Genomic DNA, 72089 nt, shown 5'->3' with positions numbered 1-72089 from the left:
TTGATTTAGGCAAAAATGTAAAGGTTGCACTGACTCACCCATGGATGGGTGTTCAGCATTGTCTAAATGAAGAGTTCGGCGTTCGACTCGCTGGGCTTATTCACGTGCGACATGCAAGCGTAGTTACAAGCCTGGCTGGAATTAACAGCAGGGGGAGGACCAATTTCCACCTTTGTAACATGGAAGTGGAAGTATGAGCTGGAATGTGAAAATAACTGAATCTGGCTAGCTTTATAAATTCCTGAGTAGATCTAGCATCATAATACACCCCTCTGAACTACATGAACAATACATGGAAATCTAAATACAAAATAGACCCATCTTGGCTGAACTTGGCTGATGTCTCATGCTAACTGTAACAGTGGAAGTAATTAAACCAGTAATTAATTAAGCCAGGCTGTAGAGGAGAGAAAGAGAGGAGAGGCTGAGGAAAAAATGGTGCCCTTCTCTAATGATTTAAGTGTCTATTGTAAATTGGGTGGTTCGAGCCCTGAATGCTGATTGGCTGACAGTCGTAGTATATCAGACCGTGTACCATGGGTATGACAAAACATTTATTTTTACTTCTCTAATTACATTGGAAACCAGTTAATAATAGCAATACGCCACCTTGTGGGTTTGTGGTATATGGCCAATATACCACGGCTAAGGGCTGTATCCAGGTACTCCGTGTTGCATCCTACATAAGAACATCCCTTAGACTTGGTATATTGACCATATACCACACTCCCTTGTACCTGATTGTTTAAGTAACCAACTATAGTTCAATCGAGTACAGGATTAACTGAATAACAACAGATGCAATGCTCCTTTTATTCTTTGTCCCCAACGCTCTAGGCGACCAGTTTTGATAGCCTTTAGCCGCACCCTCATACTACTCCTCCCCTGTTCCGCGGGTGATGTGGAGGTAAACCCAGGCCCTGCATGTCCCCAGGCACCCTCATTTGTTGACTTCTGTGATCGAAAAAGCCTTGGTTTCATGCATGTCAACATCAGAAGCCTCCTCCCTAAGTTTGTTTTACTCACTGCTGTAGCACACTCTGCTAACCCTGATGTCCTTGCCGTGTCTGAATCCTGGCTTAGGAAGGCCACCAAAAATTCTGAGATTTCCATACCCAACTATAACATTTTCTGTCAAGATAGAACTGCCAAAGGGGGAGGAGTTTCAGTCTACTTCAGAGATAGCCTGCAAAGTAATGTCATACTTTCCAGGTCCATACCCAAACAGTTCGAACTACTAATTTAAAAAATTACTCTCCCTAGAAATAAGTCTCTCACTGTTGCCGCCTGCTACCGACCCCCCTCAGCTCCCAGCTGTGCCCTGGACACCATTTGTGAATTGATCGCCCCCCCATCTAGCTTCAGAGTTTGTTCTGTTAGGTGAACTAAACTGGGATATGCTTAACACCCCGGCAGTCCTACAATCTAAGCTAGATGCCCTCAATCTCACACAAATCATCAAGGAACCCACCAGGTACAACCCTAAATCTGTAAACAAGGGCACCCTCATAGACGTTATCCTGACCAACTGGCCCTCCAATACACCTCCGCTGTCTTCAACCAGGATCTCAGTGATCACTGCCTCATTGCCTGTATCCGCTACGGGTCCGCAGTCAAACGACCACCCCTCATCACTGTCAAACGCTCCCTAAAACACTTCTGCGAGCAGGCCTTTCTAATCGACCTGGCCCGGGTATCCTGGAAGGATATTGACCTCATCCGGTCAGTTGAGGATGCCTGGTCATTCTTTAAAAGTAACTTCCTCACCATTCTAGATAAGCATGCACCGTTCAAAAAATGCAGAACTAAGAACAGATATAGCCCTTGGTTCACTCCAGACCTGACTGCCCTCGACCAGCACAAAAACATCCTGTGGTGGACTGCAATAGCATCGAATAGTCCCCGCAATATGCAACTGTTCAGGGAAGTCAGGAAAACAAAGGCCAGCTTCTTCAAGCAGAAATTTGCATCCTGTAGCTCTAACTCCAAAAAGTTCTGGGACACTGTAAAGTCCATGGAGAACAAGAGCACCTCCTCCCAGCTGCCCACTGCACTGAGGCTAGGTAACACGGTCACCACCGATAAATCCATGATTATCCACCCCCCCCCCCCCCCCCCCCCCCACAGCTACTCGCCCAAGCCTCTCCAGCTTCTCCTTTACCCAAATCCAGATAGCAGATGTTCTGAACGAGCTGCAAAACCTGGACCCGTACAAATCAGCTGGGCTTGACAATCTGGACCCTCTATTTCTGAAACTATCCGCCGCCATTGTCGCAACCCCTATTACCAGCCTGTTCAACCTCTCTTTCATATCGTCTGAGATCCCCAAGGATTGGAAAGCTGCCGCAGTCATCCCCCTCTTCAAAGGGGGAGACACCCTGGACCCAAACTGTTACAGACCTATATCCATCCCGCCCTGCCTATCTAAGGTCTTCGAAAGCCAAATCAACAAACAGATCACTGACCATCTCGAATCCCACCGTACCTTCTCCGCTGTGCAATCTGGTTTCCGAGCCGGTCACGGGTGCACCTCAGCCACGCTCAAGGTACTAAATGATATCATAACCGCCATCGATAAAAGACAGTACTGTGCAGCCGTCTTCATCGACCTGGCCAAGGCTTTCATCTCTGTCAATCACCATATTCTTATCGGCAGGCTCAGTAGCCTCGGTTTTTCTAATGACTGCCGCGCCTGGTTCAGCAACTAGTTCAGTGTGTCAAATCGGAGGGCATGTTGTCCGGTCCTCTGGCAGTTTCTATGGGGGTGCCACAGGGTTGAATTCTCGGGCTGTCTCTTTTCTCTATAAATAACAATGACGGCGCTCTTGCTGCTGGTGATTCTCTGATCCACCTCTATGCAGACGACACCATTCTGTATACCTCTGGCCCTTCTTTGGACACTGTGTTAACAAACCTCCAGACAAGCTTCAATGCCATACAACACTCCTTCCGTGGCCTCCAACTGCTCTTAAATGCTAGTAAAACTAAATGCATGCTCTTCAACCGATCGATGCCTGCACCCGCCCACCCGACTAGCATCACTACTCTGGATGGTTCCGATTTAGAATATGTGGACAACTACAAATACCTAGGTGTCTGGTTAGACTGTAAACTCTCTTTCCAGACTCACATTAAGCATCTCCAATCCAAAATTAAATCTAGAATTGGCTTTCTATTTTGCAACAAAGCCTCCTTAACTCATGCTGCTAAACATATCCTCGTAAAACTGACTATCCTACCAATCCTTGATTTCGGCGATGTCATCTACAAAATTGCCTCCAACACTTTACTCAGCATATTAGACGTAGTCTATCACGGTGCCATCTGTTTTGTCACCAAAGCCTCATATACCACCCACCATTGCGACCTGTATGCTCTTGTTGGCTGGCCCTTGCTTCATATTCGTCGCCAAACCCACTGGCTCCATGTCATCTATAAGTCTTTACTAGGTAAAGCCCCGCCTTTTCTCAGCTCACTGGTCACCATAGCAACACCCACCCGTTGCATGCACTCCAGCAGGTATATTTCACTGGTCATCCCCAAAGCCAAATCCTCCTTTGGCCTCCTTTCCTTCCAGTTCTCTGCTGCAAATGACTGGAACGAATTGCAAAAATCACTGAAGCTGGAGACTTATATCAATCTCACTAACTTTAAGCATCAGCTGTCAGAGCAGCTTACCGATCACTGCACCTGTATACAGCCGATCTGTAAATACCTCATCTGTCACGCCCTGACCGTAGATTGCTTTGTATGTTTCTTTTTTTTGTTTGGTCAGGGTGTGATGTGGGTGAGCATTCTATGTTTTTATGTCTAGGTTTTGTATTTATATGTTTTGGCCCGGTATGGTTCTCAATCAGGGACAGCTGTCTTTCGTTGTCTCTGATTGAGAACCATACTTAGGTAGCCTGTTTTCCCACTGTTAGTTGTGGGTGGTTATTTTCTGTTTAGTGTGTTTCACACCCGACGGAGCTGTTTCAGTTGTTCTTTTGTTGCTTGTTGTATAGTGTTCAGCTTTACCATTAAAATGACGAACATGTTCCACGCTGCACCTTGGTCCTCACCTTCTTCCACCAACAGCCGTTACATCATCCCCATATTGTTACTTATTTTTGCTCTTTTGCATCCCAGTATCTCTACTTCCACATCATCATCTGCACATCACTCCTGTTAATGCTAAATATGGCCTATTTATTGCCTTACCTCCCTAATCTTACTACATTTGCACACACTATATATAGATTTTTCTATTGTGTTATTGACTCTACGTTTGTTTACTCCATGTGTATCTCTGTGTTGTTGTTTTTGTCGCACTGCTTTGCTTTATCTTGGCCAGGTCGCAGTTGTAAATGAGAACTTGTTCTCAACTGGCCTACCTGGTTAAATAAAGGTAAAATTAAAATAAAATTAAAAATAAAGGTGAACTAAAAAAATGAAGAATTTTTTTTGGAATTTTCTTGAATAGCTTGGTGAGGGCCTCGTCTCCGCGGTATGCTCCTCAGACCCAAATGCTGATGACAGGTTGCCCAGCTGGCATCGAACCCCCCCCCCCCCCCCCCCCCGCCCCCCGCAAAAATAAAAAATAAGTTACTCACCAGGGAGAAGGGGGCAATGGTTGGATCTAAAGATTGAAGACAAGATAACTAGATGTAAAAGAGATGCATGCGAAGAATAGAACATAAGTGCAGTTATGCTGTAATGAAAAGTATTCTATGGAATGTTTATTAATGCAAGGTGCGCTGAGTGCAGGATTGACCTGGAACACTAAGTGAGCGTTGAACCTAACAGTGTATGCCGAAATGCGGGAAGATGTGGGCACCTGTCCATGTCCCTGCCCAATGCTGGCCTGCAGAGTGCCTCACATTGTTACACTGATGTGTTGAGATGAAATGTTACACATGCTTGTAAGTAGAGCCCAACCACTCATGCAGTAATGCGATTAGTAAAATATGAGACATTTGCTGCTTCAAACCCATGTAAGCATGTAAGGAAGCAATAGGGACACATGACAAGGAGTGTCTGACCCAAAACCAGGTGTAATAATGAATGACCGCCACACGCATGAGTGTCATTGGAACCTCGTCAACTAATGTAACTATTGATAGCTATGGTAAAGGGGCCATTGCTGAGAGGATGGCAAATAGATTGGGCCTATCATATGAGGTGTAGGCGGAGCATGACCTAGTTGCTGGAGAGTGCGGACGGAATTAGAGCTAATGTAGCTGCGCACCAGTTCTGAACGAAAGACCAGTCCAGCGTAGTGGAGGAAGATAACAGCTTTATATTACTTGAGAAGTGAAAGAGATGAGGGTTAAAGAGGAAGGCTGAAAAGAGTATGATGGGGAGCAGACCACGGTCGAATGTAAAGCATGGGAAAGTATTACATGTACAGTGCATTGGGAAAGTATTCAGACCCCTGGACTTTTTCCACATTTTGTTACATTACAGCCTTATTCTAAAATTGATTAAATAGTTTTTTTCCCCTCATCAGTCTACACACAATACACCATAATGACAAAGCAAAAACAGGTTTTTAGAAATGTTTGCAAATGTATTACAAATAAAAATTAAATATCACAATTACATAAGTATTCAGACCCTTTACTCAGTACTTAGTTAAAGCACCTTTGGCAGCAATTACAGCCTCGATTTTTCTTGGGTATGACACTACAAGCTTGGCACACCTGTATTTCGGGAGTTTATCCTATTCTTCTCTGCAGATCCTCTCAAGCTCTGTCAGGTTGGATGGGGAGCGTTGCTCCACAGCTATTTTCAGGTCTCTCCAGAGATGCTAGATCGAGTTCATGTCCAGGCTCTGGCTGGATGACTCAAGGACATTCAGAGACTTGTCCCGAAACCTCTCCTGCGTTGTCTTGGCTGTGTGATTAGGGTCATTGTCCTTATGGAAGGTGAACCTTCCCCCCATGTCTGAGGTCCTGGGCGCTCTGGAGCAGGATTTCATCAAGTATCTCTCTGTACTTTGCGCCATTCATCTTTCCCTCATCCTGACTTGTCTCCCAGTCTCTGCCGCTTGAAAAACATCCCCACAGCATGATGCTGCCACCACCATGCTTCACCGTAGGAATGGTGCCAGGTTTCCTCCAGACGTGACGCTTGGAATTCAGGCATTCAGGTTTCAGAGTTCAATCTTGGTTTCATCAGACCAGATAATCTTGTTTTTCATAGTCTGCGAGTCCTTTAGGTGCCTTTAGGAAAACTCCTTGAGGAAACCTGGCACCATCCCTATGGTGAAGCATGGTGATGGCATTATCATGCTGTGTGGATGTTTTTCAGCAGCAGGGACCGGGAAACTAGCCGGGATCAAGGTACAGATGAATGAAGCAAAGTACAGAGAGATCCTCGATGAAAACCTGCTCCAGAGCGCTTAGGACCTCCGACTGGGATGAAGGTTCACCTTCCAACACAACAACGGCCCTAATCACACAGCCAAGACAGCCCAAGAGTGGCTTCGGGACAAGTCTCTGAATATCCTTGAGTGGCCCAGCCAGAGCTCGGACTTGAACCCGATCTAACATCTCTGGAGACACCTGAAAATAGCTGTGGAGCCGGACTTGACCATCTCTGGAGGGACATGAAAATAGCTGTGCAGTAACGTTCCTCATCCAACCTGACAGAGCTTGCAGTATGCCGCTGCTACACCATTGTTGATGCTGTTTTTTGTAACTATGGTACTAGTTCCAGTTATGGTAAAGTCACATCCCAATTATAAATGTTAAATAAATCTGTAAATACCACCATACACAGTATACTGTATACAATTCTATTTGTCCTTGGGCCGGGGGACCTTATGTTCATACTTCATAGTTTCATACGCATTACATTTCATTTCCATTTCAATCAAGAAAGCCATTTGAATTAAAGGGTGTTTGATATTATCATAGAGGGAATGAAGGCCTACTGTTTGTGGTCCATATCATATAGATGATGTAACATTCCATCCCACACCTCCCAATTAATAACCTTCCATGCAAGCACTCCACAGACTAAACATAGAGTACCGCCTCTGTTAAAAGAACAATGACTGCGGCTGATTGTAAATAATGCAATGTCCAGGATTGGAGATCACATTTATATCAATGCTGTATGACAAAACAACTGACTGACTGTCTCAGCAAAGGACAGTACAGGGTGTAGTGTAGTGTACTGACTGACTCAGCAAAGGACAGTACAGGGTATAGTGTAGTGTACTGACTGACTCAGCAAAGGACAGTACAGGGTGTAGTGTAGTGTACTGACTGACTCAGCAAAGGACAGTACAGGGTGTAGTGTAGTGTACTGACTGACTCAGCAAAGGACAGTACAGGGTGTAGTGTACTGACTGACTCAGCAAAGGACAGTACAAGGTGTAGTGTAGTGTACTGACTGACTCAGCAAAGGACAGTACAGGGTGTAGTGTAGTGTACTGACTGACTCAGCAAAGGACAGTACAGGGTGTAGTGTACTGACTGACTCAGCAAAGGACAGTACAGGGTGTAGTGTACTGACTGACTGACTCAGCAAAGGACAGTACAGGGTGTAGTGTAGTGTACTGACTGACTCAGCAAAGGACAGTACAGGGTGTAGTGTAGTGTACTGACTGACTGACTCAGCAAAGGACAGTACAGGGTGTAGTGTAGTGTACTGACTGACTGACTCAGCAAAGGACAGTACAGGGTGTAGTGTAGCGTACTGACTGACTCAGCAAAGAACAGTACAGGGTGTAGTGTAGTGTACTGACTGACTGACTCAGCAAAGGACAGTACAGGGTGTAGTGTAGTGTACTGACTGACTCAGCAAAGAACAGTACAGGGTGTAGTGTAGTGTACTGAATGACTCAGCAAAGAACAGTACAGGGTGTAGTGTAGTGTACTGACTGACTGACTCAGCAAAGGACAGTACAGGGTGTAGTGTACTGACTGACTCAGCAAAGAACAGTACAGGGTGTAGTGTAGTGTACTGACTGACTCAGCAAAGGACAGTACAGGGTGTAGTGTAGTGTACTGACTGACTCAGCAAAGGACAGTACAGGGTGTAGTGTACTGACTGACTCAGCAAAGGACAGTACAAGGTGTAGTGTAGTGTACTGACTGACTCAGCAAAGGACAGTACAGGGTGTAGTGTAGTGTACTGACTGACTCAGCAAAGGACAGTACAGGGTGTAGTGTACTGACTGACTCAGCAAAGGACAGTACAGGGTGTAGTGTACTGACTGACTGACTCAGCAAAGGACAGTACAGGGTGTAGTGTAGTGTACTGACTGACTCAGCAAAGGACAGTACAGAGTGTAGTGTAGTGTACTGACTGACTGACTCAGCAAAGGACAGTACAGGGTGTAGTGTAGTGTACTGACTGACTGACTCAGCAAAGGACAGTACAGGGTGTAGTGTAGTGTACTGACTGACTCAGCAAAGGACAGTACAGGGTGTAGTGTAGTGTACTGACTGACTGACTCAGCAAAGGACAGTACAGGGTGTAGTGTAGTGTACTGACTGACTCAGCAAAGAACAGTACAGGGTGTAGTGTAGTGTACTGACTGACTCAGCAAAGAACAGTACAGGGTGTAGTGTAGTGTACTGACTGACTGACTCAGCAAAGGACAGTACAGGGTGTAGTGTACTGACTGACTCAGCAAAGAACAGTACAGGGTGTAGTGTAGTGTACTGAATGACTCAGCAAAGAACAGTACAGGGTGTAGTGTAGTGTACTGACTGACTGACTCAGCAAGGGACAGTACAGGGTGTAGTGTAGTGTACTGACTGACTCAGCAAAGAACAGTACAGGGTGTAGTGTAGTGTACTGACTGACTCAGCAAAGAACAGTACAGGGTGTAGTGTAGTGTACTGAATGACTCAGCAAAGAACAGTACAGGCTGCCAACAATGTGTGTTCGTGGTAGTAATCAGATAGAGTAGGCTAGGCTCAACCTTTACCCATAGTCCCATTTGTTCATACTCTTCCAGTTTCATGTTATGTCCCAAATGACACTCTATCCCCTAGATAGTGCACTACTTTTGACGAGAGCCCTATGGTTCCTTGTTAAAAGGAGTGACCTATAAAGGGAATAGGGTGCCAATTGGGACACAATCTATGTACTGTATCTACCAGAGCTGTAACATAAAGTTATAAAGATGTCCTTCTGGATAATTTTATAGCTAATAGAGCTTGTGCCCGTATACTCTGGATGACCATGATGTTCCAAACGGCTCCACAACGCCAAGCGATGCCGTGAAGGCAGGCACAGCAAGCACAGGTAATGTTTAATATCAGCCCCTGGGGACATAATGGCTCCAACACCTCAGTTATTTCCAGTCTCCCCGAGGCCACAGAGCAACTCCACTCTCAGGGCAAACAGGCCTCTGCTGAACACTGATGCCTCTAAGAGGGGTTGGAATGGAGATGGATCCACACGCTCAACATGAAGCTTAAAGTACAATTTGGGGGGGCCTCCCGGGTGGCGCAGTGGTTAAGGTGTGCTGTGCCATCAGAGACTCTGGGTTCACGCCCAGGCTCTGTCGTAACCGGCCGCAACCGGGAGGTCCGTGGGGCGACGCACAATTGGCCTACAGTCGTCCGGGTTAGGGCTTGGCCGGTAGGGATGTCCTTGTCTCATCGCGCACCAGCGACTCCTGTGGCGGGCCGGGCGCAGTGTGCACTAACCAAGGTTACCAGGTGCATGGTGTTTCCACCGACACATTGGTGCGGCTGGCTTCCGGGTTGGATGCGCGCTGTGTTAAGAAGCAGTGCGGCTTAGTTGCGTTGTGTATCGGAGGACGCATCTCACTGAGCCCGTACGGGAGTTGTAGCGATGAGACAAGATAGTAGCTACTAAAACAATTGGATACCACGAAATTGGGGAGAAAAAGGGGTAAAATTTAAATAAATAAATCATAATAATAAAAAAAGTAGAATTTGGGGAAAAGATTGGATGCATTGTTGTAAAATTGTGAGGTGACCTTTTGGTATGGATGTTGTTTAATACAATTGTACAAATTGTGATAAAAGTAACACTTTTGCTCACAATACCTTCCCCCCTATCTAAAAAACCCATACATAGGGCCAGTCTACATTAACGCCAGTCTACATAGGGCCAGTCTACATAGTGCCAAGTCAACATAAGGCCAGTCAACATAGGGCTAGTCTACATAGGGCCAGTCTACATATGGCCAGTCTACATAGGGCAAGTCGACATAGGGTAAGCCTACATAGGGCCAATCTACTGTACATAAGGTCAGTCTTATTAACGCCAGTCTACATAGGGCCAGTCTACATAGTGCCAAGTCAACATAAGGCCAGTCAACATAGGGCTAGTCTACATAGGGCCAGTCTACATATGGCCAGTCTACATAGGGCAAGTCGACATAGGGTAAGCCTACATAGGGCCAATCTACTGTACATAAGGTCAGTCTTATTAACGCCAGTCTACATAGGGCCAGTCTACATAGTGCCAAGTCTACATAAGGCCAGTCAACATAGGGCTAGTCTACATAGGCCCAGTATACATAAGGCCAGTCTATAAGTACAGTCTACATAGGGCCAACTACTGTACATAGGACCAGTCTACATATGGTCAGTCTACATAGGGCCAGACTACATGAGGCCAGTCTACATAGGGCCTGTCTACATAGGCTAGACCTACATAGGGCCAATCTACTGTACATAAGGTCAGTCTTATTAATGCCAGTCTACATAGGGCCAGTCTACATAAGGCCAGTCTATAAGGCCAGTCTACATAGGGCCAGTCTATGTAAGGCCAGAATACATACGGCCAGTCTACATAGGGCCAGTCTACATAAGGTCAGTCTACATAAGACCAGTCTACATAGGGCCAGTCTACATAGGGCCAGTCTACATAAGGCCAGTCTACATAAGGCATGTGCATAACATACTTTTAGTAACTTAAGTGTAGGTTATAATTAAAATATGAATTATGTGCTAATATAATATATGTTTCTTAGAACAATTGAATGCACATTCCCCTTTAGGCATTTTGTTCTAAGTGATCATTTATTATAGAAATGTTAAGCCTGACTAAAGCACACAGGGAATTTGTAATCATGTTTGTTTTCCAACTTGAATAACATTTTGTAAAACCCAAATGTAATGACATTTTGTAAAACAGACAATGCCAAAGTTAAGGGTTGGCTGGGGGACAGTACAAAGAAGGCCTGTTAACATTTGCATTCTTTAATGAATGAACCAACTAAGTAAAACAAGCCCCCTTGTGTGCTCGACAAATAAAGAGTATTTCAGCAGGAAATGTCACCAATTTATTTGACAGACAAATAATACAAGAAGGGTTATTGAATACCACCAAAGTTTGTTACACATTCCCAATGACAGATGGTATCTATGTCTCAGGGTTGGAAAAACAATGGGCATCATTTTAGTAGCTAGTAACCTAAGATAACTGAACCTCTCATGACGCTGTTTTCCTAGCTAGACAAAAAGAACATGTAAATATTAGTCAGCCTGATTACTGGGCTGATAACTTTTTCCAGGACTCATAAAGGAAAACCATTGCTCTGAGTGTTGTGATATGGCTCCTGCTCTGAGTGTTGTGATATGGCTCCTGCTCTGAGTGTTGTGATATGGCTCCTGCTCTGAGTGTTGTGATATGGCCCCTGCTCTGAGTGTTGTGATATGGCTCCTGCTCTGAGTGTTGTGATATGGCTCCTGCTCTGAGTGTTGTGATATGGCTCCTGCTCTGAGTGTTGTGATATGGCTCCTGCTCTGAGTGTTGTGATATGGCTCCTGCTCTGAGTGTTGTGATATGGCTCCTGCACAGAGTGTTGTGATATGGCTCCTGCTCAGAGTGAAAGTTGTTGAAAGTGGCAAGTTCCTGTCTCAAAACACGCACAGGCACGCACGCACACACACACACACACACACACACACACACACACACACACACACACACACACACACACACACACACACACACACACACACACCATACCCCACCAATTGACCAGAGAAATCCCACATGGCCAAACCTAGAGAGCACATTGCCCATGCATGAGTAGGTCTTTTGGAATGATGTTTCTCATGTGTTGCCATGGTGATCGATAACATTCACAGCTCGTCAGCTGTGTGCTGTTCTGACATGGACGCAGCAGGCTTACATGGTAACATGGTTGCAATCCAATGGTTCAGGGTGTATGTAGTACAACAATGGACCATTTTGTCCCAGAGTGAGTTAGTGTCAGTTTGTTTGGCTCATTTCTACAAAGCGTCCATTCTCATAGCTTTAGGTTTATACCAATAGGAGATGCAGCAGCGTAGAGAATATGTGGATGAGGACGGTACTGGAAGATAGAGTTGCTTAGTGGAACAATAATCCTTCCTACAGTACAGTATAGATGACTCAAGATTTGATTGATTTCATCATCACTCTATCAAGAAAAAAAAGAAACAGAAAACAGCCTGGCTGCTCCACAATACAGGTCTCCACCGGACATCCTGGGGTTGCCTGTGACGGAGGAACGTTTCACTGTATATGGCGGCTCATCCTCCTATTCAAGTTCATTAAAAAAACACACCCACTACAGGCAGTTAGTTATAGAGAGGGGTGGCTGCTAGTTATCCGAATAGCCATGATCCTTTGTAAAGCCATTTTAGAAGAGACAAACACAATTACTGTAGCCTACTCAGTTCTCTACAACACCTTTTCATCTGAAAATCCGGAAATAACCAATTGTGGGCATGAAAGCAGTTCAATTTATAGAACCACTGCAATGTATTGTATTTAAATATAGCACAACGGAATTGTACAAGCTGTGTATAGTCGTGGCCAAAAGTTTTGAGAATGACACAAATATACATTTTCACAGTCTGCTGCCTCAGTTTGTATGATGGCAATTTGCATATACTCCAGAATGTTATGAAGAGTGATCAGATGAATTGCAATTAATTGCAAAGTCCCTCTTTGCTATGCAAATGAAATGAATCCTCCCCAAAAACATTTCCACTGCATTTCAGCCCCACCACAAAAGGACCAGCTGACATCACGTCAGTGTTTCTCTCGTTAACACAGGTGTGAGTGTTGACGAGGACAAGGCTGGAGATCACTCTGTCATGCTGATTGAGTTCGAATAACAGACTGAAAGCTTCAAAAGGAGGGTGGTGCTTGGAATCATTGTTCTTCCGCTGTCATCCATGGTTACCTGCAAGGAAACATGTGCCGTCATCATTGCTTTGAACAAAAAGGGCATCACAGGCAAGGATATTGCTGCCAGTAAGATTGCACCTAAATCAACCATTTATTGGATCATCAAGAACTTCAAGGAGAGCGTATCAATTGTTGTGAAGAAGGCTTCAGGTTGCCCAAGAAAGTCCAGCAAGCGCCAAGACCGTCTCCTAAAGTTGATTCAGCTGCGGGATCGGGGCACCACCAGTACAGAGCTTGCTCAGGAATGGCAGCAGGCAGGTGTGAGTGCATCTGGATGCACAGTGAGGTGAAGACTTTTGGAGGATGGACTGGTGTCAAGAAGGGCAGCAAATAAACCACTTCTCTCCAGGAAAAACATCAGGGACAGACTGATATTCTGCAAAAGGTACAGGGATTGGACTGCTGAGGACTGGGGTAAAGTCATTTTCTCTGATGAATCCCCTTTCTGATTGTTTGGGGCATCCGGAAAAAAGCTTGTCCGGAGAAGACAAGGTGAGCGCTACCATCAGTCCTGTGTCATGCCAACAGTAAAGCATCCTGAGACCATTCATGTGTGGGGTTGCTTCTCAGCCAAGGGAGTGGGCTCACTCACAATTTTGCCTAAGAATTGAAGCCATGAATAAAGAATGGTACCAACACATCCTCCGAGAGAAACTTCTCCCAACCATCCAGTGTCACGTTCTGACCTCTATTTCCGTTGTTTTGTATTTATTTAGTATGGTCAGGGCGTGAGTTGGGTGGGCAGTCTATGTTTGTTTTTCTATGTTTTGGGGCATTTCTATGTTTTCGGCCTAGTATGGTTCTCAATCAGAGGCAGGTGTCATTAGTTGTCTCTGATTGAGAATCATACTTAGGTAGTCTGGGTTTCACTGTGTTTTTGGTGGGTGATTGTTCCTGTCACTGTGTTTGTTGTCACAGGATAGGCTGTATAGGTTTTCACGTTCCGTTTGTTGTTTTGTAGATTTGAGTTATTTCATGTATCGTTCAGTTTTCCATTAAAGAACATGAATAACCACCACGCTGCTTTTTGGTCCGCTTCTCCTCCTACAGACGAACGTCGTTACAGAATCACCCACCCACCAAGGACCAAGCGGCGTGGTAAACAGAGGCAGCAGCAACAGCAGCAGCAGGAGAAGCGACTGGTGCAGCAGGAGCAACAGCAGCAGCAGCAGGAGGAGCAACAGCAGCAGCAGCAGGAGGAGCAACAGCAGCAGCAGCAAAAGCAGCAGCAGGAGGAGCAACAGCAGCAGCAGCAAAAGCAGCAGTGGGAGAGGCTGCACTACTTGGAGAGATGGACTTGGGAGGAGATTCTAGACGGGAAAGGACCCTGGGCAGAGCCAGGAGAATATTGCCGCCCCAAGGCCGAGCTGGAGGCTGTATAGGTTTTCACGTTCCGTTTGTTGTTTTGTAGATTTGAGTTATTTCATGTATTGTTCAGTTTTCCATTAAAGAACATGAATAACCACCACGCTGCTTTTTGGTCCGCTTCTCCTCCTACAGACGAACGTCGTTACATCCAGGAACAGTTTGGTGGCGAACAATGCCTTTTCCAGCATGATGGAGCACCTTGCCATAAGGCAAAAGTGATAACTAAGTGGCTCGGGGAACAAAACATTAATATTTTGGGTCCATGGCCAGGAAACTCCCCAGACCTTAATCCCATTGAGAACTTGTGATCAATCCTTAAGAGGCAGGTGGACAAACAAAAACCCACAAATTCTGACAAACTCCAAGCATTGATTATGCAAGAATGGGCTGCCATCAGGCTCTCTAAGGTCAGGGCGTGACACAACTTCATGTAATTGTCATTAAAACCCTTTGACACTTATGAAATGCTTGTAATTATACTTCAGTATTCCATAGTAACATCTGAAAAAAATATCTACACACTGAAGCAGAAACCTTTGTGGAAATTAATATTTGTGTCATTCTCTAAACTTCTGGCCATATATTATCAAAATGTACAATGTCACAATATAAAACATGTATGTATGGGAATGTGTCCAGTATTTGAAGAATCAAACATTTCTGCTGCACTGCAGAAGTTATGGATATCAGTCTTAATGTGTTTATATGCCAATGATGTTCAAGCTGCCCTTTATCTTAGGATTCTTTGTCATCAGTTTTTGCGACTAAATACATACTGTTTTATATAGCACAGTATATAGATGTAGACTGAAACATACTGTACATGTAAGTATATATAGTATAAAATATATGATTTGGACTTTAAATTTCTTTTACACACAGATCTACAACACATCACCTCAGATAGACGTATATGACAATTACAGTAAGGAGATTGACAGTTGTTGTCAGTTTTAACAGTTTATATTCCCTCTGGCCCTGACTTCTTGAAACCCATATTATTTACTTCCTAATTTATTTCAGTACATACTAGTCACATTTCACTATTCTAAAATTAAACAAGCAAGCACTTTTGTTGTAAACAATGTGTTAACACTATTTAAACCATTGGTCTTATGGCAATGGTTTATTTGGAGTTTTTCTTCATATAGCCATGACTAGAGCCGAGCCCATCTGTGGAATGTGCATGTTACCACATTTGTGTCACATTTCCCAGTGCATATGAAACACTTCACAACAAACATATTGCTTTTCAAGCTTCTGAATTTCCTTTACATCAGCAACCTACGGTATGTAATACAACTTTGATGTTATAGTCAGAAGTAACAATCTTTACTATGTTATTTCTCATACAGGTACACATAAAGTACTGTAGACTGGTAAAGATTGCATAACGTAAGAAACCCTTTCAGCTGTATTCTGTGAAATGATGCCATACTATCCATTGTCAATATAAAATAAATGCATACATCTATAGTTCATTATTGTAAACAATTAAACAGAGGGGAACATACAGCTACTGTAATGCACCTTGACTGAGTAGAATCTGTTTAAAAACTGCATACAAGCTGTTAGAGTCATTGGCTTCAGTTCAGTACATTATACATCATTAATAAGCCTGCAGTCTGGAAGCAGTAGAGATGTGTTTTTAGTATGTCTTTGCTCACAGTGCTCCCTTCATGACCTCTCACACGCAGTCTACTTTCACTTGGTTGTTGTTGGTTATTAAAGGGGATGGCTTGACTCTCTCCGCAGCGTCGTTGGAACTGTCAGGGAACAACAACGTCACAGTGCAAAGCGAGACAACTATCCGTTTGTACTCCCTCCGGAAGTTCTGGTTGAGCAGTCCATAGACGATGGCATTAAGGCAGCTGTTGAAGTAGGCCATGAAGTAACTGAACACGAACAGCCACTCTGGAATCATGGGTATTACTGCGGCGGGGTTGACGGCCACTGCCAGTCCGATGAAGTTCAGCGGTGCCCAGCACACAGCAAACAGGACGAACACCACAAACATGGTGACAAAGTTCCTCACGTCATGCGGCGTGAGCCTCGGCCTGAACTCGGGCTTCACCCTCCGCCTCACCTGGATGACCAGGATCCAGATCCTCAGGTAGCAGTAGGTGACGATCATGATGGGCAGGATGAAGTGGAAGAAGACCACGGCGATGGTGTACGCTGAATTGGCCGACTGGACGAACGTACACGAATACACCCTGGGATCGTACTGCAGCGAGCCCACAAAGAAGTTGGGCACCAGGGCCACCACAGTCAACAGCCAGATGAGCAGGACATAACACAGGGAGTTCTTGTCACTGTACAGCTTGTGGTATTTAAGACTGTGACATATATAGCAGTAGCGGTTGATTGCGATGCCGGTGATATTGAAGATGGAGCCGATGACGCTGAGTCCCATAAGGAAGCCGCTGACCTGACAGTGAATGAAGCCCAGGTTCCAGCCGTTGTTGAAGATGGAGGAGAGGACCAGAGGGTAGGGGTAGAAGGCTACCACCAGGTCTGCTACAGCCAGGCTCACCACAAACACGTTGCCTGGAAAACAAAGGAACGCTCTGTTTATTTTATTTTTTTAAATCTGCCTAATATCCTTATCTGAAAGGATCAGCATCTTATACCCCTCGAAACCAGTACTGTTTTGATATTTCAAGAGCTGTGTACAAGTGTTGATGTGTACATGTTGATTCCCAACGCTTTCATTTAGGATTTGAAGGGATTTGAAATGACATAAAAAACTAATCAATGGATCATATTCCCCAGTCTATACTCCCCAATGGTAGCAGGTTGACTGAAATGGAATGACCTTTACTGCTCTCTCTCTTTTAGAGGGGATTTAACCACACATGGTGCTGAATCTCTGGGAAAAGTTTATCTCCTGCTTGCCCCCCCCCCCCCTCCACACACACACACACACACACACACACACACACACACACACACACACACACACACACACACACACACACACACACACACACACACACACACACACACACACACACACACACACACACACACACACACACACACGTCATTTGAGCTATTATGATCAAATAAATGTCTTAGGCAATGTCATAAATGGCACCATATTTCCTGTACCCTATTCTTTATTGGCCCTTGTCAAAAGTAGTGCACTATATAGGGAATAGGGCGCCATTTTGGACGCCACCATATTATGACCTGTCCACTGGTGACCTGGACTGGAACTTGTTTTGCTATGTCTAGCCTCATTAATGCTAATCCTGGGTAACAGTGTGCCTCTCTGTTAGGAATGGTTTAGAACCATGACGCACTGTGGGGAATATAAAAGGTCCCAAAAGGTCCCAAAATGTGAGGTATGCCCTAGGCCCCTTAAACTCAACTCTGGACCTCGAAACCAGTTCCACTGCCTTTTTTAATTGTTCCCTTCACATCAGGAACTGATTTAGGTGCAATAATGATCAATAATGATCAGGTAGAACAGAAAACCAGCAGGCTCCGGAGAGTTTAGGTAAGAGTTTAGTACCCCTGGCTAGTCTTGGCTCAGGCTATTGGCTCTGTTGCAGAATTACTCACCTTAATATAGCTACTGTACTAGCTAGTCTTCATAGTGTTGAGAACTGTTATGACCAGTCTGTGGTGACCAGCCTGTGGTGACCAACCTGTGGTGACCAGCTTACAGGAATGTCTCTTCTTTGAACAACTCCACTTATTCATTGTGGTTTCAAAAACAACAATGTTCATTTGTTCAAGTAGGACTAACTAGATCTCCGACCTACAACATATGATATAAGAACATGACATATTTTTGGAAATCGAACTCAAATGTTACTGCTGGCAATGTCATAAGAATCTTCCCCACCACCGCCCCCCATAAAGGCCATAAATCATGCGCTATGGTTATATTCAAGTTACCAAAAATGCAAACATTTAGTATGCTGGAAAGGGTCCACCCTGATGGTCATTGTAAAGCAATGCATTTCCTTCTCCATCTACATTACCTTGCATGCATCCTCCATATGCACCACTGAGCTAGCTCATCATTTCCAATTGGAAAAGTAAATGGGAAAAGGAGTTTAAAGTTTCCTCACCTGTCTGTTGTTTTTGCTTTTTTTTTTACTCCATCACTTGAAAGCCCTGATCTCTAAAATAAATGTAATATGTCAGGCTTGAAAATTCGTTCAGCCATTTTGGCACATTGACTCACAACCCAAAGCACACTCCACTGGTTTCTAGTGGTAAGAAATGTCATTTGATCACCTTTTGCCATCTAGTGGACGATCTGGGAATCAGTTGGGGGATATAATTACATCAATGGATAGGTAGAATAGGTACTTCAGCTTTCTCCTCATGTGTATATCATTCCTGTAAGATGACAAATGAAGGCATGGCATGTTGGACAGGCCTTGCACTTTTAAAATGGATCTTCCTATGTGAATTTGTGCATGTTTTGAGCATCACCATCAACCCCCACATTCACCCACCTACATCAACACCCACATCAACACGTGCATCAACCATCCCACATCAAACCTCCCACTTCAACCCCCCCATCAAACCCCAGAGCAAGACCCCCACATCAACCCCCAAACAACCCCCAACATCAAACCCCCACGTCAACCCCCACATCAACACCAAAGCTCCACATATCAAGCCCCATATTCATTTCCCCAATCAACACCCACATCAAACCCCAACATCAACTCACATATCACCCCAGACATTAACCCCCACATTGACATCAAAGCTCCACATATCAACCCCCACATCAACCACTAAACATCAACCCCCATATCAACTCCCCTACATAAACCGCCCCCACATCAACCCCTCCACATCAACCCCCACATCACTCCCCTACATCAACCCCCTATCAACCCATCTACATCAGCCCCCACATCAACCCCCCAAATAATCCCCCCACATCAACCCCCAAATCCCCCCACATCAGCCCCCACATCAAGCCCCTCCACAACAATCCCCACATCAACCTTCTCCACATCAGCCCCCACACACATCAACCCCCCACCTCAACCCCCTCATCAACCCCCCACATCAACCCCTCACATCAACCCCTCCACATACACACCCCCAACATCAACCCCCCACATCAACCCCCCACATTGGGTGGCAGGGTAGCCTAGTGGTTAGAGCGTTGGACTAGCAACCCCCCCACATCAGCCCCCACATCGACCCCTTACATCAACCTCCACATTAACCACCACATCAACCCCCCACATCAACCCTGCTACATGTACCACTCCACATCAACCTCCCCACATCAACCGCCCCACATCACCCCTGCTACATCTACCACTCCACATCAACCTCCCCACATCAACTCCCCCACATCAACCCTCCCAAATCACCCCCACACATCAACCACTCCATATCAACACCCCCACATAAAACCCCCCAACATCAACCCCCCCACATCAACTCCACCACATCAACCCCCCCAAATCAACCCCCCACATAAATCCCCCCACCTCAGCCCCCTCATCAACCACCCATCAACCTTCCCAACATCAACCCCCGAACTGACCTTGGAAAGGTTGCAACCTATGACAGGGCCACGTTGAAACTCACTGAGCTCTTCAGTAAGGCAATTCTATTGCCAATGTTTGTCTATGGAGATTGTATGGTTGTGTGCTCGATTCTTTTTTTTTATACACCTGTCAGCAACGGGTGTGGCTGAAATAGCCGAATCCACTAATTTGAAGGTGTGTCCACATACAAATATATATATACACACTCATCATTTGAACTACTGGTCATGTCTGTTTCATGCTCTACCATGATGAAGAAGACTCATACTCTCAAACATCAACAGGCCGAAAACAGATACCATGCTATAACTCTGCAGTTGCTTTGCTACAGATACAGTAAATAAGAAAAGATTTCTACAACATGATAAAACAAGTGGCATGATGCAGAATATGATGTCTTCGAACCTCCTGCGGAGACAATCTAGATGTCTTTTCCCTGAAATTCAGGAGGGATTGTTTTGTTTGGAAATAATCATTCAATGTTTGATATCTTTATGATACATTACTTCGGAAATAATCATTCAATGTTTTATGTCTTTATGATACATTACTTTGGAAAGAATCCTTAAATGTTTTACATCTTCATGATAAATTATATAACTTGGATTTAATGATCAGTTTTCCTCATTTGACAACCTCTTTTTGACGCTGCAGTGAAAGTGAGTGAAAGAGAGGCTTAAGGGCTGGGTTCAATCTGTACCGCGGAAGTATCGCTTAAGATCTGCATTAAAATGTAATGGTGATTTCTGATTAAGTCGACATATGCAGCGTTTACTGTGATAGCAGTCTCCGCGAACCTGGGATCATTGCCTTTACATTTAAATCGAGCTTAAACGGGGATAAACAAACATAACAAAAATATGCAGAAATAAAAACAACAAGAAACTAAGAAATGTTGGAAACAGTATTTATATACACAGTACAAAATCCAATGGCAAACTTGATGGAATTGCAAGAAATTAACACCCATAATAACTAAGCAAAAACAGTTTTTCATACATTTTTGCACCGTCATAAAAACAGAAAACAGAAATGTTACATTTACATAAGTAATCAGACCCTTTACTCAGTACTTTGTTGAAGCACCTTTGGCAGGGATTACAGCCTCAAGTCTTCTTGGGTATGACGCTACAAGCTTGACACGCCTGCATTTGGTGGGTTTCTCCCATTCTTCTGTGCAGATCCTCTAAGCTCTGTCAGGCTGGATAGGGCATGTCGCTGCACAGCTATTTTCAGGTCTCTCCAGAAATGCTCTGGCTGGGCCACTCAAAGACAGAGACTTGTTCCAAAGCCGCTCCTGCATTGTCTTGGCTGTGTGTTTAGGTTTTTTGTCCTTATGGAAGGTGAACCTTCCAACACCCCAGTCTGAGGTCCTAAGAGCTCTGGAGCAGATTTTCATTAAAAAAACGGTACTTTGCTCTGTTCATCTTTCCCTCGATCCTGACTAGTCTCCCAGTTCTGGCTGCTGAAAAACATCCACACAGCATGATGCTGGCACCACCATGCTTCACCTTAGGGATGGTGCCAGGTTTCCTCCAGACCTACCGCTTGGCATCCAGGCCAAAAAGTTCAATCTTGGTTTCATCAGACCAGAGAATCTTGTTTCTCATGGTCTGAGAGTCTTTAGGTGCCTTTTGGCTAACTCCAAGCTGGCTGTCATGTTCCTTTTACTGAGGAGTGTCTTCTGTCTGGCCACTCTACCATAATGGCCTGATTGGTGGAGTGCTTCAGAGATGGTTGTCCTTCTGGAAGGTTCTCCCATCACCACAAAGGAACTCTGGAGCTTTGTCAGAGTGACCATCGGGTTCCTGGTCACCTCCCTGACCAAGGCCCTTCTCTCCCTGATTGCTCAGTTTGGCCAGGCAGCCAGCTCTAGGAAGAGTCTTTGTGCTTCCAAACGTCCTCCATTTAAGAATGAAGAAGGCCACTGTGTTCTTGGGGTCCTTCAATGCTGCAGAAGTTTTTGGTACCCTTCCCCAGATCTGTGCCTCAACACAACCCTGTCTCGGAGCTCTACCTTCAACCTCATTGCTTGGTTTTTGCTCTGACATGCACTGTGAACTGTGGGACCGTATATAGACAGGTGTGTGACTTTCCAAATCATGTCCAATCAATTGAATTTACCACCGGTGGACTCCAATCAAGTTGTAGAAACATCTCAAGGATGATCAATGGAAACAGGATCCACCTGAGCCCAATTTCGAGTGTCATAGCAAAGGGTCTGAATACTTATGTAAAGAAGCTATTTCTGTTTTTTATTTGTAATGAATTTGCAAAAAATGACTGTTTTTGCTTTGTCATTATGGGGTATTGTGTGTAGATTGTTGCGTAAAATTCTTTATTTATTAATCATTTTTAGAATAAGGCTGTAAAGTAACAAAATGTGGAAAAAGGGAAGGGGTCTGAATACTTTCTGAATACACTGTAAATATGTGAATGGTGTGAATGGATAGTACGTGCACTATGTGAATAGAAAAGGTGTGTATAGCAGTAGTTATATAGAATGAGCCTTGACTAGAATACAGTATATACATATAAAATGGGTAAAACAGTATGTAAACATTATTAAAGTGACCAGTGTTCCATGACTATGTACATAAGGCAGCAGTCTCTAAGGTACAGGGTAGAGTACCTGGTGTTAGCCTGCTAGTAACAGTGTCTAAGGTTCAGGGCAGGGTGCTGGGCCGAGGCTGACTAGTGATGACTATTTAACAGTCTGGTGGCCTGGAGATAGAAGCTGTTTTTCAGTCTCTTGGCCACCATTTTGATGCACCTGTACTGTCTCCGCCTTCTAGATGGTAACGGGGTGAACAGACCATGGCTCTGGTGGCTGAGGTCCTTGATGATCTTCTTGGCCTTCCTGTGACACTGGGTGCTGTAGTTAGGCAGGTAGCCCCCGGTGATGTATTGGTTGTGACCGCACCACTCCCTGGTGAGCCCTGCGGTTGCGGGTGGTGCAGTTGCCATACCATGCTGTGCTACAGGATCTGTAGAAGTTTGTGAGGGTCTTAGAAGATGTCCAGCGGAACAGCAGTAATCTCGTCTACATAACAATGACTCTCAACATTCAGCAGAGCCTAAATCATTCATTTGGATTTACAGTACCAGTCAAAAGTTTGGACACACCTACTCATTCAAGGGTTTTTCTTTATGCCAAGAGTGTGCAAAGCTGTCATCAAGGCAAAGGGTGGCTACTTTGAATAATCTCAATATATAAAATATATCTAGATTTGTTTAAGACTTTTTTGGTTATTACATGATTCCATATGTGTTATTTCATAGTTTTGACGTCTTCACTATTATTCTACAATGTATAAAAAAGTTAAAATAAAGAAAAACCCTTGAATGAGTAGGTGTGTCCAAACTTTTGACTGGTACTGTACATGTTATTCAATCATTGCACCCACACTGCCCGCGCACGTCAACGAGCATCTGCGTAGCCAGGCACTAAAATAGAACTTGGTTCTTTTTGTGATGCTTGACGCGCTGCAAGTCCCGCCTCTCCCATCTCCTCATTGGTTTTTAGGAGCATATACCAACGTGCCATCTTCTCATTGGGTTTCAGAAGCATATACCCACGTGGGTGATTGAAAGATGAAGTGAGGTTCATACTCAGTCCAGTTGGTAGTGGTAATGCACCTTAAAGTTGATTGCCAACCGCCATATAACGTCCAAAGAAGAAGAAGAAGACTGAAGGAGGAGAGACGACCAGAAACAAACTCGGTTTACCCTTTCATCTGTGGATTCATTGTCGGAGTAAAGGACCTTGTCAGGCATTTCAGGTATTACAACAACCCAATGTTTATATCCCAGGACAAATTAGCTAGCAACAGCAAGCTAGCTAGCTAAATTGTTATAAATGTTTAATGCTTTTCGGCCTGTCCGCAAATTAACACAATTGGTTCAGAGTTCGTTTTGATATTTCAACATGCGTGTCCTGATCACATCTGGTGTGGGTGGACAAAATCAACATGCGCGCAATGACGCACGTGGACGCACGTGGACACGCCCGCGAGCAGTCTGGTCAGCATGTTAGCCTCAACAGTTTTGGCTCCAGGACACTGCAGGCTTGCCAGACTAATCATAATGCATTGTATCCCTAACAGATGCATCACATATGCATGCATCACATGTACTTAACTACTTCCTTGTTCTTCTTGTACTGCAGAGACAAGATAGTTCATAGATTAAAGTCATTAAACGTTTTTTGGTAAATTTGCATAAAAAAAACAGGAACAATAATAAGAAATCAATACAAAAATTATAATCTATAATAATCATACCGAATAAGATGCAACAGTTTGACAGAGAGCTCAACAGGCCATGTGAGTGTGGAATGGAAACAAGGATTCTAGGTCCTCCACTGTAATAGAGGTGGCGTGGTGCTGGAGTCCCACTCCAATCACATCAAGTGGAGCTGGAGTCCCACTCTATTTAACATAAACTGTAGATGTGTAATGTGTAACAGAGTTCCCCTTGAATGAGCAGTGAGCTTCAGTTGATATGACTGCCCCAGGCACCCAATTCACATCAGACCCACTAAGAGAGACTGGGATAGAAGAAAGCAGTAGAGAACAGCTCTACTCTACACTACTCTGCTCTACACTGCTCTGCTCTACACTACTCTGCTCTGCTCTACACTACTATGCTCTGCTCTACACTACTCTGTTCTACACTACTGTGCTCTGCTCTACACTACTCTGCTCTGCTGTACATTACTCTACACTGCTCTGCTCTGCTCTACTCTACTCTGCTCTACACTACTCTGCTCTGCTCTACACTACTCTGCTCTGCTGTACTTTACTCTACACTGCTCTGCTCTACTCTGCTCTGCTCTACTCTACTCTGCTCTGCTCTACACTACTCTGCTCTACACTACTCTATGCTCTACTCTGCTGTACTTTACTCTACACTACTCTGCTCTGCTGTACTTTACTCTACACTGCTCTGCTATGCTCTGCTCTACTCTACTCTGCTCTGCTCTACACTACTCTGCTCTACACTACTCTATGCTCTACTCTGCTGTACTTTACTCTACACTACTCTGCTCTACTCTGCTCTACACTACTCTGCTCTACTCACACTACTCTGCTCTACACTACTCTATGCTCTACTCTGCTCTACTCTGCTGTACTCTACACTACTCTGCTCTGCTGTACTCTACTCCACTCTGCTCTATTCTGCTCTACACTACTCTACACTACTCTGCTCTACTCACACTACTCTACTCTACACTACTCTGCTCTGCTCTACACTACTACGCTCTGCTCTACTCTACAGTACTCTGCTCTGCTCTACACTACTACACTCTGCTCTACACTACTATGCTCTGCTCTACACTACTCTACTCTGCTGTACTTTACTCTACTCTGCTCTGCTGTACTCTACTCCACTCTGCTCTATTCTGCTCTACACTACTCTACACTACTCTGCTCTACTCACACTACTCTACTCTGCTGTACTCTACTCCACTCTGCTCTATTCTGCTCTACACTACTCTACACTACTCTGCTCTACTCACACTACTCTACTCTACACTACTCTGCTCTGCTCTACACTACTACGCTCTGCTCTACACTACTATGCTCTGCTCTACACTACTCTACTCTGCTGTACTTTACTCTACACCGCTCTGCTCTACTCTACTCTGCTCTACACTACTCTGCTCTACACTACCCTGCTATACTCTACACTACTCTGCACTACTCTGTTCTGCTCTACACTACTCTGCTCTACTCACACTACTCTGCTCTACGCTACTCTGCTCTACACTATTCTGCTCTACACTACTCAGCTCTACACTACTCTGCTCTGCTGTACTCTACTCTGCTCTGCTCTATTCTGCTCTACACTACCCTGCTTTACTCTACACTACTCTGCACTACTCTGTTCTGCTCTACACTACTCTGCTCTACTCACACTACTCTGCTCTACACTATTCTGCTCTACACTACTCTGCTCTACACTACTCTGCTCTACACTACTATGCTCTGCTCTACACTACTCTACTCTGCTGTACTTTACTCTACACTGCTCTGCTCTACTCTACCCTGCTCTACACTACTCTGCTCTACATTACCCTGCTATACTCTACACTACTCTGCACTGCTCTGTTCTGCTCTACCCTACTCTGCTCTACTCACACTACTCTGCTCTACACTACTCTGCTCTACACTATTCTGCTCTACACTACTCTGCTCTACACTACTCTGCTCTGCTGTACTCTACACTACTCTGCTCTGCTGTACTCTGATCTGCTCTATTCTGCTCTACACTACCCTGCTTTACTCTACACTACTCTGTTCTGCTCTACACTACTATGCTCTACTCACACTACTCTGCTCTACACTACACTGCTCTGCTCTACACTATTCTGCTCTACACTACTCTGCTCTACACTACGTTATGCTCTACTCTGCTGTACTTTACTCTACACTACTCTGCTCTACTCTACACTACTCTGCTCTACACTACACTACTCTACTCTACTCTGCTCTATTCTGCTCTACACTACTCTGCTCTGCTGTACTCTACTCTGCTCTGCTCTACACTACTCTGCTCTACACTACACTACTCTACTTTTCTCTGCTCTACACTACACTACTCTACTTTTCTCTGCTCTACTCTACACTACTCTGCTCTACATTACTCTACTCTACTCTACTCTACTCTACTCTACTCTACTCTGCTCTATTCTGCTCTACACTACTCTGCTCTGCTGTACTCTACTCTGCTCTGCTCTGCTCTACACTACTCTGCTCTACACTACTCTAATTTTCTCTGCTCTACTCTACACTACTCTGCTCTACATTACTCTACTCTACTCTACTCTGCTCTATTCTGCTCTACACTACTCTGCTGTACTCTACTCTGTTCTGCTCTGCTCTACACTACTCTGCTCTACACTACTCTACTTTTCTCTGCTCTACACTACTCTACTTTTCTCTGCTCTACACTACACTACTCTACTTTACTCTGCTCTACTCTACACTACTCTGCTCTACTCTACTTTTCTCTGCTCTACTCAGATACTTTTGTGTTTTGTTGTTTTGCTCAGTGCAAAACAAAACAGATGCTCAGTTCTGCTAACTTGATCTCAAATGACATGTAACATTTCCAAGGTCTTTCCCTTGGTTGTGGCGCTGTATACAGAAGAACAGCAGAACCTTAAGCTGCATATTAGTTCCATAAACGGACGGTGAGTGAGGTGAGCTGGTTCATTGGTTATTGTCAGAGTGACGCTGTAGTTACCCAGGGTGTGTTAAGATCATTCTTACCAAGCAGCCCATGCTGACTAATGCAAACAGACAGTGGTGGCACAGTATACAGAGTCTCACGAGCTTAATTTGTTTAATAGAAAAAAGAGACAGCGTGGGGCGCGAGCGGAGCAACTGTGGCGTGTCATTCAGGAACAATGAGAGTGCAATTAGGTTCTAAATACATGCTTGGTTGGGGCTTTGTTGGAGATATTATGTGGCTGTGGCAGGGTGTGTGTTTTGAGTCTAGTGGGAGGGAGTGTCTGCTCTGGTCATTACGTATTCCTCTGTGGACCAGGGGGACAGTTTCACAGCACACTGGACAAACAGAATGAACAGGAGGCTAATGGGAGTGTTGGTGGGTAGGGGGGAGGGGGGGCCCCAGAACATACAGTAGATACTGGAGGAAGAGATGGTGGTGGAGACAGAACGATAGCGGTACGTACCAACCAACTACCTTATATGGTGTATCTTTAGAATGAAACATCACAGGCCAAAGTAAAGATAGTGCCTAAAAACAGAAAAACAAAGGCCTACTCATCCTGAGAAAATAACATTGTCTTATAAGGTCTCATTCAGTTAATGAAGTGTAGCTGTCCAGATGGGAAATACTGCTAGACCTTACCTCCAGGTCTAATGTCACATGGCCACGGGATCGATGAGTGAATCAATGAAATACATGTAAAGACACAAGAACAAAACCATAATGACCTCTGCCACTCCTTGTCTCTCATATGCAGAGAAAGAGAGAGAATTTGTGAATTTTTATTAGGATCCCCATTAGCTATTGCCTTAACGTTAGCTAATCTTCCTGGGGTCCAACACCAATTAATAAGACATTACAAACAATTACAAATTATGACTTTACAAACATTTAACAAGTAGACAATACAGACAATTAAAATACCTGACAGGAAACACATTTAACATTCAGTTGATACTTTCTATTTCCTGTCCAGTCATATGGTCTATCACATTAGTTGTTCTTTCTATTTTCTGTCCAGTCATATGGTCTATCTCATTAGATGTTCTTTCTATTTTCTGTCCAGTCATATGGTCTATCTCATTAGACGTTATTTCTATTTCCTGTCCAGTCATATGGTCTATCTCATTAGACGTTATTTCTATTTCCTGTCCAGTCATATGGTCTATCTCATTAGATGTTCTTTAATGTTTTTCTTAATGGTTGATTTACTTTTTTACCTGAGAAATATGGATTGGTAAAGAGTTCCATTCAGCTATGGCTCTATATAAAACTGTAGATTTAAGATGATTTGTCCTTGGCTTGGGTTGTCTTAGATGCCCTGAATTTACCTGTCTGGTTTGGTGGTTATGCATGTTTAATTTGTTTATTTAACCTTTATACGGATAGAGCAATGAAGAGCTAATCTGGCAGCCCTGTTTCGGGAGATTTGGAGCTTTTTTATATATTTCTTTGCTGCAGATGACCATATAACCAGACAGTACTCTAAGTGTGATAGGACCAGGGATTGACCATATAACCAGACAGTACTCTAAGTGTGATAGGACCAGGGATTGACCATATAACCAGACAGTACTCTAAGTGTGATAGGACCAGGGATTGACCATATAACCAGACAGTACTCTAAGTGTGATAGGACCAGGGATTGACCATATAACCAGACAGTACTCTAAGTGTGATAGGACCAGGGATTGACCATATAACCGGACAGTACTCTAAGTGTGATAGGACCAGGGATTGACCATATAACCAGACAGTACTCTAAGTGTGATAGGACCAGGGATAAACCATATAACCAGACAGTACTCTAAGTGTGATAGGACCAGGGATTGACCATATAACCAGACAGTACTCTAAGTGTGATAGGACCAGGGATTGACCATATAACCAGACAGTACTCTAAGTGTGATAGGACCAGGGATTGACCATATAACCAGACAGTACTCTAAGTGTGATAGGACCAGGGATTGACCATATAACCAGACAGTACTCTAAGTGTGATAGGACCAGGGATTGACCATATAACCAGACAGTACTCTAAGTGTGATAGGACCAGGGATTGACCATATAACCAGACAGTACTCTAAGTGTGATAGGACCAGGGATTGACCATATAACCAGACAGTACTCTAAGTGTGATAGGACCAGGGATTGACCATATAACCAGACAGTACTCTAAGTGTGATAGGACCAGGGATTGACCATATAACCAGACAGTACTCTAAGTGTGATAGGACCAGGGATTGGCCATATAACCAGACAGTACTCTAAGTGTGATAGGACCAGGGATTGACCATATAACCGGACAGTACTCTAAGTGTGATAGGACCAGGGATTGACCATATAACCGGACAGTACTCTAAGTGTGATAGGACCAGGGATTGACCATATAACCGGACAGTACTCTAAGTGTGATAGGACCAGGGATTGACCATATAACCGGACAGTACTCTAAGTGTGATAGGACCAGGGATTGACCATATAACTGGACAGTACTCTAAGTGTGATAGGACCAGGGATTGACCATATAACTGGACAGTACTCTAAGTGTGATAGGACCAGGGATTGACCATATAACCGGACAGTACTCTAAGTGTGATAGGACCAGGGATTGACCATATAACCAGACAGTACTCTAAGTGTGATAGGACCAGGGATTGACCATATAACCAGACAGTACTCTAAGTGTGATCGGACCAGGGATTGACCAAATAACCAGACAGTACTCTAAGTGTGATAGGACCAGGGATTGACCATATAACCAGACAGTACTCTAAGTGTGATAGGACCAGGGATTGACCATATAACCAGACAGTACTCTAAGTGTGATAGGACCAGGGATTGACCATATAACCAGACAGTACTCTAAGTGTGATAGGACCAGGGATTGACCATATAACCAGACAGTACTCTAAGTGTGATAGGACCAGGGATTGACCATATAACCGGACAGTACTCTAAGTGTGATAGGACCAGGGATTGACCATATAACCGGACAGTACTCTAAGTGTGATAGGACCAGGGATTGACCATATAACTGGACAGTACTCTAAGTGTGATAGGACCAGGGATTGACCATATAACCGGACAGTACTCTAAGTGTGATAGGACCAGGGATTGACCATATAACCGGACAGTACTCTAAGTGTGATAGGACCAGGGATTGACCATATAACCAGACAGTACTCTAAGTGTGATAGGACCAGGGATTGACCATATAACCAGACAGTACTCTAAGTGTGATAGGACCAGGGATTGACCATATAACCAGACAGTACTCTAAGTGTGATAGGACCAGGGATTGACCATATAACCAGACAGTACTCTAAGTGTGATAGGACCAGGGATTGACCATATAACCAGACAGTACTCTAAGTGTGATAGGACCAGGGATTGACCATATAACCAGACAGTACTCTAAGTGTGATAGGACCAGGGATTGACCATATAACCAGACAGTACTCTAAGTGTGATAGGACCAGGGATTGACCATATAACCAGACAGTACTCTAAGTGTGATAGGACCAGGGATAAACCATATAACCAGACAGTACTCTAAGTGTGATAGGACCAGGGATTGACCATATAACCAGACAGTACTCTAAGTGTGATAGGACCAGGGATTGACCATATAACCGGACAGTACTCTAAGTGTGATAGGACCAGGGATTGACCATATAACCAGACAGTACTCTAAGTGTGATAGGACCAGGGATTGACCATATAACCGGACAGTACTCTAAGTGTGATAGGACCAGGGATAAACCATATAACCGGACAGTACTCTAAGTGTGATAGGACCAGGGATAAACCATATAACTGGACAGTACTCTAAGTGTGATAGGACCAGGGATTGACCATATAACTGGACAGTACTCTAAGTGTGATAGGACCAGGGATTGACCATATAACCGGACAGTACTCTAAGTGTGATAGGACCAGGGATTGACCATATAACCAGACAGTACTCTAAGTGTGATAGGACCAGGGATTGACCATATAACCAGACAGTACTCTAAGTGTGATAGGACCAGGGATTGACCATATAACCAGACAGTACTCTAAGTGTGATAGGACCAGGGATTGACCATATAACCAGACAGTACTCTAAGTGTGATAGGACCAGGGATTGACCATATAACCAGACAGTACTCTAAGTGTGATAGGACCAGGGATTGACCATATAACCAGACAGTACTCTAAGTGTGATAGGACCAGGGATTGACCATATAACCAGACAGTACTCTAAGTGTGATAGGACCAGGGATTGACCATATAACCAGACAGTACTCTAAGTGTGATAGGACCAGGGATAAACCATATAACCAGACAGTACTCTAAGTGTGATAGGACCAGGGATTGACCATATAACCAGACAGTACTCTAAGTGTGATAGGACCAGGGATTGACCATATAACCGGACAGTACTCTAAGTGTGATAGGACCAGGGATTGACCATATAACCAGACAGTACTCTAAGTGTGATAGGACCAGGGATTGACCATATAACCGGACAGTACTCTAAGTGTGATAGGACCAGGGATAAACCATATAACCGGACAGTACTCTAAGTGTGATAGGACCAGGGATAAACCATATAACTGGACAGTACTCTAAGTGTGATAGGACCAGGGATTGACCATATAACTGGACAGTACTCTAAGTGTGATAGGACCAGGGATTGACCATATAACTGGACAGTACTCTAAATGTGATAGGACCAGGGATTGACCATATAACTGGACAGTACTCTAAGTGTGATAGGACCAGGGATTGGCCATATAACCGGACAGTACTCTAAGTGTGATAGGACCAGGGATTGACCATATAACCGGACAGTACTCTAAGTGTGATAGGACCAGGGATTGACCATATAACTGGACAGTGTGATAAGACCAGGGATTGACCATATAACCGGACAGTACTCTAAGTGTGATAGGACCAGGGATTGACCATATAACCGGACAGTACTCTAAGTGTGATAGGACCAGGGATTAACCATATAACCGGACAGTACTCTAAGTGTGATAGGACCAGGGATTGAATCACCTGATTCAGAGTGTTAGATGTTACATACTCTGAACATTTTCTTGTAACAGCAATTCCCTTACCCATCTTAATAACAATATTATGTATGTGTTCTGACCATGATAAAGCTGCATCCAACATGACAACTAGTAGTTAACATTTTTAGTTTGCTCTACATGCATTCTATTCATCAACAAATTCAATTGGGGATCATCAGTAAACAAATATCTTCAACCAAATACAATACATTTAGATTTAGAAATATTCAACACCAATTTGTTTATATCAACCCACCATTCTTAGTTCACTACTCAGTACATCTTTTAGCGCATTACATTCGGATATAATGCGGATGCATTGTAGAGTCCTCAGCATACATTACCACTCTTGCTTTGTTCATTACTGAAGGTAAATCATTAGTAAAGATAGAGTAGAGAAGTGGGCCTAGGCAGCTTCCTTGAGGAACACCACAGTGTATATCTTTACTTTTTGAAAAGCTACCATTAAAGAACAGTTTTTATCTTCTCCTGGATAGATAGAGTTCCATCCAGGATAGAGCTGCAGACTTAAAACCATAACGTTTGAGTTTATCTAGTGACAGTTTATGATGAATTACATCAAAAGCAGCACTGAAATCTATCAACACTGCACCAACTAACTTCCTGTCATCCATACTCTTTAACCAATCATCTGTCATTTGTGCTAAGGCCGTACTACTAAAGTAGTTTTGCGATGTCGTTTGATTTTGTAATAAATATAGCCTCTGATTCAACAAAAGAGCCGGACATGTTCGAATTCCTACCCATAATCACGTTCAACGTTCTCCACAGTTCGTTTCATCACCCTTCACTTCATAAATGTTTAAACAAACTTAGTGACATTTCAGGATCATCCTTACTACACACTTCTAACCATTGCACATTCTTAATCTCATCCACAAATGAGTCTTGATTGAACCCTCTATAGGACCTTCGCTAGATTACCTTAGGGCCAGCCTTTGGGATTTTAGTTTTCCTAGTGAGTGCAATGTTCAGCCATGTTAGTAAAAATGTGATCAATACAAGTTGATGATGTGATACCGGACCCATTTGTGAACGTTCTGGAAAGAGAGAGGGAGAGCAAAAGAGAAAGAGAGAGAAAGAGAGAGACATGGGAGACAGAGAGTGATAGAGAGACAGACAGACTAAGACAGAAAAAGGAGAGGGAGATAGGGAGAGCGAGGGAGAGAGACAGACAGAGAAAAAGAGCGAGGCATGGGAGAGAGAGAGGGAGACAGAGAGAGAGAGAGAGGTGTGGGGGAGAGAGAGAGGGGCGTGGGGGGAGAGAGAGGCGTTGGGGGAGAGAGAGGCGTGGGGGGAGAGAGAGAGCAGCGTGGGGGAGACAGAGTGAGGCATGGGGATAGAGAGTGGTGTGGGTGGAGAGAGAGAGAGTGGCGTGGGAGGCAGAGAGAGGGAGAGACGTGGGGGAGAGAGAGAGGCGTGGGGGAGAGAGAGAGGCATGGGGAGAGAGACCGAGGCGTGGGGAGAGAGAGAGGCGTGGGGGAGAGAGAGAGGCGTGGGGGAGAGAGGGAGGCGTGGGGAGAGAGGCGTGGGAGGCAGAGAGAGAGTGGCGTGGGGGAGACAGAGAGAGGCGTGGGGGGAGAGAGCGATGTGTGGGGAGAGAGAGAGGCGTGGGACGCAGAGAAAGAGCGAGGCGTGGGAGGCAGAGAGAGGGAGACACGTGGGGGAGAGAGAGAGGCGTGGGGGAGAGAGAGAGGCGTGGGGAGAGAGACTGAGGCGTGGGGAGAGAGAGAGGCGTGGGGGAGAGAGAGAGGCGTGGGGGAGAGAGGGAGGCGTGGGGAGAGAGGCGTGGGAGGCAGAGAGAGAGAGGCGTGGGGGAGAGAGAGAGAGGCGTGGGAGGCAGAGAGAGCGCGAGGCATGGGGGAGAGAGAGAGAGGCGTGGGGGAGAGAGAGAGAGGCATGGGGGAGAGAGAGAGAGGCGTGGGGGAGAGAGAGAGAGGCGTGGGAGGCAGAGAGAGAGCGAGGCATAGGGGAGAGAGAGAGAGGCGTGGCAGGCAGAGAGAGAGTGAGGCGTGGGGGAAAGAGAGAGAGGCGTGGGGGAGAGAGAGAGAGAGGCGTGGGGAGAGAGAGTGAGGTGTGGGGAGAGAGAGGCGTCGGGAGAGAGAGAGAGAGGCGTGGGAGGCAGAGAGAGGGAGGCATTGGGAGAGAGAGCGAGGAGTGGCGAGAGAGAGCAAGGTGTGGGGAGAGAGAGCGATGTGTGTGGAGAGAGAGGCGTGGGGAGAGAGAGGCGTGGGAGGGAGAGAGAGAGGGAGGCATTGGGAGAGAGAGCGAGGCGTGGGGGAGGGAGAGAGAGAGGCGTGGGGGAGAGAGAGAGGCGTGGGGGGAGAGGTAGAGACTTGGGGGAGGGAGAGAGAGATGTGGAGGAGAGAGAGACATTTGCAAAAATGTAATTTCCTAAGCAAAGTTCTTTTTAAACATGAGGCTACTACTATACTCCCTCCTGCACTAAATTTACAAACACTTTTGCTGACAATAATTTTTACAATATCAGAAAATATTTAGCTGACTTTAAACGGGCAATTCAATTTTCTCCGTGCTTATCGGTACGTTATATTTAAGCACTTAACTTTATGGTAATTGGCAACAATTTATATTCAGTCCAGGTAAGTACTGTATAAGCATTGGTTGCATATATTTTAGGGATAGCATTGAACTGGACTCACCTGGTCAGTCTATGTCATGGAGAGCTGGTGTTTCAGTGTCCAGGAGTCACAGTCAGAGTTAACAGCATGTAGGCTCTACAATACATTATGCACATATACTGTATATTCTCCTAAATAAATAAACCATAAAGTGACTGTATTTATATCTAAACGTTATGTTATAAAGCACTCATGAATAATCTGGAGGCTGCCATTCCCCCTTTGGTGCAGATTAAAGAATCCAATATGAATACATTTATAGATTAAACTGTGACTGTACTTTGTAGCAAAGGTGATTCCCCAGGCCAGAAAATTATCAACATGAAGCCATCCTGTCTAACTGGCAGAGGAGGAGGGTACCAGAAGGTTTGGTGGTAGCACCAGCAATAACCCCTTCACGAACACGACACAAGAGAAACTATCGGCTGGGTCCAATGTTGCTTGTTATGAAGTTGCTTGTTATGATGTTGCTCGTTCGGAGGTCTTTATCCCTTTTTCTTTTTATGTATTATGTGTGTATTGTTATTGTATTGTTATTGTGGTGTTATTATATTGTTATTGTAGTGTTATTGTAATGTTAGTGTATTGTTATTGTAGTGTTATTGTGGTGTTATTATATTGTTATTGTAGTGTTATTGTAATGTTATTGTATTGTTATTGTATTGTTATTGTATTGTTATTGTAGTGTTATTGTAATGTTATTGTATTGTTATTGTATTGTTATTGTATTGTTATTGTAGTGTTATTGTAATGTTATTGTATTGTTATTGTATTGTTATTGTATTGTTATTGTAATGTTATTGTATTGTTATTGTATTGTTATTGTAGTGTTATTGTAATGTTATTGTAGTGTTATTGTAATGTTATTGTATTGTTATTGTAATGTTATTGTATTGTTATTGTATTGTTATTGTAGTGTTATTGTAATGTTATTGTAGTGTTATTGTATTGTTATTGTATTGTTATTGTAGTGTTATTGTATTGTTATTGTAGTGTTATTGTAGTGTTATTGTATTGTTATTGTAGTGTTATTGTAGTGTTATTGTAGTGTTATTGTAGTGTTATTGTATTGTTATTGTAGTGTTATTGTATTGTTATTGTTATTGTATTGTTATTGTGGTGTTATTGTATTGTTATTGTGGTGTTATTGTATTGCATTGTTATTGTATTGTTATTGTATTGTTATTGTAGTGTTATTGTAGTGTTATTGTATTGTTATACTAGTGTTATTGTATTGTTATTGTATTGCTATAATATTGTTATTGTAGTGTTATTGTATTGTTATTGTATTGCTATAATATTGTTATTGTAGTGTTATTGTATTGTTATTGTATTGTATTGTTATACTAGTGTTATTGTATTGTTATACTAGTGTTATTGTATTGTTATTGTATTGCTATAATATTGTTATTGTAGTGTTATTGTATTGTTATTGTATTGTTATTGTTATTGTATTGTTATACTAGTGTTATTGTATTGTTATTGTATTGCTATAATATTGTTATTGTATTGTTATTGTATTGCTATAATATTGTTATTGTAGTGTTATTGTATTGCTATAATATTGTTATTGTATTGTTATTGTATTGTTATTGTATTGTTATTGTGGTGTTATTGTATTGTTATTGTATTGTTATTGTATTGTTATTTTATTGTTATTGTATTGTTATTGTATTGTTATTGTATTGTTATTGTATTGTTATTGTGGTGTTATTGTATTGTTATTGTATTGCTAGATATTGCTGACTGTTGGAGCTACAAACATAAACATTTTGCTGCACCTGCAATAACAAGTGTACGCGACCAATTACCTGCTGCTGCTAAAAATAGTGGCCTAAGCAGCAATACGATTGTGTTCCGCTCATGTGGTAACCCAAGGTTCCAACAATGAAGGTTAACTCAAATGAAAAGGACTTCATGGAATAACATAACAGCAGCTCTACAGAATAAATGTTGGCTTTACAACTAGGGTTACAATCTTTCAGGAACTTTCAATAAATTACCTGGTTTACCAGAAATCCCCCCACCAAGATTACTGGAAAACCAGTGAATTTATTGAAAGTTCTCGGAATTTTGCAACCCTACTCATGACACTTACAGCACTACAGTACCTGCACCAATACCAGTCAATGTTGCCCTTTTGCAAAGTGATTTTTAATCTAGAGGATCATTAAATTGCCACTTGAGCCTCCACAACAACACACACCTGTCTGTATAATGCAGTGTGACCGTACACAATAGCTAGCCTGTTTCACACATCATTCATATCTTCTCTGTGATTTAGAACAGAATAAGGTTACAGTAATGAGGATAAATCTACTCTGTGATCAATGTTCCCTCAGTTCCCCCGGGACTGCTGCGCAGAAGAAATATCAGCCTGCACAGAGAATTATGAGGTTGAACTTCACTTAACTTTCTAGAGTTTTCCCCATTAGTTAGCACTATCAATGTTTCCTTTTACTGTGGGAATTGTGATCGATTCAACGCAATATTAGCCACTTTCAATGCAACATACCAAAACAAAATGCCATAACCAATCAAAGCTGCAGGAGGCATATATGCAAATAGACCATTGCCATATATGGATCTGTGGCCATTCACTTTGAACTGGACTGTGTTTACAGCATAAGCATAAGAGCTGCATGTGGCCACGTGTGCACATTTCTTCATATCCTTTGCTAGATAGCGAGTTATTAGCCCAGTTATAGATAATTTGTAATCAGCAATGGGGGAGTGATTGCTCCTTCAAGAGCACAAAACATGTACACTTCTAGACATCTTTGAATGCGAGTCAGGTAAAGAGTTTTTTTTGTCTTAAAGGGGCAGTGTTGTATTTTGAGAGAGGCTTGAATAAGCTAAGTAGCCAATAGGCAGAGGGTAGCATAATTTCTCTGATTCTCTGTAACAAAGGTATGGGAATAATAATGCATTTTATTTTGTAAAGTGTTTCTTGCATCAAACAACAGAACAACATTTTCAGTCACCTCCTTTGTATGAAGAACAAGTGAATAAACAGGTTAATCTCAAGCCCTGTATGTTTTTTTTCCCAAAAGTCGGAATGTTACCTGGAATGTTACCTGAATGATATAACAGCTATTTACATGTTAAAATGCTATGGGATGCATTTTCTCCATTGTAGGCCTACCTGCCACTCCGGCCTACCAGCCACTACATTATGATAAAATAGCTACAGTAGCCTACTTGACTACTGTTCAAACTGTAACTTAAAGCGGGTACAGCTTCAGTGTTCAAAGTAAACCCATGCTGGAAGTTGCACAGAATTTTCACACTGTTCGAGTTTGCGCTCAGCAGACCTAACATTTTCTCAGTACCAACGTTTTTTTGAGGGAACATTGTCTGTGATGCTGAACAGAATAAGGTGACAGTAATGAGGATAGATTTTCTCTGTGAAGCTGAACAGAATAAAGTGACAGTAATGAGGATAGATTTTCTCTGTGATGCTGAACAGAATGAGGTTACAGTAATGAGGATAGATCTACTCTGTGATTCTGAACAGAATAAAGTGACAGTAATGAGGATAGATCTACTCTGTGAAGATGAATAGAATAAAGTGACAGTAATGAGGATAGATCTACTCTGTGATGCTGAACAGAATGAGGTTACAGTAATGAGGATAGATCTACTCTGTGAAGATGAATAGAATAAAGTGACAGTAATGAGGATAGATCTACTCTGTGAAGATGAATAGAATAAAGTGACAGTAATGAGGATAGATCTACTCTGTGAAGCTGAACAGAATAAAGTGACAGTAATGAGGATAGATTTTCTCTGTGAAGCTGGACAGAATAAAGTGACAGTAATGAGGATAGATTTTCTCTGTGATGCTGAACAGAATGAGGTTACAGTAATGAGGATAGATCTACTCTGTGAAGATGAATAGAATAAAGTGACAGTAATGAGGATAGATCTACTCTGTGAAGCTGAACAGAATAAAGTGACAGTAATGAGGATAGATCTCCTCTGTGATGCTGAACAGAATGAGGTTACAGTAATGAGGATAGATCTACTCCGTGATGCTGAACAGAATGAGGTTACAGTAATGAGGATAGATTTTCTCTGTGAAGGTGAACAGAATGAGGTTACAGTAATGATGATAGATTTTCTCTGTGATGTTGAACACACAGGACATTGGGCTCCCGAGTGGCACAGTGGTCTAAGACCACTTCTCAGTGCAAGAGGTGTCACTGCAGTACCTGGTTCGAATCTTGGCTGCATCACATCTGGCTGTGATTGAGAGTACCATAGGGCGGTGCACAATTGGCCCGGCGTTGCCAGGGTAGGCAGTCATTATAAATAAGAATTTGTTCTTAACTGACTTGCCTAGTTCAATAAATAAACATATGTAAAACATCTGCTCTGTGATGCTGAACAGAATGAGGTTACAATAATGAGAAGAGAATGAAAGGTCACTCTGAATCAGATATCATATTAACATGGCATAAGCCATGGCAAAATGTGTAGAATTTGAGAAGAGTTGCTTTAAAACTGCAACATTTTCTCTACACCCCGTTGTAAAATGTGTAGCATTGCAGGAAATTAATTTTAGATTGTAGAGGACCGGGCCCTTGATACGTGCCCGGTCAGAAATTCGTCCATGTTTAGATAGCTGGGTAGACTAATTTACCAATCTAATTTTTTTTTTGCTGACATGGACTAATTGAGTGACTGTCAGTGACTGACATAACACGAGGAACACTGCTGATGAAATTGCACCTTGTGTATTTTACTATTCTAACGCTCAAAAGACTGAGTTCCTAAGTGAGGGTCTGTCGAGGGCCCTCTGCGACCGCCTATGTCGCTTATGCCCAGGGCCGGCAAGGCAGGACATCCACAGGACATCTCTGTGGCTTGTACTTATGCAGAATACAGATGTAGGATCTTAATTTGAGCCAGTTTGCTAAAGCAAGAAAATAATCCTGCAGCAACAGGAAGTGTGGGTTATGTGAATTATAATGAATTTACGGAGAATGTAGCAACCCCAACAAAAAAGTAAGAGAAAATCATGTCTGAAATATCAAAGGGGAAATTACACACTTCAGAAGCCTTTTTAAACCTTAAATACACTAGAAGTTTTTAATTTCCTGCATTACAGGAAAGTTCTCCTGCAACAGGGTGATACAACTAAGAAATGAAGATAGACAAATAAGTTTCATTTTGTTGTAAAAGACTACAGCAAATGGCAGTATGATTTTCAAAATACATACGTTTTATTGGGTTAGGCTACTTAGACTTACCTGCGTTTCTGAGTTTTTTGTTTCTGTACACGGAGATAATGACCAAGAGGTTGCCCAAAATATCAACGACAATGGTGAAAATCAGAAAGCATCCCAAAGTTGTCGCAACCCATGGAGGGCGATTCAGGTTAGTGTCGTGGGGGGCCACTGAAGAACCGTTCGTCAGACCGCTTTCATTTCTTATCATTTTATCGTATCTCTTCACCTTCTCTCAGTCTCGTAATACATCTCAGGTTTGCGCTCCATAGTAGCCGTCTTTGCGCAGCTGAAACTTCTATTTCACCTGTTGTAGCTTGGTCCTCTTCTGAGTGCCCAAGTTCAATTATTCTGCCACGACACGCAGCTACACTTTTATAGCCCTGCATCTTCTTCCATCACTTTGCGCGTCTGTCACATTCCGCGGCAACTTCAGTGCCGGATTCCAAGACTAAACTGTAGCCTAAATGGTGAAAATACTGACACCTAGTGGCCGAACGTGGTAAGCACTTCTCCACTCCATGTTTGACTGCTGGTGCTCAATTCATATCAAGTCTTCACGACGCTTTTCACTCGCACGAGTCTATAATTTATTAATGTGTTCATTCATTACTGTCAGTCATTCATGCTTTATTTATACCAAACCATAGATTTTATTAGAAGAGTGTATTACACTGTATTTATACTATTGTTTCCTTCTGTAATCTGTAGGGACCCTTTATTTTATACCACCCGCCACTGTTTCGGTAAACAGCTGAGGAATAGGGCTGGAGAAATGTAACCCCTTATCCAATTCATAGACAGACTGACCATCCATTACATCACAATTATAGTTTTAACCGTGTTTTGAGGGTATACAGTGATGGTTTACATTACAATAACATTGCTTACAAACAAAATAATAAAACAAGCTTATATGTTGGGTTCTGATGGGGTAAGACAGTTGAACTGATCTCATGAGGTTGTTATATTCTTGAAGAATCAATGGCTATACAGAACACAGTGTACAAAACATTATGAACACCTTCTCTTTCCATGACATGGACTGACCAGGTGAACTCAGAAGAAAGCTATGATCCCTTATTGATGTAACTTGTTAAATCCACTTCAATCAGTATAGATGAAGGGGAAGGAGGCATGTTAAAGAAGGTTTTTATGCTTTGTGACAATTGAGACATGGATTGTGTATGTGTGCCATTCAGAGGGTGAATGGGCAAGACGAGATCAAACACGGTATGTTAGTATGTGCCAGGCTCACCAGTTTGAGTGTGTCAAGAACTGCAACACTGCTGTTTTTTTTAAACGCTCAACAGTTTCAAGAGTGGTCCACCACCCAAAGGACATCCAGCAAACTTAACACAACTGTGGGAAGCATTGGAGTCAACATGGGGCAGCATCCCTGTGTAACACTTTCGACACCTTGTAGAGTCCATTCCCCGACGAATTGAGGCTGTTTGGGGGTGAAAGGGGGTGCAACTCAATATTAGGAAGGTGTGCCTAATGTTTCAGACACTCAGTGTTCATTTAAAAGTAAAGAAATGTAATCACAGATTGCCCCTTTAAAGGCAGAGTAGAAAAACAGATATTTCCTATTTTCAAATATGTCAAAGTTGTCAATACAAAGTAATCTAAAGTAGGTTTCATGACCATGTCTTTAAAACCAAGGTCCTCAATATTGCAGCTATACGAATATCTTACAGTCCGTTTCTTATTGTTGCAACTCTGTTTATAACCAAAGGTTGAACAGTGAGATTCTTGGAAAAAAGGAACAGAAAAGTGTTTTTTGTTACCAGTGTTCTTACCTGCAGATAAATGAGCCAACAATCTAATGAAGAAGAATTCAATGCTACTTTGCATTTGGTAATTTATCAAGATAATGTCCCACCCCACATATTGATTGCCCCTCCTACTTGACCTCAGCAAGCCTTAGTAATGGTTTTCATCACTGTGTGTATCTACGAGTCTGTATATCTGTATCTACAGTGGGGCAAAAAAGTATTTAGTCAGCCACCAATTGTGCAAGTTCTCACACTTAAAAAGATGAGAGAGGCCTGTAATTTTCATCATAGGTACACATAGGTACACATAGGTTTCAACCAATCAGCCTTCAGGGCTCAAGCCACCCCGTTTATAATTGTAAATACATCCTGTTTGCGAATGTGCATAACTATAGATAAATTCAACAGGAGAGTTTGAGTGATGAAAGTTGGATAGAGGATCTCAATCTCTGTGCAAGAAACACTTGGACGAACTTCAAAAATCGAATGTGGGGCGATTTTATGGCAATTGTGCCTTTATTATGTGCCAGATGTTAACCTTTATAAATGCCCTATTTGCGAGATTGACTTGTTATTTCAATATGCATAGGCTACTGACTAAAATCTGGGTTTATTATTGCAATTCAACTTTGCCATGGTTTGCTGAACTATGCAGGTAGCCTATAGGCCATAATAGGCCAACATGTCAACATGGAAAAATCCACAATGAAACTGATATCAAATTTGGAGAATGATTGATACATTTGCGATAGAGCTGAGACCATGATCACAATTGATAACTTCCAATTTAATGAACTAAACATGGCCATTAATATTTGCGTGATAACACGAGGCCACGACAACAAGCTGAGTTATAGTTTATTTATTAAATCCATTTGCCATCCCCTGGCAGGCTATACAAGTGACACACATTGATTTGCAAAGACTCCAGTGATTTCGTCATTTCAATATATTTAATGTATCAAATAGTAGGCTTCAGTAGCCTGGAAATAAAATAAATTAATAGACTATTTGATGGCCAACAGATGCAAATGTAGCCTATCATTCTCCACATGTAATGTAATTTTCATTGTGGACCTTTTCCCATAACAAGCATGAGAGAGTTCTATAACTTCCATTTCAGAAGTACAATCGCGCAGCGCTCCAGACCCTAGAACTGAGCACGAGTAAAACCACTCGCTTGATACTGTTATTCATAAGATAAGTCCACATTAGAATTCAGTTTACTCTTTGCGAATTCATCTAAAGAGCTCCAGTGCGCCTAACACCGTTTCCCAGCGCGTTGTGGTCGTTGTATCAGTTCTATCGCGTTAATATGTTTAATGGGAAAAGCGTGTCTCCATAACGACCAATCTAAATAGCCTACCTACAACTGGTCAAATGTTATCACGACGTGCGTGCGTGTTGCTCAGTCTCAGTGACTCAGATGCCTCTGCTGCTGCGCTCTCTCAACGAGTGCTGTCAAAGCACACACACCCCTCCGGCCCTCTCCCTCTCCACCACTCATTCGCTCAGTAACAGTCTGCTCAGTACCTGATAGTCAGCAGCAGGTCACAGTGAAATATATATATTTTAAGAGAAATTACATGGCGGCCACGGTGCAATTTAGAAGTAGCCCAAAAAGCTGCCACCCGCGACCAATACATTCTCACCCGCGACGTCGTCTTCAAAGTGCCCGATTTTTCTGAAAAACCCAAGAATATAGCAACACTGCCAGAGAGCAAATCAAGTTCAGTTATAGGCCTACTGCTGGCCAATCAGATAGCTCAGATCAACATGTCTGCAGTTTCCTTGAGCCATACTGTCAAATTAAGCGTTGAGCGCACAGCTAAATTGATACTGTGATATTTCAAAACGTTTAAACCATGACTAGAGATACTCAACGAATGTTTTTCTGAGCGAGTTCATATTTAAGTTGTTATTCATCACTGTCACCACGTTGTTCAACATTTTTATAAGCCATAAAATGCGATACAACCAGCTCTGCAGCTGCAATGAATGAGTTATTATTAGCAGCTCGTCTGTTTTTTATATCGAGTAATATTTCACTGGACATAGGATTAACAACATGAATTTGTGCATGAGGCAGAAATAATGCAGTGCAACTTGAATTTCGCCATCAGCTGGACGACAGAACCGGCTCACCCTCCGCAAAGGGAGGGTGAGCCGGTTCTCTCGCTCCCCTGACTGACCATCAGATGCAAGCCATCAGTCTAGTAAAATAAAAAAAATAGCAAATGATTCTACTCACTCAGCTGTGCCTCAAAAGTAATACAACAAAGTATCTATTACAAGTGTGATCATATAGGCTACCTACTATTTTGAAATATATTTTCCAAATGGTCTCAGTACAACACTGGTAGGGAAATTCAAGCATAGCCAATGTGCAGTGTTAATGTATTGGGCCTATAGCCTATGACAAATCTAATTGCTACAGAACTTTTTTTAATGGGTTAATGTTGCATAGGCTTACATTTTTTAAGTCATATTTAATCTGTGCAGTAGAGCCGTAGATCTCGCCTTGCATTTAGACTCAGAACAGGGACAGCCGAAGACCCTTTTAGGTTCTAGATAGCACCTTTTTTTCTAAGTGTACATCAATTTAAGAGAGTCACTCCTCAGAGTTAAAGGCCTGGACCAGAAGAACAAGGCAGGGGAGTGAGACAATAAAGACCAAGGGAACATTGTGGTAACTGAGGCCAGAAACAGACTCGTCTCTGGTGGACAGAAAAAACATTAAGACTGTAGAGGCCAGCGAGATTTGGTTCTGGGTTGCTGAGATTAAGGACATATAGCAGGGCAGCCATGGAGGGGGCAGATGAAACAGGCTACAGCAGAGAGGATGGATGGAGGAGAAATCTTGTATCTCGTGATGTGAGTAGACAGTCAGAGAGAATAGAGTCAGCTGAGAATAGAGAGAAAGCAGTGCAGTCTGGGTAGAAAATGTATTCTGATGTATTGTATATGACAATGTTTGGCTGGACCACTGTATTTGGTCTATATTGAGCTGCTATGCTTCTTCCCACATTTGATTCCATGTTTTATTCTTCCCATTCTACTAATTCCATACTGAGACAGATGTTTCACAACTGTGATGTGTCAACATCTACTTTGAAATGCTTACTTGGAAGTTTTTCCTTAATGCATTAAGCAGTATGAAAGGTAAAGGAATAGAAAATACATCATAGAAACTAAAAAAGGAGCACAGAATAAATACTCCCACTGGCAAAAACTGGTTGAATCAACAGAATACTGGTGGTAGTAGAGGTAGATCAGGGATACTGGTGGTAGTAGAGGTAGATCAGGGATACTGGTGGTAGTAGAGGTAGATCAGGGATACTGGTGGTAGTAGAGGTAGATCAGGGATACTGGTGGTAGTAGAGGTAGATCAGGGATACTGGTGGTAGTAGAGGTAGATCAGGGATACTGGTGGTAGTAGAGGTAGATCAGGGATACTGGTGGTAGTAGAGGTAGATCAGGGATACTGGTGGTAGTAGAGGTAGATCAGGGATACTGGTGGTACTAGAGGTAGATCAGGGATACTGGTGGTACTAGAGGTAGATCAGGGATACTGGTGGTAGTAGAGGTAGATCAGGGATACTGGTGGTAGTAGAGGTAGATCAGGGATACTGGTGGTAGTAGAGGTAGATCAGGGATACTGGTGGTAGTAGAGGTAGATCAGGGATACTGGTGGTAGTAGAGGTAGATCAGGGATACTGGTGGTAGTAGAGGTAGATCAGGGATACTGGTGGTAGTAGAGGTAGATCAGGGATACTGGTGGTAGTAGAGGTATATCAGGGATACTGGTGGTACTAGAGGTAGATCAGGGATACTGGTGGTAGTAGAGGTAGATCAGGGATACTGGTGGTAGTAGAGGTAGATCAGGGATACTGGTGGTCGTAGAGGTAGATCAGGGATACTGGTGGTAGTAGAGGTAGATCAGGGATACTGGTGGTAGTAGAGGTAGATCAGGGATACTGGTGGTAGTAGAGGTAGATCAGGGATACTGGTGGTAGTAGAGGTAGATCAGGGATACTGGTGGTAGTAGAGGTAGATCAGGGATACTGGTGGTAGTAGAGGTAGATCAGGGATACTGGTGGTAGTAGAGGTATATCAGGGATACTGGTGGTACTAGAGGTAGATCAGGGATACTGGTGGTAGTAGAGGTAGATCAGGGATACTGGTGGTAGTAGAGGTAGATCAGGGATACTGGTGGTACTAGAGGTAGATCAGGGATACTGGTGGTAGTGTAGGTAGATCAGGGATACTGGTGGTACTAAAGGTAGATCAGGGATACTGGTGGTACTAGAGGTAGATCAGGGATACTGGTGGTAGTAGAGGTAGATCAGGGATACTGGTGGTAGTAGAGGTAGATCAGGGATACTGGTGGTAGTAGAGGTAGATCAGGGATACTGGTGGTAGTAGAGGTAGATCAGGGATACTGGTGGTACTAGAGGTAGATCAGGGATACTGGTGGTAGTAGAGGTAGATCAGGGATACTGGTGGTAGTAGAGGTAGATCAGGGATACTGGTGGTCGTAGAGGTAGATCAGGGATACTGGTGGTAGTAGAGGTAGATCAGGGATACTGGTGGTAGTAGAGGTAGATCAGGGATACTGGTGGTAGTAGAGGTAGATCAGGGATACTGGTGGTAGTAGAGGTAGATCAGGGATACTGGTGGTAGTAGAGGTAGATCAGGGATACTGGTGGTAGTAGAGGTAGATCAGGGATACTGGTGGTAGTAGAGGTATATCAGGGATACTGGTGGTACTAGAGGTAGATCAGGGATACTGGTGGTAGTAGAGGTAGATCAGGGATACTGGTGGTAGTAGAGGTAGATCAGGGATACTGGTGGTACTAGAGGTAGATCAGGGATACTGGTGGTAGTGTAGGTAGATCAGGGATACTGGTGGTACTAAAGGTAGATCAGGGATACTGGTGGTACTAGAGGTAGATCAGGGATACTGGTGGTAGTAGAGGTAGATCAGGGATACTGGTGGTAGTAGAGGTAGATCAGGGATACTGGTGGTAGTAGAGGTAGATCAGGGATACTGGTGGTAGTAGAGGTAGATCAGGGATACTGGTGGTACTAGAGGTAGATCAGGGATACTGGTGGTAGTAGAGGTAGATCAGGGATACTGGTGGTACTAGAGGTAGATCAGGGATACTGGTGGTAGTAGAGGTAGATCAGGGATACTGGCGGTAGTAGAGGTAGATCAGGGATACTGGTGGTAGTAGAGGTAGATCAGGGATACTGGTGGTAGTAGAGGTAGATCAGGGATACTGGTGGTAGTAGAGGTAGATCAGGGATACTGGTGGTACTAGAGGTAGATCAGGGATACTGGTGGTAGTAGAGGTAGATCAGGGATACTGGTGGTAGTAGAGGTAGATCAGGGATACTGGTGGTAGTAGAGGTAGATCAGGGATACTGGTGGTACTAGAGGTAGATCAGGGATACTGGTGGTAGTAGAGGTAGATCAGGGATACTGGTGGTACTAGAGGTAGATCAGGGATACTGGTGGTAGTAGAGGTAGATCAGGGATACTGGCGGTAGTAGAGGTAGATCAGGGATACTGGTGGTAGTAGAGGTAGATCAGGGATACTGGTGGTAGTAGAGGTAGATCAGGGATACTGGTGGTAGTAGAGGTAGATCAGGGATACTGGTGGTAGTAGAGGTAGATCAGGGATACTGGTGGTACTAGAGGTAGATCAGGGATACTGGTGGTAGTAGAGGTAGATCAGGGATACTGGTGGTAGTAGAGGTAGATCAGGGATACTGGTGGTAGTAGAGGTATATCAGGGATACTGGTGGTACTAGAGGTAGATCAGGGATACTGGTGGTAGTAGAGGTAGATCAGGGATACTGGTGGTAGTAGAGGTAGATCAGGGATACTGGTGGTACTAGAGGTAGATCAGGGATACTGGTGGTAGTAGAGGTAGATCAGGGATACTGGTGGTACTAGAGGTAGATCAGGGATACTGGTGGTAGTAGAGGTAGATCAGGGATACTGGTGGTAGTAGAGGTAGATCAGGGATACTGGTGGTCCTAGAGGTAGATCAGGGATACTGGTGGTACTAGAGGTAGATCAGGGATACTGGTGGTAGTAGAGGTAGATCAGGGATACTGGTGGTAGTAGAGGTAGATCAGGGATACTGGTGGTAGTAGAGGTAGATCAGGGATACTGGTGGTAGTAGAGGTAGATCAGGGATACTGGTGGTAGTAGAGGTAGATCAGGGATACTGGTGGTAGTAGAGGTAGATCAGGGATACTGGTGGTAGTAGAGGTAGATCAGGGATACTGGTGGTAGTAGAGGTAGATCAGGGATACTGGTGGTAGTAGAGGTAGATCAGGGATACTGGTGGTACTAGAGGTAGATCAGGGATACTGGTGGTAGTAGAGGTAGATCAGGGATACTGGTGGTAGTAGAGGTAGATCAGGGATACTGGTGGTAGTAGAGGTAGATCAGGGATACTGGTGGTAGTAGAGGTAGATCAGGGATACTGGTGGTAGTAGAGGTAGATCAGGGATACTGGTGGTAGTAGAGGTAGATCAGGGATACTGGTGGTAGTAGAGGTAGATCAGGGATACTGGTGGTAGTAGAGGTAGATCAGGGATACTGGTGGTAGTAGAGGTATATCAGGGATACTGGTGGTAGTAGAGGTAGATCAGGGATACTGGTGGTAGTAGAGGTAGATCAGGGATACTGGTGGTAGTAGAGGTAGATCAGGGATACTGGTGGTAGTAGAGGTAGATCAGGGATACTGGTGGTAGTAGAGGTAGATCAGGGATACTGGTGGTACTAGAGGTAGATCAGGGATACTGGTGGTACTAGAGGTAGATCAGGGATACTGGTGGTAGTAGAGGTAGATCAGGGATACTGGTGGTAGTAGAGGTATATCAGGGATACTGGTGGTACTAGAGGTAGATCAGGGATACTGGTGGTAGTAGAGGTAGATCAGGGATACTGGTGGTAGTAGAGGTAGATCAGGGATACTGGTGGTACTAGAGGTAGATCAGGGATACTGGTGGTAGTGTAGGTAGATCAGGGATACTGGTGGTACTAGAGGTAGATCAGGGATACTGGTGGTACTAGAGGTAGATCAGGGATACTGGTGGTAGTAGAGGTAGATCAGGGATACTGGTGGTAGTAGAGGTAGATCAGGGATACTGGTGGTAGTAGAGGTAGATCAGGGATACTGGTGGTAGTAGAGGTAGATCAGGGATACTGGTGGTACTAGAGGTAGATCAGGGATACTGGTGGTAGTAGAGGTAGATCAGGGATACTGGTGGTAGTAGAGGTAGATCAGGGATACTGGTGGTAGTAGAGGTAGATCAGGGATACTGGTGGTAGTAGAGGTAGATCAGGGATACTGGTGGTAGTAGAGGTAGATCAGGGATACTGGTGGTAGTAGAGGTAGATCAGGGATACTGGTGGTAGTAGAGGTAGATCAGGGATACTGGTGGTAGTAGAGGTAGATCAGGGATACTGGTGGTAGTAGAGGTAGATCAGGGATACTGGTGGTAGTAGAGGTAGATCAGGGATACTGGTGGTAGTAGAGGTAGATCAGGGATACTGGTGGTACTAGAGGTAGATCAGGGATACTGGTGGTACTAGAGGTAGATCAGGGATACTGGTGGTAGTAGAGGTAGATCAGGGATACTGGTGGTAGTAGAGGTAGATCAGGGATACTGGTGGTAGTAGAGGTAGATCAGGGATACTGGTGGTAGTAGAGGTAGATCAGGGATACTGGTGGTAGTAGAGGTATATCAGGGATACTGGTGGTACTAGAGGTAGATCAGGGATACTGGTGGTAGTAGAGGTAGATCAGGGATACTGGTGGTAGTAGAGGTAGATCAGGGATACTGGTGGTCGTAGAGGTAGATCAGGGATACTGGTGGTAGTAGAGGTAGATCAGGGATACTGGTGGTAGTAGAGGTAGATCAGGGATACTGGTGGTAGTAGAGGTAGATCAGGGATACTGGTGGTAGTAGAGGTAGATCAGGGATACTGGTGGTAGTAGAGGTAGATCAGGGATACTGGTGGTAGTAGAGGTAGATCAGGGATACTGGTGGTAGTAGAGGTATATCAGGGATACTGGTGGTACTAGAGGTAGATCAGGGATACTGGTGGTAGTAGAGGTAGATCAGGGATACTGGTGGTAGTAGAGGTAGATCAGGGATACTGGTGGTACTAGAGGTAGATCAGGGATACTGGTGGTAGTAGTAGGTAGATCAGGGATACTGGTGGTACTAGAGGTAGATCAGGGATACTGGTGGTACTAGAGGTAGATCAGGGATACTGGTGGTAGTAGAGGTAGATCAGGGATACTGGTGGTAGTAGAGGTAGATCAGGGATACTGGTGGTAGTAGAGGTAGATCAGGGATACTGGTGGTAGTAGAGGTAGATCAGGGATACTGGTGGTAGTAGAGGTAGATCAGGGATACTGGTGGTAGTAGAGGTAGATCAGGGATACTGGTGGTAGTAGAGGTAGATCAGGGATACTGGTGGTAGTAGAGGTAGATCAGGGATACTGGTGGTAGTAGAGGTAGATCAGGGATACTGGTGGTAGTAGAGGTAGATCAGGGATACTAGAGGTAGATCAGGGATACTGGTGGTAGTAGAGGTAGATCAGGGATACTGGTGGTAGTAGAGGTAGATCAGGGATACTGGTGGTAGTAGAGGTAGATCAGGGATACTGGTGGTAGTAGAGGTAGATCAGGGATACTGGTGGTAGTAGAGGTAGATCAGGGATACTGGTGGTAGTAGAGGTAGATCAGGGATACTGGTGGTAGTAGAGGTAGATCAGGGATACTGGTGGTACTAGAGGTAGATCAGGGATACTGGTGGTAGTAGAGGTAGATCAGGGATACTGGTGGTAGTAGAGGTAGATCAGGGATACTGGTGGTACTAGAGGTAGATCAGGGATACTGGTGGTAGTAGAGGTAGATCAGGGATACTGGTGGTAGTAGAGGTAGATCAGGGATACTGGTGGTAGTAGAGGTAGATCAGGGATACTGGTGGTAGTAGAGGTAGATCAGGGATACTGGTGGTCCTAGAGGTAGATCAGGGATACTGGTGGTACTAGAGGTAGATCAGGGATACTGGTGGTAGTAGAGGTAGATCAGGGATACTGGTGGTAGTAGAGGTAGATCAGGGATACTGGTGGTAGTAGAGGTAGATCAGGGATACTGGTGGTAGTAGAGGTAGATCAGGGATACTGGTGGTAGTAGAGGTAGATCAGGGATACTGGTGGTAGTAGAGGTAGATCAGGGATACTGGTGGTAGTAGAGGTAGATCAGGGATACTGGTGGTACTAGAGGTAGATCAGGGATACTGGTGGTACTAGAGGTAGATCAGGGATACTGGTGGTAGTAGAGGTAGATCAGGGATACTGGTGGTAGTAGAGGTAGATCAGGGATACTGGTGGTAGTAGAGGTAGATCAGGGATACTGGTGGTAGTAGAGGTAGATCAGGGATACTGGTGGTAGTAGAGGTAGATCAGGGATACTGGTGGTAGTAGAGGTAGATCAGGGATACTGGTGGTAGTAGAGGTAGATCAGGGATACTGGTGGTAGTAGAGGTAGATCAGGGATACTGGTGGTATACTGGTGGTAGAGGTAGATCAGGGATACTGGTGGTAGTAGAGGTAGATCAGGGATACTGGTGGTAGTAGAGGTAGATCAGGGATACTGGTGGTAGTAGAGGTAGATCAGGGATACTGGTGGTAGTAGAGGTAGATCAGGGATACTGGTGGTACTAGAGGTAGATCAGGGATACTGGTGGTAGTAGAGGTAGATCAGGGATACTGGTGGTAGTAGAGGTAGATCAGGGATACTGGTGGTAGTAGAGGTAGATCAGGGATACTGGTGGTAGTAGAGGTAGATCAGGGATACTGGTGGTAGTAGAGGTAGATCAGGGACTGGTGGTACTGGTGGTACTGGTGGTAGTAGAGGTAGATCAGGGATACTGGTGGTAGTAGAGGTAGATCAGGGATACTGGTGGTAGTAGAGGTAGATCAGGGATACTGGTGGTAGTAGAGGTAGATCAGGGATACTGGTGGTAGTAGAGGTAGATCAGGGATACTGGTGGTAGTAGAGGTAGATCAGGGATACTGGTGGTAGTAGAGGTAGATCAGGGATACTGGTGGGTAGAGGTAGATCAGGGATAGGTAGATCAGGGATACTGGTGGTAGTAGAGGTAGATCAGGGATACTGGTGGTAGTAGAGGTAGATCAGGGATACTGGTGGTAGTAGAGGTAGATCAGGGATACTGGTGGTAGTAGAGGTAGATCAGGGATACTGGTGGTAGTAGAGGTAGATCAGGGATACTGGTGGTACTAGAGGGTCAGGGATACTGGTGGTAGAGGTAGATCAGGGATACTGGTGGTACTGGTAGAGGTAGATCAGGGATACTGGTGGTACTAGAGGTAGATCAGGGATACTGGTGGTAGTAGAGGTAGATCAGGGATACTGGTGGTAGTAGAGGTAGATCAGGGATACTGGTCAGGGGTAGAGGTAGATCAGGGATACTGGTGGTACTGGTGGTAGAGGTAGATCAGGGATACTGGTGGTAGTAGAGGTAGATCAGGGATACTGGTGGTAGTAGAGGTAGATCAGGGATACTGGTGGTAGTAGAGGTAGATCAGGGATACTGGTGGTAGTAGAGGTAGATCAGGGATACTGGTGGTAGTAGAGGTAGATCAGGGATACTGGTGGTAGTAGAGGTAGATCAGGGATACTGGTGGTAGTAGAGGTAGATCAGGGATACTGGTGGTAGTAGAGGTAGATCAGGGATACTGGTGGTAGTAGAGGTAGATCAGGGATACTGGTGGTAGTAGAGGTAGATCAGGGATACTGGTGGTAGTAGAGGTAGATCAGGGATACTGGTGGTAGTAGAGGTAGATCAGGGATACTGGTGGTAGTAGAGGTAGATCAGGGATACTGGTGGTAGTAGAGGTAGATCAGGGATACTGGTGGTAGTAGAGGTAGATCAGGGATACTGGTGGTAGTAGAGGTAGATCAGGGATACTGGTGGTAGTAGAGGTAGATCAGGGATACTGGTGGTAGTAGAGGTAGATCAGGGATACTGGTGGTAGTAGAGGTAGATCAGGGATACTGGTGGTAGTAGAGGTAGATCAGGGATACTGGTGGTAGTAGAGGTAGATCAGGGATACTGGTGGTAGTAGAGGTAGATCAGGGATACTGGTGGTAGTAGAGGTAGATCAGGGATACTGGTGGTAGTAGAGGTAGATCAGGGATACTGGTGGTAGTAGAGGTAGATCAGGGATACTGGTGGTAGTAGAGGTAGATCAGGGATACTGGTGGTAGTAGAGGTAGATCAGGGATACTGGTGGTAGTAGAGGTAGATCAGGGATACTGGTGGTAGTAGAGGTAGATCAGGGATACTGGTGGTAGTAGAGGTAGATCAGGGATACTGGTGGTAGTAGAGGTAGATCAGGGATACTGGTGGTACTAGAGGTAGATCAGGGATACTGGTGGTAGTAGAGGTAGATCAGGGATACTGGTGGTACTGGTGGTAGTAGAGGTAGATCAGGGATACTGGTGGTAGTAGAGGTAGATCAGGGATACTGGTGGTAGTAGAGGTAGATCAGGGATACTGGTGGTAGTAGAGGTAGATCAGGGATACTGGTGGTAGTAGAGGTAGATCAGGGATACTGGTGGTAGTAGAGGTAGATCAGGGATACTGGTGGTAGTAGAGGTAGATCAGGGATACTGGTGGTAGTAGAGGTAGATCAGGGATACTGGTGGTAGTAGAGGTAGATCAGGGATACTGGTGGTAGTAGAGGTAGATCAGGGATACTGGTGGTAGTAGAGGTAGATCAGGGATACTGGTGGTAGTAGAGGTAGATCAGGGATACTGGTGGTACTAGAGGTAGATCAGGGATACTGGTGGTAGTAGAGGTAGATCAGGGATACTGGTGGTAGTAGAGGTAGATCAGGGATACTGGTGGTAGTAGAGGTAGATCAGGGATACTGGTGGTAGTAGAGGTAGATCAGGGATACTGGTGGTAGTAGAGGTAGATCAGGGATACTGGTGGTAGTAGAGGTAGATCAGGGATACTGGTGGTAGTAGAGGTAGATCAGGGATACTGGTGGTAGTAGAGGTAGATGGTGGTAGTAGAGGTAGATCAGGGATACTGGTGGTAGTAGAGGTAGATCAGGGATACTGGTGGTAGTAGAGGTAGATCAGGGATACTGGTGGTAGTAGAGGTAGATCAGGGATACTGGTGGTAGTAGAGGTAGATCAGGGATACTGGTGGTAGTAGAGGTAGATCAGGGATACTGGTGGTAGTAGAGGTAGATCAGGGATACTGGTGGTAGTAGAGGTAGATCAGGGATACTGGTGGTAGTAGAGGTAGATCAGGGATACTGGTGGTAGTAGAGGTAGATCAGGGATACTGGTGGTACTAGAGGTAGATCAGGGATACTGGTGGTAGTAGAGGTAGATCAGGGATACTGGTGGTAGTAGAGGTAGATCAGGGATACTGGTGGTAGTAGAGGTAGATCAGGGATACTGGTGGTAGTAGAGGTAGATCAGGGATACTGGTGGTACTAGAGGTAGATCAGGGATACTGGTGGTAGTAGAGGTAGATCAGGGATACTGGTGGTACTAGAGGGATCAGGGATACTGGTGGTAGTAGAGGTAGATCAGGGATACTGGTGGTAGTAGAGGTAGATCAGGGATACTGGTGGTAGTAGAGGTAGATCAGGGATACTGGTGGTAGTAGAGGTAGATCAGGGATACTGGTGGTAGTAGAGGTAGATCAGGGATACTGGTGGTAGTAGAGGTAGATCAGGGATACTGGTGGTAGTAGAGGTAGATCAGGGATACTGGTCAGGGATACTGGTGGTAGAGGTAGATCAGGGATACTGGTGGTAGTAGAGGTAGATCAGGGATACTGGTGGTAGTAGAGGTAGATCAGGGATACTGGTGGTAGTAGAGGTAGATCAGGGATACTGGTGGTAGTAGAGGTAGATCAGGGATACTGGTGGTAGTAGAGGTAGATCAGGGATACTGGTGGTACTAGAGGTAGATCAGGGATACTGGTGGTAGTAGAGGTAGATCAGGGATACTGGTGGGTAGAGGTAGATCAGGGATACTGGTGGGTAGAGGTAGATCAGGGATACTGGTGGTAGTAGAGGTAGATCAGGGATACTGGTGGTAGTAGAGGTAGATCAGGGATACTGGTGGTAGTAGAGGTAGATCAGGGATACTGGTGGTAGTAGAGGTAGATCAGGGATACTGGTGGTAGTAGAGGTAGATCAGGGATACTGGTGGTAGTAGAGGTAGATCAGGGATACTGGTGGTAGTAGAGGTAGATCAGGGATACTGGTGGTAGTAGAGGTAGATCAGGGATACTGGTGGTAGTAGAGGTAGATCAGGGATACTGGTGGTACTAGAGGTAGATCAGGGATACTGGTGGTACTAGAGGTAGATCAGGGATACTGGTGGTAGTAGAGGTAGATCAGGGATACTGGTGGTAGTAGAGGTAGATCAGGGATACTGGTGGTAGTAGAGGTAGATCAGGGATACTGGTGGTAGTAGAGGTAGATCAGGGATACTAGAGGTAGATCAGGGATAGTAGAGGTAGATCAGGGATACTGGTGGTAGTAGAGGTAGATCAGGGATACTGGTGGTAGTAGAGGTAGATCAGGGATACTGGTGGTAGTAGAGGTAGATCAGGGATACTGGTGGTACTAGAGGTAGATCAGGGATACTGGTGGTACTAGAGGTAGATCAGGGATACTGGTGGTACTAGAGGTAGATCAGGGATACTGGTGGTAGTAGAGGTAGATCAGGGATACTGGTGGTAGTAGAGGTAGATCAGGGATACTGGTGGTACTAGAGGTAGATCAGGGATACTGGTGGTAGTAGAGGTAGATCAGGGATACTGGTGGTAGTAGAGGTAGATCAGGGATACTGGTGGTAGTAGAGGTAGATCAGGGATACTGGTGGTAGTAGAGGTAGATCAGGGATACTGGTGGTACTAGAGGTAGATCAGGGATACTGGTGGTAGTAGAGGTAGATCAGGGATACTGGTGGTAGTAGAGGTAGATCAGGGATACTGGTGGTAGTAGAGGTAGATCAGGGATACTGGTGGTAGTAGAGGTAGATCAGGGATACTAGAGGTAGATCAGGGATACTGGTGGTAGTAGAGGTAGATCAGGGATACTGGTGGTAGTAGAGGTAGATCAGGGATACTGGTGGTAGTAGAGGTAGATCAGGGATACTGGTGGTAGTAGAGGTAGATCAGGGATACTGGTGGTAGTAGAGGTAGATCAGGGATACTGGTGGTAGTAGAGGTAGATCAGGGATACTGGTGGTAGTAGAGGTAGATCAGGGATACTGGTGGTAGTAGAGGTAGATCAGGGATACTGGTGGTACTAGAGGTAGATCAGGGATACTGGTGGTAGTAGAGGTAGATCAGGGATACTGGTGGTAGTAGAGGTAGATCAGGGATACTGGTGGTAGTAGAGGTAGATCAGGGATACTGGTGGTAGTAGAGGTAGATCAGGGATACTGGTGGTAGTAGAGGTAGATCAGGGATACTAGAGGTAGATCAGGGATACTGGTGGTAGTAGAGGTAGATCAGGGATACTGGTGGTAGTAGAGGTAGATCAGGGATACTGGTGGTAGTAGAGGTAGATCAGGGATACTGGTGGTAGTAGAGGTAGATCAGGGATACTGGTGGTACTGGTGGTAGAGGTAGATCAGGGATACTGGTGGTAGTAGAGGTAGATCAGGGATACTGGTGGTAGTAGAGGTAGATCAGGGATACTGGTGGTAGTAGAGGTAGATCAGGGATACTGGTGGTAGTAGAGGTAGATCAGGGATACTGGTGGTAGTAGAGGTAGATCAGGGATACTGGTGGTAGTAGAGGTAGATCAGGGATACTGGTGGTAGTAGAGGTAGATCAGGGATACTGGTGGTAGTAGAGGTAGATCAGGGATACTGGTGGTAGTAGAGGTAGATCAGGGATACTGGTGGTAGTAGAGGTAGATCAGGGATACTGGTGGTAGTAGAGGTAGATCAGGGATACTGGTGGTAGTAGAGGTAGATCAGGGATACTGGTGGTAGTAGAGGTAGATCAGGGATACTGGTGGTAGTAGAGGTAGATCAGGGATACTGGTGGTAGTAGAGGTAGATCAGGGATACTGGTGGTAGTAGAGGTAGATCAGGGATACTGGTGGTAGTAGAGGTAGATCAGGGATACTGGTGGTAGTAGAGGTAGATCAGGGATACTGGTGGTAGTAGAGGTAGATCAGGGATACTGGTGGTAGTAGAGGTAGATCAGGGATACTGGTGGTAGTAGAGGTAGATCAGGGATACTGGTGGTAGTAGAGGTAGATCAGGGATACTGGTGGTAGTAGAGGTAGATCAGGGATACTGGTGGTAGTAGAGGTAGATCAGGGATACTGGTGGTACTAGAGGTAGATCAGGGATACTGGTGGTAGTAGAGGTAGATCAGGGATACTGGTGGTAGTAGAGGTAGATCAGGGATACTGGTGGTAGTAGAGGTAGATCAGGGATACTGGTGGTAGTAGAGGTAGATCAGGGATACTGGTGGTAGTAGAGGTAGATCAGGGATACTGGTGGTACTAGAGGTAGATCAGGGATACTGGTGGTAGTAGAGGTAGATCAGGGATACTGGTGGTAGTAGAGGTAGATCAGGGATACTGGTGGTAGTAGAGGTAGATCAGGGATACTGGTGGTAGTAGAGGTAGATCAGGGATACTGGTGGTAGTAGAGGTAGATCAGGGATACTGGTGGTAGTAGAGGTAGATCAGGGATACTGGTGGTAGTAGAGGTAGATCAGGGATACTGGTGGTAGTAGAGGTAGATCAGGGATACTGGTGGTAGTAGAGGTAGATCAGGGATACTGGTGGTAGTAGAGGTAGATCAGGGATACTGGTGGTAGTAGAGGTAGATCAGGGATACTGGTGGTAGTAGAGGTAGATCAGGGATACTGGTGGTAGTAGAGGTAGATCAGGGATACTGGTGGTAGTAGAGGTAGATCAGGGATACTGGTGGTAGTAGAGGTAGATCAGGGATACTGGTGGTAGTAGAGGTAGATCAGGGATACTGGTGGTAGTAGAGGTAGATCAGGGATACTGGTGGTAGTAGAGGTAGATCAGGGATACTGGTGGTAGTAGAGGTAGATCAGGGATACTGGTGGTAGTAGAGGTAGATCAGGGATACTGGTGGTAGTAGAGGTAGATCAGGGATACTGGTGGTAGTAGAGGTAGATCAGGGATACTGGTGGTAGTAGAGGTAGATCAGGGATACTGGTGGTACTAGAGGTAGATCAGGGATACTGGTGGTAGTAGAGGTAGATCAGGGATACTGGTGGTAGTAGAGGTAGATCAGGGATACTGGTGGTACTAGAGGTAGATCAGGGATACTGGTGGTACTAGAGGTAGATCAGGGATACTGGTGGTACTAGAGGTAGATCAGGGATACTGGTGGTAGTAGAGGTAGATCAGGGATACTGGTGGTAGTAGAGGTAGATCAGGGATACTGGTGGTAGTAGAGGTAGATCAGGGATACTGGTGGTACTAGAGGTAGATCAGGGATACTGGTGGTACTAGAGGTAGATCAGGGATACTGGTGGTACTAGAGGTAGATCAGGGATACTGGTGGTAGTAGAGGTAGATCAGGGATACTGGTGGTAGTAGAGGTAGATCAGGGATACTGGTGGTACTAGAGGTAGATCAGGGATACTGGTGGTAGTAGAGGTAGATCAGGGATACTGGTGGTAGTAGAGGTAGATCAGGGATACTGGTGGTAGTAGAGGTAGATCAGGGATACTGGTGGTAGTAGAGGTAGATCAGGGATACTGGTGGTAGAGGTAGATCAGGGATACTGGTGGTAGAGGTAGATCAGGGATACTGGTGGTAGTAGAGGTAGATCAGGGATACTGGTGGTAGTAGAGGTAGATCAGGGATACTGGTGGTAGTAGAGGTAGATCAGGGATACTGGTGGTAGTAGAGGTAGATCAGGGATACTGGTGGTAGTAGAGGTAGATCAGGGATACTGGTGGTAGTAGAGGTAGATCAGGGATACTGGTGGTACTAGAGGTAGATCAGGGATACTGGTGGTACTAGAGGTAGATCAGGGATACTGGTGGTAGTAGAGGTAGATCAGGGATACTGGTGGTAGTAGAGGTAGATCAGGGATACTGGTGGTAGTAGAGGTAGATCAGGGATACTGGTGGTAGTAGAGGTAGATCAGGGATACTGGTGGTACTAGAGGTAGATCAGGGATACTGGTGGTACTAGAGGTAGATCAGGGATACTGGTGGTAGTAGAGGTAGATCAGGGATACTGGTGGTGGTATCAGGGATAGAGGTAGATCAGGGATACTGGTGGTAGTAGAGGTAGATCAGGGATACTGGTGGTACTAGAGGTAGATCAGGGATACTGGTGGTACTAGAGGTAGATCAGGGATACTGGTGGTACTAGAGGTAGATCAGGGATACTGGTGGTAGTAGAGGTAGATCAGGGATACTGGTGGTAGTAGAGGTAGATCAGGGATACTGGTGGTACTAGAGGTAGATCAGGGATACTGGTGGTACTAGAGGTAGATCAGGGATACTGGTGGTACTAGAGGTAGATCAGGGATACTGGTGGTACTAGAGGTAGATCAGGGATACTGGTGGTAGTAGAGGTAGATCAGGGATACTGGTGGTAGTAGAGGTAGATCAGGGATACTGGTGGTAGTAGAGGTAGATCAGGGATACTGGTGGTAGTAGAGGTAGATCAGGGATACTGGTGGTAGTAGAGGTAGATCAGGGATACTGGTGGTAGTAGAGGTAGATCAGGGATACTGGTGGTAGTAGAGGTAGATCAGGGATACTGGTGGTAGTAGAGGTAGATCAGGGATACTGGTGGTAGTAGAGGTAGATCAGGGATACTGGTGGTAGTAGAGGTAGATCAGGGATACTGGTGGTAGTAGAGGTAGATCAGGGATACTGGTGGTAGTAGAGGTAGATCAGGGATACTGGTGGTACTAGAGGTAGATCAGGGATACTGGTGGTAGTAGAGGTAGATCAGGGATACTGGTGGTAGTAGAGGTAGATCAGGGATACTGGTGGTAGTAGAGGTAGATCAGGGATACTGGTGGTACTAGAGGTAGATCAGGGATACTGGTGGTAGTAGAGGTAGATCAGGGATACTGGTGGTAGTAGAGGTAGATCAGGGATACTGGTGGTAGTAGAGGTAGATCAGGGATACTGGTGGTAGTAGAGGTAGATCAGGGATACTGGTGGTAGTAGAGGTAGATCAGGGATACTGGTGGTAGTAGAGGTAGATCAGGGATACTGGTGGTAGTAGAGGTAGATCAGGGATACTGGTGGTAGTAGAGGTAGATCAGGGATACTGGTGGTACTAGAGGTAGATCAGGGATACTGGTGGTAGTAGAGGTAGATCAGGGATACTGGTGGTAGTAGAGGTAGATCAGGGATACTGGTGGTAGTAGAGGTAGATCAGGGATACTGGTGGTAGTAGAGGTAGATCAGGGATACTGGTGGTAGTAGAGGTAGATCAGGGATACTGGTGGTACTAGAGGTAGATCAGGGATACTGGTGGTAGTAGAGGTAGATCAGGGATACTGGTGGTAGTAGAGGTAGATCAGGGATACTGGTGGTAGTAGAGGTAGATCAGGGATACTGGTGGTACTAGAGGTAGATCAGGGATACTGGTGGTACTAGAGGTAGATCAGGGATACTGGTGGTACTAGAGGTAGATCAGGGATACTGGTGGTACTAGAGGTAGATCAGGGATACTGGTGGTAGTAGAGGTAGATCAGGGATACTGGTGGTAGTAGAGGTAGATCAGGGATACTGGTGGTAGTAGAGGTAGATCAGGGATACTGGTGGTAGTAGAGGTAGATCAGGGATACTGGTGGTACTAGAGGTAGATCAGGGATACTGGTGGTAGTAGAGGTAGATCAGGGATACTGGTGGTACTAGAGGTAGATCAGGGATACTGGTGGTAGTAGAGGTAGATCAGGGATACTGGTGGTAGTAGAGGTAGATCAGGGATACTGGTGGTACTAGAGGTAGATCAGGGATACTGGTGGTACTAGAGGTAGATCAGGGATACTGGTGGTAGTAGAGGTAGATCAGGGATACTGGTGGTAGTAGAGGTAGAGGGATCAGGGATACTGGTGGTACTAGAGGTAGATCAGGGATACTGGTGGTACTAGAGGTAGATCAGGGATACTGGTGGTAGTAGAGGTAGATCAGGGATACTGGTGGTAGTAGAGGTAGATCAGGGATACTGGTGGTACTAGAGGTAGATCAGGGATACTGGTGGTAGTAGAGGTAGATCAGGGATACTGGTGGTAGTAGAGGTAGATCAGGGATACTGGTGGTACTAGAGGTAGATCAGGGATACTGGTGGTACTAGAGGTAGATCAGGGATACTGGTGGTACTAGAGGTAGATCAGGGATACTGGTGGTACTAGAGGTAGATCAGGGATACTGGTGGTAGTAGAGGTAGATCAGGGATACTGGTGGTAGTAGAGGTAGATCAGGGATACTGGTGGTACTAGAGGTAGATCAGGGATACTGGTGGTAGTAGAGGTAGATCAGGGATACTGGTGGTAGTAGAGGTAGATCAGGGATACTGGTGGTACTAGAGGTAGATCAGGGATACTGGTGGTACTAGAGGTAGGATACTGGTGGTAGTAGAGGTAGATCAGGGATACTGGTGGTAGTAGAGGTAGATCAGGGATACTGGTGGTAGTAGAGGTAGATCAGGGATACTGGTGGTAGTAGAGGTAGATCAGGGATACTGGTGGTAGTAGAGGTAGATCAGGGATACTGGTGGTAGTAGAGGTAGATCAGGGATACTGGTGGTAGTAGAGGTAGATCAGGGATACTGGTGGTACTAGAGGTAGATCAGGGATACTGGTGGTAGTAGAGGTAGATCAGGGATACTGGTGGTAGTAGAGGTAGATCAGGGATACTGGTGGTAGTAGAGGTAGATCAGGGATACTGGTGGTACTAGAGGTAGATCAGGGATACTGGTGGTAGTAGAGGTAGATCAGGGATACTGGTGGTAGTAGAGGTAGATCAGGGATACTGGTGGTACTAGAGGTAGATCAGGGATACTGGTGGTAGTAGAGGTAGATCAGGGATACTGGTGGTAGTAGTAGGTAGATCAGGGATACTGGTGGTGGTAGAGGTAGATCAGGGATACTGGTGGTAGTAGAGGTAGATCAGGGATACTGGTGGTAGTAGAGGTAGATCAGGGATACTGGTGGTACTAGAGGTAGATCAGGGATACTGGTGGTAGTAGAGGTAGATCAGGGATACTGGTGGTAGTAGAGGTAGATCAGGGATACTGGTGGTAGTAGAGGTAGATCAGGGATACTGGTAGTAGTAGAGGTAGATCAGGGATACTGGTGGTAGTAGAGGTAGATCAGGGATACTGGTGGTACTAGAGGTAGATCAGGGATACTGGTGGTACTAGAGGGATCAGGGATACTGGTGGTAGAGGTAGATCAGGGATACTGGTGGTAGTAGAGGTAGATCAGGGATACTGGTGGTACTAGAGGTAGATCAGGGATACTGGTGGTACTAGAGGTAGATCAGGGATACTGGTGGTACTAGAGGTAGATCAGGGATACTGGTGGTACTAGAGGTAGATCAGGGATACTGGTGGTACTAGAGGTAGATCAGGGATACTGGTGGTAGTAGAGGTAGATCAGGGATACTGGTGGTAGTAGAGGTAGATCAGGGATACTGGTGGTACTAGAGGTAGATCAGGGATACTGGTGGTACTAGAGGTAGATCAGGGATACTGGTGGTACTAGAGGTAGATCAGGGATACTGGTGGTACTAGAGGTAGATCAGGGATACTGGTGGTAGTAGAGGTAGATCAGGGATACTGGTGGTAGTAGAGGTAGATCAGGGATACTGGTGGTACTAGAGGTAGATCAGGGATACTGGTGGTACTAGAGGTAGATCAGGGATACTAGAGGTAGATCAGGGATACTGGTGGTAGTAGAGGTAGATCAGGGATACTGGTGGTAGTAGAGGTAGATCAGGGATACTGGTGGTACTAGAGGTAGATCAGGGATACTGGTGGTAGTAGAGGTAGATCAGGGATACTGGTGGTACTAGAGGTAGATCAGGGATACTGGTGGTACTAGAGGTAGATCAGGGATACTGGTGGTAGTAGAGGTAGATCAGGGATACTGGTGGTAGTAGAGGTAGATCAGGGATACTGGTGGTACTAGAGGTAGATCAGGGATACTGGTGGTAGTAGAGGTAGATCAGGGATACTGGTGGTACTAGAGGTAGATCAGGGATACTGGTGGTACTAGAGGTAGATCAGGGATACTGGTGGTAGTAGAGGTAGATCAGGGATACTGGTGGTAGTAGAGGTAGATCAGGGATACTGGTGGTAGTAGAGGTAGATCAGGGATACTGGTGGTACTAGAGGTAGATCAGGGATACTGGTGGTAGTAGAGGTAGATCAGGGATACTGGTGGTAGTAGAGGTAGATCAGGGATACTGGTGGTAGTAGAGGTAGATCAGGGATACTGGTGGTAGTAGAGGTAGATCAGGGATACTGGTGGTAGTAGAGGTAGATCAGGGATACTGGTGGTAGTAGAGGTAGATCAGGGATACTGGTGGTAGTAGAGGTAGATCAGGGATACTGGTGGTAGTAGAGGTAGATCAGGGATACTGGTGGTAGTAGAGGTAGATCAGGGATACTGGTGGTAGTAGAGGTAGATCAGGGATACTGGTGGTACTAGAGGTAGATCAGGGATACTGGTGGTAGTAGAGGTAGATCAGGGATACTGGTGGTAGTAGAGGTAGATCAGGGATACTGGTGGTAGTAGAGGTATATCAGGGATACTGGTGGTACTAGAGGTAGATCAGGGATACTGGTGGTAGTAGAGGTAGATCAGGGATACTGGTGGTAGTAGAGGTAGATCAGGGATACTGGTGGTACTAGAGGTAGATCAGGGATACTGGTGGTAGTAGAGGTAGATCAGGGATACTGGTGGTAGTAGAGGTAGATCAGGGATACTGGTGGTAGTAGAGGTAGATCAGGGATACTGGTGGTAGTAGAGGTAGATCAGGGATACTGGTGGTAGTAGAGGTATATCAGGGATACTGGTGGTACTAGAGGTAGATCAGGGATACTGGTGGTAGTAGAGGTAGATCAGGGATACTGGTGGTAGTAGAGGTAGATCAGGGATACTGGTGGTAGTAGAGGTATATCAGGGATACTGGTGGTAGTAGAGGTAGATCAGGGATACTGGTGGTAGTAGAGGTAGATCAGGGATACTAGAGGTAGATCAGGGATACTGGTAGTAGAGGTAGATCAGGGATACTGGTGGTACTAGAGGTAGATCAGGGATACTGGTGGTACTAGAGGTAGATCAGGGATACTGGTGGTAGTAGAGGTAGATCAGGGATACTGGTGGTACTAGAGGTAGATCAGGGATACTGGTGGTACTAGAGGTAGATCAGGGATACTGGTGGTACTAGAGGTAGATCAGGGATACTGGTGGTACTAGAGGTAGATCAGGGATACTGGTGGTACTAGAGGTAGATCAGGGATACTGGTGGTAGTAGAGGTAGATCAGGGATACTGGTGGTAGTAGAGGTAGATCAGGGATACTGGTGGTACTAGAGGTAGATCAGGGAAACTGGTGGTACTAGAGGTAGATCAGGGATACTGGTGGTACTAGACTAGAGGTAGATCAGGGATACTGGTGGTACTAGAGGTAGATCAGGGATACTGGTGGTAGTAGAGGTAGATCAGGGATACTGGTGGTAGTAGAGGTAGATCAGGGATACTGGTGGTAGAGGTAGATCAGGGATACTGGTGGTACTAGAGGTAGATCAGGGATACTGGTGGTAGTAGAGGTAGATCAGGGATACTGGTGGTAGTAGAGGTAGATCAGGGATACTGGTGGTACTAGAGGTAGATCAGGGATACTGGTGGTACTAGAGGTAGATCAGGGATACTGGTGGTAGTAGAGGTAGATCAGGGATACTGGTGGTACTAGAGGTAGATCAGGGATACTGGTGGTACTAGAGGTAGATCAGGGATACTGGTGGTACTAGAGGTAGATCAGGGATACTGGTGGTACTAGAGGTAGATCAGGGATACTGGTGGTAGTAGAGGTAGATCAGGGATACTGGTGGTAGTAGAGGTAGATCAGGGATACTGGTGGTAGTAGACTGGTGGTAGTACTAGAGGGTAGATCAGGGATACTGGTGGTACTAGAGGTAGATCAGGGATACTGGTGGTAGTAGAGGTAGATCAGGGATACTGGTGGTAGTAGAGGTAGATCAGGGATACTGGTGGTACTGGTGGTAGAGGTAGATCAGGGATACTGGTGGTACTAGAGGTAGATCAGGGATACTGGTGGTAGTAGAGGTAGATCAGGGATACTGGTGGTACTAGAGGTAGATCAGGGATACTGGTGGTAGTAGAGGTAGATCAGGGATACTGGTGGTAGTAGAGGTAGATCAGGGATACTGGTGGTAGTAGAGGTAGATCAGGGATACTGGTGGTACTAGAGGTAGATCAGGGATACTGGTGGTACTAGAGGTAGATCAGGGATACTGGTGGTACTAGAGGTAGATCAGGGATACTGGTGGTACTAGAGGTAGATCAGGGATACTGGTGGTAGTAGAGGTAGATCAGGGATACTGGTGGTAGTAGAGGTAGATCAGGGATACTGGTGGTACTAGAGGTAGATCAGGGATACTGGTGGTAGTAGAGGTAGATCAGGGATACTGGTGGTAGTAGAGGTAGATCACTGGTGGGTAGAGGTAGATCTACTGGTGGTAGTAGAGGTAGATCAGGGATACTGGTGGTAGTAGAGGTAGATCAGGGATACTGGTGGTAGTAGAGGTAGATCAGGGATACTGGTGGTAGTAGAGGTAGATCAGGGATACTGGTGGTAGTAGAGGTAGATCAGGGATACTGGTGGTAGTAGAGGTAGATCAGGGATACTGGTGGTAGTAGAGGTAGATCAGGGATACTGGTGGTAGTAGAGGTAGATCAGGGATACTGGTGGTACTAGAGGTAGATCAGGGATACTGGTGGTAGTAGAGGTAGATCAGGGATACTGGTGGTAGTAGAGGTAGATCAGGGATACTGGTGGTAGTAGAGGTATATCAGGGATACTGGTGGTACTAGAGGTAGATCAGGGATACTGGTGGTAGTAGAGGTAGATCAGGGATACTGGTGGTAGTAGAGGTAGATCAGGGATACTGGTGGTACTAGAGGTAGATCAGGGATACTGGTGGTAGTAGAGGTAGATCAGGGATACTGGTGGTAGTAGAGGTAGATCAGGGATACTGGTGGTAGTAGAGGTAGATCAGGGATACTGGTGGTAGTAGAGGTAGATCAGGGATACTGGTGGTAGTAGAGGTATATCAGGGATACTGGTGGTACTAGAGGTAGATCAGGGATACTGGTGGTAGTAGAGGTAGATCAGGGATACTGGTGGTAGTAGAGGTAGATCAGGGATACTGGTGGTAGTAGAGGTATATCAGGGATACTGGTAGTAGTAGAGGTATATCAGGGATACTGGTGGTAGTAGAGGTAGATCAGGGATACTGGTGGTACTAGAGGTAGATCAGGGATACTGGTGGTACTAGAGGTAGATCAGGGATACTGGTGGTACTAGAGGTAGATCAGGGATACTGGTGGTAGTAGAGGTAGATCAGGGATACTGGTGGTACTAGAGGTAGATCAGGGATACTGGTGGTACTAGAGGTAGATCAGGGATACTGGTGGTACTGGTGGTACTAGAGGTAGATCAGGGATACTGGTGGTACTAGAGGTAGATCAGGGATACTGGTGGTACTAGAGGTAGATCAGGGATACTGGTGGTAGTAGAGGTAGATCAGGGATACTGGTGGTAGTAGAGGTAGATCAGGGATACTGGTGGTACTAGAGGGATACTGGTGGTACTAGAGGTAGATCAGGGATACTGGTGGTACTAGAGGTAGATCAGGGATACTGGTGGTACTAGAGGTAGATCAGGGATACTGGTGGTAGTAGAGGTAGATCAGGGATACTGGTGGTAGTAGAGGTAGATCAGGGATACTGGTGGTACTAGAGGTAGATCAGGGATACTGGTGGTACTAGAGGTAGATCAGGGATACTGGTGGTAGTAGAGGTAGATCAGGGATACTGGTGGTAGTAGAGGTAGATCAGGGATACTGGTGGTACTAGAGGTAGATCAGGGATACTGGTGGTACTAGAGGTAGATCAGGGATACTGGTGGTAGTAGAGGTAGATCAGGGATACTGGTGGTACTAGAGGTAGATCAGGGATACTGGTGGTACTAGAGGTAGATCAGGGATACTGGTGGTACTAGAGGTAGATCAGGGATACTGGTGGTACTAGAGGTAGATCAGGGATACTGGTGGTAGTAGAGGTAGATCAGGGATACTGGTGGTACTAGAGGTAGATCAGGGATACTGGTGGTAGTAGAGGTAGATCAGGGATACTGGTGGTACTAGAGGTAGATCAGGGATACTGGTGGTACTAGAGGTAGATCAGGGATACTGGTGGTACTAGAGGTAGATCAGGGATACTGGTGGTACTAGAGGTAGATCAGGGATACTGGTGGTACTAGAGGTAGATCAGGGATACTAGAGGTAGATGGTACTAGAGGTAGATCAGGGATACTGGTGGTACTAGAGGTAGATCAGGGATACTGGTGGTACTAGAGGTAGATCAGGGATACTGGTGGTAGTAGAGGTAGATCAGGGATACTGGTGGTAGTAGAGGTAGATCAGGGATACTGGTGGTACTAGAGGTAGATCAGGGATACTGGTGGTACTAGAGGTAGATCAGGGATACTGGTGGTACTAGAGGTAGATCAGGGATACTGGTGGTACTAGAGGTAGATCAGGGATACTGGTGGTAGTAGAGGTAGATCAGGGATACTGGTGGTAGTAGAGGTAGATCAGGGATACTGGTGGTACTAGAGGTAGATCAGGGATACTGGTGGTAGTAGAGGTAGATCAGGGATACTGGTGGTAGTAGAGGTAGATCAGGGATACTGGTGGTACTAGAGGTAGATCAGGGATACTGGTGGTAGTAGAGGTAGATCAGGGATACTGGTGGTAGTAGAGGTAGATCAGGGATACTGGTGGTAGTAGAGGTAGATCAGGGATACTGGTGGTAGTAGAGGTAGATCAGGGATACTGGTGGTAGTAGAGGTAGATCAGGGATACTGGTGGTAGTAGAGGTAGATCAGGGATACTGGTGGTAGTAGAGGTATATCAGGGATACTGGTGGTACTAGAGGTAGATCAGGGATACTGGTGGTAGTAGAGGTAGATCAGGGATACTGGTGGTAGTAGAGGTAGATCAGGGATACTGGTGGTAGTAGAGGTATATCAGGGATACTGGTGGTACTAGAGGTAGATCAGGGATACTGGTGGTAGTAGAGGTAGATCAGGGATACTGGTGGTAGTAGAGGTAGATCAGGGATACTGGTGGTACTAGAGGTAGATCAGGGATACTGGTGGTAGTAGAGGTAGATCAGGGATACTGGTGGTAGTGTAGGTAGATCAGGGATACTGGTGGTAGTAGAGGTAGATCAGGGATACTGGTGGTAGTAGAGGTAGATCAGGGATACTGGTGGTAGTAGAGGTATATCAGGGATACTGGTGGTACTAGAGGTAGATCAGGGATACTGGTGGTAGTAGAGGTAGATCAGGGATACTGGTGGTAGTAGAGGTAGATCAGGGATACTGGTGGTAGTAGAGGTATATCAGGGATACTGGTAGTAGTAGAGGTATATCAGGGATACTGGTGGTAGTAGAGGTAGATCAGGGATACTGGTGGTACTAGAGGTAGATCAGGGATACTGGTGGTAGTAGAGGTAGATCAGGGATACTGGTGGTAGTAGAGGTAGATCAGGGATACTGGTGGTAGTAGAGGTAGATCAGGGATACTGGTGGTACTAGAGGTAGATCAGGGATACTGGTGGTACTAGAGGTAGATCAGGGATACTGGTGGTACTAGAGGTAGATCAGGGATACTGGTGGTAGTAGAGGTAGATCAGGGATACTGGTGGTAGTAGAGGTAGATCAGGGATACTGGTGGTACTAGAGGTAGATCAGGGATACTGGTGGTAGTAGAGGTAGATCAGGGATACTGGTGGTAGTAGAGGTAGATCAGGGATACTGGTGGTACTAGAGGTAGATCAGGGATACTGGTGGTACTAGAGGTAGATCAGGGATACTGGTGGTACTAGAGGTAGGTAGATCAGGGATACTGGTGGTACTAGAGGTAGATCAGGGATACTGGTGGTAGTAGAGGTAGATCAGGGATACTGGTGGTACTAGAGGTAGATCAGGGATACTGGTGGTACTAGAGGTAGATCAGGGATACTGGTGGTACTAGAGGTAGATCAGGGATACTGGTGGTACTAGAGGTAGATCAGGGATACTGGTGGTACTAGAGGTAGATCAGGGATACTGGTGGTAGTAGAGGTAGATCAGGGATACTGGTGGTAGTAGAGGTAGATCAGGGATACTGGTGGTACTAGAGGTAGATCAGGGATACTGGTGGTACTAGAGGTAGATCAGGGATACTGGTGGTACTAGAGGTAGATCAGGGATACTGGTGGTACTAGAGGTAGATCAGGGATACTGGTGGTAGTAGAGGTAGATCAGGGATACTGGTGGTAGTAGAGGTAGATCAGGGATACTGGTGGTACTAGAGGTAGATCAGGGATACTGGTGGTACTAGAGGTAGAGGTAGATCAGGGATACTGGTGGTATACTGGTGGTAGTAGAGGTAGATCAGGGATACTGGTGGTAGTAGAGGTAGATCAGGGATACTGGTGGTACTAGAGGTAGATCAGGGATACTGGTGGTACTAGAGGTAGATCAGGGATACTGGTGGTACTAGAGGTAGATCAGGGATACTGGTGGTACTAGAGGTAGATCAGGGATACTGGTGGTACTAGAGGTAGATCAGGGATACTGGTGGTACTAGAGGTAGATCAGGGATACTGGTGGTAGTAGAGGTAGATCAGGGATACTGGTGGTACTAGAGGTAGATCAGGGATACTGGTGGTACTAGAGGTAGATCAGGGTTACTGGTGGTACTAGAGGTAGATCAAGGATACTGGTGGTAGTGTAGGTAGATCAGGGATACTGGTGGTACTAGAGGTAGATAAGGGTTACTGGTGGTAGTGTAGGTAGATCAGGGATACTGGTGGTACTAAAGGTAAATCAGGGATACTGGTGGTACTAGAGGTAGATCAGGAGGAATACTGGTGGTAGTAGAGGTAGATCAGGGATACTGGTGGTACTAGAGGTAGATCAGGGATACTGGTGGTAGTGTAGGTAGATCAGGGATACTGGTGGTACTAGAGGTAGATAAGGGTTACTGGTGGTAGTGTAGGTAGATCAGGGATACTGGTGGTACTAAAGGTAAATCAGGGATACTGGTGGTACTAGAGGTAGATCAGGAATACTGGTGGTAGTAGAGGTAGATCAGGGATACTGGTGGTACTAGAGGTAGATCAGGGATACTGGTGGTAGTGTAGGTAGATCAGGGATACTGGTGGTACTAGAGGTAGATAAGGGATACTGGTGGTACTAGAGGTAGATCAGGGATACTGGTGGTACTAGAGGTAGATCAGGGATACTGGTGGTACTAGAGGTAGATCAGGGATACTGGTGGTACTAGAGGTAGATCAGGGATACTGGTGGTACTAGAGGTAGATCAGGGATACTGGTGGTAGTGTAGGTAGATCAGGGATACTGGTGGTAGTAGAGGTAGATCAGGGATACTGGTGGTACTAGAGGTAGATCAGGGATACTGGCGGTACTAGAGGTAGATCAGGAATACTGGTGGTACTAGAGGTAGATCAGGGATACTGGTGGTAGTGTAGGTAGATCAGGGATACTGGTGGTACTAGAGGTAGATCAGGGATACTGGTGGTACTAGAGGTAGATCAGGGTTACTGGTGGTACTAGAGGTAGATCAGGGATACTGGTGGTAGTGTAGGTAGATCAGGGATACTGGTGGTACTAGAGGTAGATAAGGGTTACTGGTGGTAGTGTAGGTAGATCAGGGATACTGGTGGTACTAGAGGTAAATCAGGGATACTGGTGGTAGTGTAGGTAGATCAGGGATACTGGTGGTACTAGAGGTAGATAAGGGATACTGGTGGTACTAGAGGTAGATCAGGGATACTGGTGGTACTAGAGGTAGATCAGGGATACTGGTGGTACTAGAGGTAGATCAGGGATACTGGTGGTACTAGAGGTAGATCAGGGATACTGGTGGTACTAGAGGTAGATCAGGGATACTGGTGGTAGTAGAGGTAGATCAGGGATACTGGTGGTACTAGAGGTAGATCAGGGATACTGGTGGTAGTGTAGGTAGATCAGGGATACTGGTGGTACTAGAGGTAGATAAGGGATACTGGTGGTACTAGAGGTAGATCAGGGATACTGGTGGTACTAGAGGTAGATCAGGGATACTGGTGGTACTAGAGGTAGATCAGGGATACTGGTGGTACTAGAGGTAGATCAGGGATACTGGTGGTACTAGAGGTAGATCAGGGATACTGGTGGTAGTGTAGGTAGATCAGGGATACTGGTGGTAGTAGAGGTAGATCAGGGATACTGGTGGTACTAGAGGTAGATCAGGGATACTGGCGGTACTAGAGGTAGATCAGGAATACTGGTGGTAGTAGAGGTAGATCAGGGATACTGGTGGTACTAGAGGTAGATCAGGGATACTGGTGGTAGTGTAGGTAGATCAGGGATACTGGTGGTACTAGAGGTAGATAAGGGATACTGGTGGTAGTAGAGGTAGATCAGGGATACTGGTGGTACTAGAGGTAGATCATGGATACTGGTGGTACTAGAGGTAGATCAGGGATACTGGTGGTAGTAGAGGTAGATCAGGGATACTGGTGGTAGTGTAGGTCGATCAGGGATAATGGTGGTAGTGTAGGTAGATCAGGGATACTGGTGGTAGTAGAGATAGAT

General features: G+C 45.0%; 1 protein-coding gene across 1 annotated transcript; it reads right to left on the bottom strand.

Moving 5' to 3' along the window:
* Positions 1-16219: 16219 nt before the first annotated feature.
* LOC139390665 (melatonin receptor 1A b) lies at positions 16220-40485 on the bottom strand. Its single transcript, XM_071137937.1, has 2 exons — positions 40299-40485; positions 16220-17082 (listed from the first exon to the last, which is right to left on the bottom strand). Exons 1-2 carry the CDS (start codon positions 40483-40485, stop codon positions 16220-16222), a joined length of 1050 nt encoding a protein of 349 aa, XP_070994038.1.
* Positions 40486-72089: the final 31604 nt, after the last annotated feature.

This window comes from Oncorhynchus clarkii, chromosome 31 (assembly GCF_045791955.1).
Source record: "Oncorhynchus clarkii lewisi isolate Uvic-CL-2024 chromosome 31, UVic_Ocla_1.0, whole genome shotgun sequence".
NCBI lineage: Eukaryota > Metazoa > Chordata > Actinopteri > Salmoniformes > Salmonidae > Oncorhynchus > Oncorhynchus clarkii.
The sequence above is the reverse complement of the archived record's forward strand: the minus strand, read 5'-3'. Positions and strand labels throughout refer to the sequence as shown.

What these genes read in the sequence shown, in the direction of transcription:
- LOC139390665 (XM_071137937.1), bottom strand. Translation starts at nt 40,485, where the DNA reads ATGATAAGAAATGAAAGCGGTCTGACGAACGGTTCTTCAGTGGCCCCC. An exon ending in CAAAAAACTCAGAAACGCAG is followed by an intron (nt 17,083 to 40,298) that starts GTAAGTCTAAGT and finishes TTTGTTTTCCAG; the next exon opens with GCAACGTGTTTGTGGTGAGC.